We start from the raw sequence: 71,268 nt of genomic DNA, 5'->3' as shown, positions 1-71,268 counted from the left end.
AAGGGAAGAATACAGTGAAAAATATATTAAGAAATGGATTCGCTTGCAGTTAGATGACCTTTGTACTTTGTAATGTCATCAGAAATGAGAAAAAGGCGTGAGAGATCACGAGGTACTGTGGAATAGTGGGGCTGGGTGGGTGATGGGGGGAGGATACACTGAATATTAAGTAGTTTCATTCTTTCCTGAAAAGAAAGAGACTCCAACTAAAATATGCCGGCGTCCTACCTGTCTGTCAGCCCCTGATTAAATCTAAAAGCAGGCATCCCATCTGTTTGCCCAAATGAAAAGTGTAATATTCTACTAACTACTTTCTATTATTACTCAACTTCAGAGTTTCCTGCAAAATGATCCTCAGTTCATCTGAAGTTTATCTGGCTCACAAAAAGAAGCTCCAGAAAGCTTTGTGCTTTTAAGCTAATAAGCAGTATACCCAGCTGACTCTGTGGCTGAATTTTCAACCCTTGGCCATTAATATCACATGAATTTTCATAGCCGTGGACTTCCATTTGTCATGAGACATAAAGCTGGAAGCACTTGGAGAGCCATGGATAACTATGAATATAAGCAAAATCTTAATCCTCTGCCCCAGTTAGTCTCTTCCCAATAGTGAGAGTGTGCAAGTTATACAACTGTGTTGGGTTATGTACCGATATTTCCCTGACCAAGCATATCATTTTATTACATGAATCATAATTCGTTCTTCCAAATGTGTTGGGACTTAGCCCCAACGTCCGAGCAGAACACATGCATGAGCCCCCATCCCCAAACCTCCAAGGGGCACCAACTCTTACAAAGTTTGAAGATGCTTCTGGTGCCTGCTTTTGTTTCTAGGTCATCAGAAAGATTTGGGGAACCTTGCTGTGAGCGGAGCCTACTTGGGTTGCCTACAAATGCTCTCTCGCCACGAGCAAACGCTTTTAAAAAGAATTCCAATTTCTGCACGATTTGGAAAGTCTTTGGGGGGTTCCTTGGAGATATTAGATAATTGAATATAGCTTTCTCCCACTGGAAAAAAAAATCCTCACATCCAACAACATCCCGCTAACTCCCAACGTCCCTTAGGACACCAGTCAATTTTATGGCAAAATTAATCTGCAGCGTGACTTGTGGAGCCCCAGAGGGAGGTCACGGAGGCCGGTAAATATGTAAACGTGGGTTTTTCGGTTTCCGTTTCGCATGAATACAAAATAAACTGCGGCCCTGCGCACGCTGGAAAGTTCTTCCTTAAAGTTAATAAAATCTGTCAACTTCCATAAAGGCCGAGAGAAAGGGGGTGCACAGGTGCAGACGTTCGGGCTGAGGCTCGAGAAGTCGAGGCAGCTAATAAAAAGCCCTGGGCACCGCGCGCCTCCTTCCCCATCAATTCCCATCAAGCGTTATAAGAGTCATCTGCCGTCTCTGAGGTGCGTCCCCCGCGCTCGCCCCGCAGAAGCGACAATGACATTTGGCCGCGCTGCAGGTGCGGCTGTGTGTGGCCGCGCGGCCGGAGTGGGGCCGCCTTTGTGGCGCTCGGGTCCTTTGATCTGGGCCACAAAGGGCCGCGAAGCTGCAGCCCCGGGCTTTCTGCGGATGACTCCGCCCAGGCCGGGGAGGGGGCAGGATGGGGGTGGGGGCGAGGAGGGAGGAGAGCCGGGAGAGGGAAGGGGGCCTCAGGAGGGGGTGATCCATAATATTTATTTCAACAATAGCTTCAAATCTTTTTAAACATCATAAGAACACGGCTCATTAAGCCCACAACAGCCTTGAAATTGTGTTATAAAACCGCAAAACAGAAATCAATACATTTGCTAGAAAGGAGGTAATGAAATATATTGAGTTGCCTGAGAAGTGGTTTGTATGAATCATAATATTATTATGTGCGCATCAATTCCCATTTCCAATACTTAAAGTTAACCAGCTAGCGAAGAGCACCCTGAACCCTCGTTAAACAAGCTCTCCCCGATCCTATAAATATCCTGGGGCGGAGGCCTGATCAATGCGGCCCACCCTAGAGCTTCAGCTGCTGCAGGCCTATTGCTTCCCGGCCTGATCAATACAGGCTCACAATGGCCAGAAGAAAGCCGGGGCAGGCCCGGAGCTCCAGGCTGGAGCCTCCCGCCCAGAGCAACAGCATGGCCAGTTTCTACAAAGGAGCCTTTGGCCAGCTGCTCGTCTCCTCCCAACCAGAGACTGCAGCTTCCCTCCCCAGCCCTCTGGTGAGGAGGTCTGGGTTCCTACTGCTTCCTCTACTCTAGGGTGTGTGAATATGAGCAATCAGATCCCTGCACTCAGCACCCTAGTATCAACCCCATGCAATGGGCAAGCTGCAATTTGTTTTCTCATTACTTTGTGAATGATGGTGTATTCTTTACGCTGCACTGTCAGTGAATTAAAAGTGGATGCATGTTCCTCATTCTCCTTCTTGATATATTTCGAGTAGGACTCGATTCTGTAATGTACAGGGAGCTGAAAATCAGGGAGAGATTCTGGTTTTCTGGGGTCTGTAGCTTATGCAATTTGGAGGAGAGGCTCTCTTCAAGAAAAATGATCATACTTTTGTAAATTTCATAAAAATATATGAACACATTGCTAAGATCGTTCCCAGGTCTTAGAGGGGGCTTGGTGGGTGGGGACCCCAAAGCTGGAGCTTCATAGCTTCTGCAGGAGTCTAAGCCAGAGGAAGGCCAGGCTCCCTGAAATTATCCATACACTTCCGTGCTGCCTCCACTTTCTGGAATGTATGTCCCCTAAAGGGTGCAACTTTGACTTTCTTCCCTCTGTGTCCCGAGAGCTAGTGACCATCACCTAATAGGTATCGGGTGAGCAGGTGGATCTGGGAGTGATTTGCTCTGTGGGGTCAGCCTGGAAGTCACAGGCTCGTGTCTCAGCCACAGCAATTTCTCTGAGGACTTGAGATGGGCAGCCTCTTTGTATGCCCTCTGGCTCCACCTGTGGCCTTTGCACCCATGGATTTGGACTGACTTAAAACAAGAACTGGTTGACTCCTGGAACATTCTTAGGTAGTCAGTAGAACACAGACAGCCACATGTAAACCCTCACATGTGAACACGGGCACACACACCATGCCAGGTCAAGGAAGGCGTGACTCCCCAGGTAATCCAAGTGCTGGCAAGGCTCTTTTTGGTTTTGGGTTGCCACTACCTGGAAGGCAGGGAGGAGGTAGAAGGGGTGCAATGGGTGTTTAGTGAGTAGAGGCCAGGGATGCTGCTAAATATCTTACAAGGCACAGACCAGCCTCCAAAACAAAGAATGTCCAACCCCAAATGACAATGGTGCTGAGTTTGAGGGACCTTGGGCTGAGGCTGCACCAACTATTTTCTTTCCAGAATTTACAGCGCTGCTGTCACTGTGTCAACCACAGTTCCTTTGACATTTTCCTAAAAGGGGTTTGAGGAATGCTGAAACTCCCTGTTCCTCTTCTGCTATAATATCATGGCTGGGGAACAGGACTTTTATTCCAGCCTTCCACCTGTTTACCACCAACAGCCATTGTCCCCAGTATGCTGCTGCTGCTGCTTCTGCTCCTGCTGCTGCTGCTGCTGCTGCTGCTTCTACACCTCCAGGCCCTCGCTCTGGTGCCACTGGGGCACAATCTCTCCCCAAGACCCCGGGTGAAGAGAGCTGCTCCAACACCACCAGTCACCTGCTTGCTGAGGGTTGGCTGTCATGCTCCTGCTTGGCCCCCAAGGTATCTGACTTGATTCATTTCAGAATCATTGCAAAATCATTGTAGATTCTGCAGTACAAATACAGGAATCAGATAATAAATGTGCCTGTATTTCAGGATCTAAAAGCTGGGTGACAATAATTTTTCCAGCACTAGACTTTTTCCCCCTGATGTTGTTCTTATTTTCCAGCCCCCTTCTCCTTTTCCCCTCCCCCACTGCTTGTTGTCTTGTGCTTATCCCAGAACTGATCATCCCTACTGTCCTGGCCGTCTGCAGAGACAGACTTTGCAACAACCCTAGTTTCTGCTGTCACTGGCCGGGAGAGATCAGTGGTCACCTGAAACAGCACAAATGTGATTTTCTTTGTCTGGAGAGGGGACTGCAATTCCTGCGACATAATCCCAATTATGCACAATTAGCTGACTCAGGCCAATGCTGGCCACTTATTGACCAGGCAGATGGTCACTGAGGGTGTGATTTTGTCATTGCAGAACCTGGAAACCAGTTTAATTTGAGCACAGAAAATTGAGAAATAGCCCCATATTTCCATACCTACAGATAATCCCCTGATCATATTAAGAGCCAAACTAGAAAGTAATCTGTTCTGTGTTGTTTTTAGGGTTTTTATTTATTTATTTATTTTATTTTATTTTGAGACAAAGTCTCGTTCTGTCACCCAGGCTGGAGTGCAGTGGCACAATCTCGGCTCACTGCAAGCTCCGACTCCCAGGTTCACGCCATTCTCCTGCCTCAGCCTCCCGAGTAGCTGGGACTACAGGCGCCTGCCACCATGCCCAGCTAATTTTTCGTATTTTTAGTGGAGACGGGGTTTCACCTTGTTAGCCAGAATGGCCTCGATCTCCTGACCTCGTGATCCGCCCGCCTCGGCCTCCCAAAGTGCTGGGATTACAGGCGTGAGCCACTGTGCCCGGCCTAGAGTTTTATTTTAAAACGTTACCCTTAAAATTGTTTTTAGTTCCAGCATAAACCTGAGGAAGGAGACTAAAAGAAAAACTCTATGGGATAAAATACTCCATATTGTAGAGCTCAGAAATGCCTAAGAAAAATTAGCCCTGATGATTTAATTGTAAAACTTTGGAGAAGGACAAAGTTTAGAAAAACAAACAAACAAAAAAATTGCCCAGTTCTGAACATATTAAACTAACTCAAACAAAATAACTCAATCCTCCTTTGAGTCAGAGTTTGTCATAATTTGGTCATGGTTTATAGAACCAATATTGAGTAATAAAGTCAAAATGATTTCTTTCTCTGTAAATTTTTGGGGTTTTGTTTATTATCACAGAGATTCCCTCATTTAAAAAGTGGTTTTTTTTTAAACCAAGCACACAAAACATTAGGAATTCCTCCAAAGTTTTAAGCAATTTATTCTTGTTTACTATGTTTATGATCTACAGTGTACCCATGAAGTCTGGAAACAGACAAATATTTAATAATGTGGTCAAAGACATCTTCAGTCATAAAAGCAACTCATAATATCGATATTTCTAGACTTCATGGACATCTTTTATTATCACTGTCATGTAGACAATACAAATGAAAATCTAATTAACATTTCTCATGCTGTATGCAAATATGTAGGCAAGTTGAGAGTAAATGTATCTTCTTTTACCTGACAATGTATTACAGTTGTGTAAATTTTTCAGAGCACAGATAAATTTTAAACTATTGAAGATGCCTTTGTAAAGTGAAGAATCTTTATGAGAAGTACATTTACCAGTTCTTTAAATAGAGGTTTTCTTTTTCTTTTTTATTAAGAGACAGGTCCTCACTATGTTATCCAGGGTGGAATGCAGTGGCTGGATTACAGCTCACTGCAGCCTCAAACTCCTAAACTCAAGTGATCCTCCTGCCTCACCCTCCCATGTAGCTGGGACCGCAGGGGTATGCCACCACACCTGGCTACCTTTTTTGTTTTTTGTTTTTTGTTTTCAGTAGACACAGTTCTCACGATGTTTCCCAGGTTGGTCTCTAACTCCTGACTTCAAGTGATCCTTCTCCTCGGCCTATCAGAGTGCTGGGATTTCAGGCGTAGGCCACCACACCTGGTCTAAACTAGAGGTTTTTGTAGTTTGGATTGGCTTAAAGTAAGACACAAAATGATGATAGTAATGACGATGATGAAGATGAGGATAGTCGTTTACGTTCATTGAAATTTCTTATATGGCAGACATTCTGCTGTGCACTTTACATGGTTTATTTCAATAGAATCTTCTTCTGTCTTTCCTGCCTGGATCAGGATACATCTTTCAGCATATAAAACCAGTACAGCAAAGATCTTTGACTTGCTTTCTAGGCATGAGTTCTATTATGAATTAGGCATGCGAGAACAGGAAGATCATAGAAAACTCAAAATCTACAACCCTGCATTCTGCTCCCAACTCTTTCAAATAACAGACTATGTGACCTTGGCCAGATCACTTACCCTTTCTAGGCCTCAGTTTCCCTTAGTGTGATATAAAATTGTTCTAGGGCTAAAAGTTCTAGAATCGTATTACCCTCAACTCCATTGATAAGAAAGCCCCCTTTGTTTTTAACAAAGAATCCAACTAACAGACACCATTGCTTATGGGTAGGCAAAGTGTTAACCACAACCTGGACTTTCTGTTCTACTGGGAGCCCCATTGCACTAGTGTAACTATTTGAAAGAAATCTTAGGAACCAATTCTAATGCTCTTACTCAGAATTGCAAAGTCAGTTTGAACCAGGGCTTGATGACTTAGCTGACAACTATTTGTAAGCTTGTCTTATGCCCCACTTAAACTTCTAATTCTTGAGGGCAATGTTAATGTCATATTCATATGGTATCGCCATGGTATCTGGCAGGCGGATAGATGCTGCCTAAGTAATTGTTGAATCAAAGATGAATTGTTGAATCAAGATTTGACTTGGAGATTCCTACTTGAGTTGGAGTCACTATTTTGAGAAATTCTGAAGCTGGAAGCACATTTGTCCACATTCTGAAGTTTATTCCCTACAACAACCTATTCTTAATATCTATACCACACAAGCCAACTCTAGTCCAAACTGTTTGAATCTGGGATTCAATTAACTATGAGCAAATCCCATTTGTCACACTGCCTAAGTTTACAGTTCTCTCCAGTTGGGGTTTCGTCAGTTGGATTGTATGTGGGTGTGTGTTTTCAGAAAGTAAGTTCTTGTGCGGCCACTTGCACGCTTTGGTATATTTTTATGTCTGCATACATGTATATCCTGCCAGTGAGAAATGTGCTGCCTTTCTACAGCCTTGCAAATCTTAAGCATTAGCTATATCATTTTCAGCATTTGAATCAATGTGTTAATGGAAAATTACAAAGAAAATGAGTATTTGGAAACCAAAGGTTGCCGACTAAGAGCAGAAAAAATAAAATACTGCACCTGAGAATTGACTTCCCATCCATCTCTTTTATTCTTGCACTTATTTTATAGCCAACGTATTCTCTTTTAGCCCATGATTGCTTATTTTAAGTTGTCTTCCAGTCTCAGGACTCTGTCTGTCTTCCCCCAGCTCCCCCTTCTTCTCTCAGGCCTCCCAAATGATACAGTCTGTGTCATTAGCTGATGCTGTGGATTAGAGCCCAGAAAAACTTATTGTTTTCTGCCAACCCTGGGGAGAGGAGATGAGGAGAAGGGAAAATGCCTTCCCCCAGAAGACGATCCCACAGCAAGTGAGGCTCCACTGACCCCTCACTGCCAGTCTGAGGCTCTGCAGATGAGCCCCATAAAATACTGCAGAAGGCGTAGTTGCCAACAAGAGCAGCACCCAGAGATGATCTAGTCAGAGGCACGAATCGATCTCAAGACGTGAATCACTGACCTTATCCCACGCTCACCCTCCCTAAATTCTGAATCCATGTTAACTAAAGATTGCATTTCCATTGTTACAGCTCAGGCAGCAATTCTTGATCTCTGTTGAGTTTTATATCTCTTACGCAGCACCCATTTGGGAAGACTTTTTGTTTAATCTTCTCAATATCTGAAACACAATTCCAAACATTTCCAAGTTAAACTCCCCTTCCATTCACAATAAACCCCAGCAAGAATCTGATCGAAGAAAAGGTGCCGCATACATTCTCTTTGTTCTGGATTGAACCAGTGGTATTTGGATCACCCAGGAGGTATATCATAACAAATTGTCTCAACACCAATTGTCTCTGTGCAAAGATCAGGTAAAGTCCCAAAGATCTAAGTCTTGGATAAAAGGGATGAGCGCATTTCTCAACAGAAGGGAAGGTGGCTGGTTTCAGGGATTTTGCCCACTAAATGTGGAATTCCCCAACAAATTCACATATTGCAAAAGCTATAAAGTTGTGAAACCTCCACTCAAGGAAAGGCTCAGGGAACACGATTCCAAACATCCACACTTAACTAAGCGCTAATCAAAACTCCTTTTTGAATTTAGAGATCTAATTTCTCTAATGGCTAAGTCACTTCTGTGTCTTAGAAAGTGTTTTCTACTAAGCTCGATCAACTAACAGCCTGGGACTGGCCTCACACCCTGTCTATGCAGCAATGTTTACATGAAAGTATGGACCCAATCGAGGATGAATTCCAGAACCGGTAAGTCCATTCCTGGAGCTTAATTTTAAAAATACAATCTCTAGCTTCACTTTCCAGTTTCACTAGAATAACTGATATTTTTAAATTTCTAATAAATTAAGAATTATGCAGGTAAAATATCAGTTATTCTAGATTCTAGTAACTCAGTTATTCTAGATTCTGGTAACTAGACTTCTAATTAACTGAGACACGCTTCTAATGCAGAATCCCAGGGCAAAGTCCTGTACTTTTAATGGTAGCATGCTAATTTGAATTTTAAGTGGATGTTGAATATTAACCCTGATACTGTCCTAGATAGTGAGTTTCTCAACCTCGGCACTATTGACATTTGGGCTGGGTAATTCTTTGATGTTAGGGGGCTGTTGTGTGTGCTGCGGGATGTTTAGTAGCAACCCTGCCCTCTGCCCACCGGATGCCAATAGCAACCCTCCTCTCCCCAGTTGTGGCAACCAAAAATGTCTATGGATGTGACCGAATGTCTCTTGGGGGGCAAAATTATCCCCAGTTGAGAACCGCTACTCTGAACAAGGGAAAAATTCATTTATTAGATGTTTCTATTCCATTTAAAAGAGAGCTAGCACAAAGTTAGAATGTTTTTCTGAATATAGAGTAAAATAAAATTAATGATGTATTTCCATCCACATAATGGAATATTAAACAATCATTTTAAAACATGTTTGTAAAGATACTATAGGCATGAGAGAAAAGCAGAACATGGAATTATATGTGCCCTGTATGGATTCTGTAAGATATACAGATTTGAAAATATAGAAAGTATTTTAAAAGGAAAAACACAAAAATGAAAACCATAGCTCTCCATGGGTGGTAGGACAATGCCATCTATATTTTCTTGTTTACATTTTTCTGCTTTCCCCAATTATCTACCATGAGCACGTATTTTTATAATTTCAAAATCAGGCACAGAAAAAGGACAAAGAATGTTGTATTATACAGCACATGAACAAGAAAGCTGCAACATGCTGCCATCCTCTATTCCTAATTTAATTTTCTTCCACACCCTGAAGGAAGCAAAGCAATTCCTTTCCTACTCATCTGATCCTTTTCCTCATTAAACCCTCGCATCTGCTTCACTCTGCAGTCTGAAGTTTCTAAGGCCAGAACTCATGACATTGTTTATTTTATTCTACACCTTGCTTCTCAACCTGGGTGGACTCATGCATCCTTTCATTCATTCAATTCTCTCGCACTGTGTGAGGTGCTGGGAATTCAGTGGGGGGAACAAGGTAGGTGGAGCCCCTACTCCCATGGAAGACAGACAGTGAATCAATCAACAAACACACAGACGAGATCATTCTAGAGAGTAACAGGGGTTGTGAAGGCAATAGAGAGAATACGGGAGAAAAAAAGAGAGAGAGACTATGGGAGGCAGCACTACTTTAGCCTGGGTGGTCAGGGAAGGACCCTCTGAGGAGGTGACATTTGAGCTGAGAACTGAAGAACAAAAGGAAGCCGGCTGCCGTGGCTCACGCCTGTAATCTCCACACTTTGGGGGGCTGAGGCACGCAGGTAGCTTGAGCCCAGGAGTTGGAGACCAGCCTGGTGAAACTCCATCTCTACAAAAATACAAAAATTAGCTGGGCGCGGTGGTGCATGTTTGTAGGCCTACCTACTTGGGAGGCTGAGATGGGAGGATCACTTGAGCCTGGAAGGTCGAGGCTGCAGTGAGCTGAGCTATGATTGCACCACTGTATTCCAGCCTGGGTGACAGAACAAGACCCTGTCTCAAAAAAAAAAAAAAAAAAAAAAAAGATACAGAGAGTCACCAGGAAACTGGGAAGATTTGGGGGCAGTTTTCCAGGTTTGATTTTTTGAAGTTCAAATATACAGAACAAGCATGGCACATTCAGAGAAGAGGAGAAAGGCCATCAAAGCTGGAGATTTGCAAGAAAAGCTGGAGGCCATGTTGGGAAGATGGCGGGACCCTGACTGCATGATCCTGATGCCGCCAAGCTCAGGTCTACCTACATAGGGAGGTGGCAGCAGTGAATCAGAATCTTTGGGGCCAAGGCCCTGGAATTTGCATTTTACGACAAGCTTCCAAGGTGATATTGATGCACTGGAAATTTTGAGGACCATAGTTCCAGAGTATTCCTTTACTTAAACATTGTGGGGGTGGCTGGAACAGAGATGATGCGTGAACTAACTGTGTGGTCCACATGCCTGCAGCGACAGCAGCAGCAGCCCCGGGAGCCTGTCAAAACGCAGACTCTCAGGCCCCTCCCCAGGTCTACTGGATTAGAATCTGCATTTCAACAATGACATTCTATGTCATTTAAATATACATGAAAATCTGAGAAGCATTGATTTAGACTAGCATGATGTATCATAATAAAGCTTTGACAGAGAAGAAAATGGAAGCTGTGTAATTTTTAGTGATAAATGATCAGAGAGTAATAAAATAACTGATCATACTGTGATTTTTGCTCTGGAATTAGGAGGCCACAGGTTATGCCTATGTTAGCCTTTCTGGGTGAACTGTAGTGCCTGAATTGAAACCTTGAAATCTGAACTTATTGGCTCCAGAAAGGTTCATTCAAGTGGGCAATAGACCCTAAAATTTATTTTACCATTTAGATTTTTTTTTTTTTTTTGAGATGGAGTTTCACTCTTGTTGCCCAGGCTGGCGTGCAATGGTATGATCTCGGCTCACTGCAACCTCAGTCTCCCGGGTTCAAGTGATTCTCCTGCCTCAGCCTCCTGAGTAGCTGGGATTACAGGCATGTGCCACCATGCTCTGCTAATTTTGTATTTTTAGCAGAGATAGGGTTTCTCCATGTTGGTCAGGCTGGTCTTGAACTCCCAATCTCAGGTGATCTGCCTGCCTCGGCCCCCCAAAGTGCTGGGATTACAGGTGTGAGCCACCATGCCCAGCCCATTTAGATTATTTTTAAAAGACAGAGAATGTTCTTTATTAATGCAACTAAGCATACACATTTACTATGTTGTATAGTATTTCGTATTTTAAAAAACAGAGAAATGCAAACACTGTGGAATCAGTAGAGATTTCTTTCACTAACCCTTAACAATCATGAGTCTTACTCGTGGCTCTTTTCCTCTTCCTCATGATGCTTTGCAAAACTTTACACGTCTCCTTGGCGTGGTCACCTATGTGATCTTCCTTCACTCTGTAAAATGTCTCTCTCTTTTTCTCTAATTAACATGGACTTTTTTTTTTTTTATTGCAACAGCTTTTGGTAATTTTAGGACAGGTCTTGCTTCTTTTCTTTCAGTGGTCAGAAAAAGACCACACTTATCCAAGCCCTGTGCATATGCTGTAGCTCTCTAATCAAGAAATGTTTCTTTCAACTGACCATGGCTCCTAACTTTATCTCTCTGTCCTTTGAAGCCTATAGCTATTATTTCTAACGACTATCACTAATTCAAGAATAGACATTCTGTTTTCTCCCAAATTGCTACATTCTGTCAAAGGGAACTAGAATTAAAGTCCCAATTTCTATCAGCACTCTATTTTATGAAAGGGTACTAAAGTAGGATGCCACAAGGCTTGAGAGCAGAAGCAAAGCGTGACTTCTCTGTGCTCCCTGAGTGGCCCCTTCTCCCACTGTGACGGTCAAGTCCACCTACCCATGGGTGTTCTCAGATGTACTCTACGTGGTGAATGAGGACTCAAAGATAAGGACTGCTATCTTTCTTTTTTCTTTTTCTTTGTTTATTTGGGGGCATGGATGGCTACTGTTTTTTTTCCCCCTGTATCATCATAAAGACATTTATTGTGGAAAAGATTTGATCTTTGCCCCTTATCTGGCTGGAAGTAATTTAGACAAGAAGGGGACCTTGCCTGGGGAGGAACAATCCCCCCAGAACCACGATGGGGGCTGTTTTTTCAGGTTTCAGATGCAGCCTGTGACTGTCTTGGTTACGCTGTTGTGTAAAGGATCCTTCCTGCATCTAGAACTTCTACAGCGGTAGGGCTTTCTGGTCCTCCAGACTTCCAGAAGCAGAAGCCTCAGGAAATGAGGTCACTTATATATTTAGCTTGTTCATGGCCATTGGTTGTTTGGTCTATGTCTCACCGCATTGGCTGTTGCCTTGCTCTGTGCCCCAATAATACAGAATGTAAATATCTCTACAGCTGTTATTGCTGTTATGAGGATCTGTTATTCCACTTAGGCAATGCAATAGCTTTTAGAAAAGGATCTGCCTAAAGCCACGTAAATTACTCGTCCAGACATTTCGCAAGAGTATAAGCAACCTGAGGGCAGACACTTATTTTGCTTTGGGCACTGATGAACCTCAACACCTAGAACAGTGCCCAGTGCAGAGTAGATGCTCATTAACTATTTGCTGAATAAATGAATGAACTCCACCTGGTCAGTCAGGCACATTCCCAGGGCCTGAGAAGGACTTCCTGGGCCCCTTTCCCTTTCTATGGCTTCGCTTTAGTGTTCTGTGTGTCTAGAACACTTCACTGCACTCTGTGAGCTCGCTCAGTAATCACCACTGCTTTGTGAGCACCAGAGGGCAATCCTGGTGCTTGCCAAACTGCCTGGCACTTAGGAGGTGTTTAATAGTTTACTATTTGATGAAGGAAGGAAGCAGGAGAGGGCAAAGGGAAGGTGGGAGGGAGGGTCTGGGTAAGTGGTTAATTAGAGATTGTTCTCTTTAGATAACTCAGTCCCTTCTGGGGTAAGCTAACCTTTTTAGCTTTTGCTGTGACCAGGCCTGAGTTGAAACTTCAGACACAAATGAAGTAGAGCCTGTGGCCAGAGAGCAAATACAACTTTCATAATAGTGAGTGTTGGCCAGGCGCAGTGGCTTATACCTGTAATCCCAGGAATTTGGGAGGCTATGTGGGGAGAGCTTGAGTCTAGGAGTTCAAGACCAGCCTGGGAAACACAGCCTGTCTCTACAAAAAAATTTTTAAAAATTAGCAGGGCATAGTGGTGCATGCCTGTAGTCCTAGCTACTCAGGAGGCTGAGGTGGGAGGATGGCTTAAGCCTAGGGGTTGAAGTTGCAGTGAGGTATGACTGTGCCACTGCACTCCAGCCTGGGCAACTGAGCAAGATCCTACCTCAAAAAAAAAATAGTGGGTGTTTCCTTGGAAAGAGCATGGGGCTCACAGGGAGACATCCTGAATTTAAATAGCTCCCTATCACATACTATCAAACCTCAGAGAGTTCACAGTAAATCCTCTAGACCCCCATTTCCTCACCCATGAAGAGGGAATGGTGATGCCATCTGCTCTGCACTGTACAGTTAATAAAAACAGAATGTGAAAGTCCCTTTAAAGCACAAAGCCTCAGCATGCAAAGGATCATCAGCAAAACTCCCTCTCCCGCTGTCAGGGTCAGCTTCCAGCCCTTGTGTTCTTTTTCTCCCTTTCTCTGTCTAACATCTCCCACAAGAAATTCTGCAGGAAATCCAGGGTCCTGTCTGAACCCAAAGGTTGGCTTCTGGGTGGAGCCCTTCTCTTGAAATTACCTGTAGGCTGTGCATTGCCTTTTTTGGTATCTTTGTCTCTTTACCTTGAAGGTGTCTGAGTTGGGGCCATTCCACCCCAACCTGCCCCTGCTGGACTCATCTGCGGTTGCACTCATCATGAAAGCAAAGTCTTTCTGTCTCTTGGCCTTCCTTTCCTCCCTTGCAAGAAGTCAAACCTGACAGAGGTCGGCAGGCGAGTGGGTGAGTGAGATGGCTGGGTGGGATTGAAAAAAAGGTGGAGAGTAGATTTGTTTCCTCCAAAGGGGATGTTCATGCCTTTGTGCCAGCCCATTGTTGAAATGTGGGAAGGCAAGAACACTAGATCATCTGACATTCAAAAAAAAAAAATCTGGAAATTTGAACTTTTATAGGAGACCTCCTGACTTTTAAACATTGGCAACACTTTCAATTTGTTAACTATGCTGCCTGAGCCAACTAAAACACATCTGTGAGCCCAATGCAGTCTGTGAGTCTCCGATTTGTGACCTGGGGGCTCTGGGCACCTTTTTAGCTCTGAGAGCCATGGTCTTTCTGAACTGTGAACTCTGCTAACAAATAAAAATAAAAATAAAAATACCCAAAGCTCCTTTCATACTTCCTTTTCTTCTTAGGTCCTCATCGTGCCTCACCTGAGCTATTGTGACAGCTTCTCTCTAACCTGTTAGGAATCTGATTTGGAAATAGGGTCTTTGCAGATGTAATCAAGATAAGATGAAGTCTGTGGAGTAGACTTTAATTCAGTATGGCTGATGTCCTTCTAAGAAGAGAGGAGACACAGAGCCAGGTACAGACACAGAGGGAGATGAGGTGGTGATTGTCATGCGATGGTGAGGGCAGAGACTGGAGTGGCGTGTCTACAAGTCAAGGAGTGCCAAGGACTGCCAGCAACACCAGAAGCTAAAAGAAAGATATGGAACAGATTCTCCCCTACAGGCATCAGAGAGACACTGCTCTGCCAGCACCTTGGTTTCAGACTTCTCGCCTCCTAACAGTGAGAGAATACATTTCTATTGTTTTATTCGCTACAGCAGCCCTAGGAAACCAACACATTGGCCAATCAGAGGATGAGTGCCTAGAAAAGAAGGAAGCCCACCCTACCCATCTTCTCACCCCTTCTCACTTCTCCCATAGCACATCCAGACTATGAAAACCTGACCTTCCTCTCACATTTCCTGTTTCCCAAAATTTTAACAACTTCTCTAAACATTTCCTTGATTTTCCAGGAATTTTCAAATCTAGCTTTGTGCGAACAAGAAAACATGAATTGCGTTGATCCTCTTCACATAGAGACAAAAAGATGCCAGATGCTCATGCCTGCAAACTACTTCTTCACAGCGATAACTCAGATGCAACTTTTCCTTCTTGGTGAGAGACAGCATGACTTGCAGTCTGGGAGAAGGAAAAGGAAAAACAGTTGATTTGTTTTCCCATGAGAGGGAAAAAGAAGGAGGGCATACAAGCCCACACACTATCAGGTGGATGGATCATTTCCTCCACTGAAAAGATACACAAATAATTTGATCTCTAAGCATTAGCAAGGTCTTTGTAGGGTGGGTAGTGAGGATCACAAGCATGAAGCATCCATTGCTCGCTGAAGGAAGATCTTGGAATGAGTGCGTGGATCCACAATTCATGTAGATCGCTGCTATTTCTGTCTGCACTGCATGTTGAGCATGAGGGACTCTGGGTAGGAGAGCTCTTCTGGGAGAAGGAGGGGTTTAGAGAGCAAATCTCTTGCCTGTAAATTGCTGAGGTTTCTTCTTCTGGAGACCTATGTATAAAGTAGAGAAAGTTAAGAACATTAGAGTGGGGAAGGTGCAGGGTGAGGTTTCTTTCTTTTATAATTCCAGACCTGGGGTTTAGTTAGGGAGGGACTATTAGCAGGTTTCTCGGGGAGACTTGACATAGGGCAAAATAGCAGCATAGTGATGAAGAACCGGCATGTGTGCTCTGTAGTCAGGTGGTCTGGGTTCACATTCTTGTTGCTTACCAGGTATGTGACCTTAGACATTTCACTTAACCTCTCTGCGCCTTAGTTTCCTTATCCATAGGATGGGGTCAATGATAACACCTACCTCTTGTCACAGTTACAGGGACTAAATGAGATAATTCAAATAAAGCATCTAAAGCCATGTCTGACATGGTTATCATTGCATACATCTTACTGTCATTACTAAATACATCTTATTGAAATGGTTAACTGTGCCCCTACGATGCTAAGTAAGGAATCGCTCCCAAGCTGGTGGTTTAAAACAAGCACCGTGTATTCCTACAGAACCGTGGGTAGGCTCTGCGTGGCTGGGTTCACTCTGGTACATCTAGGTTGGGGTTGGCTGGGGTTGGCTGGGGATGGCTCTGCTCCACAGGGCTTCCACTCTGTCCCTGAGAGCAGCCGGCATGTGCTTCTCATGCCATGTGCTTCTCATGCCATGTGCTTCTCAGAGGTGCAAGGGCACAAGTAGAAACATGCAGGCTTCTTGAGGCCTGGCTCAGAACTGGCACACCATAGCCTTGACCTCACTCTCCTGACCAAAGCAAGCCACATAGTCAAACCCAAAGAGGCAGGGAAGTGGGGAGGGACTGTAAGTTACCTGGCAAAGGGCATGGATCGAAGAGGCTGAAGAGCTGATGCCAATAAAGGAAATACTAGGGTGGGTTTTTTTTTTTAATTATCATTTAAACAGGAAGTATTGAATTGTGAATCAAGAATGAGATATTGTATCTTATCGTCAACTCATAAGTTGACCTTGGGCAAGTCACTTCTGCTCCCAGATTGAGAGGGATAATTCTAAATGACTCAGGCCTCAACTCAGACCAACCTCTATATGGCCAAAGAAGTTCCTCCCTGGCCACTCCTAGCTCTGGACATTTAGGTAAATAAGTAAGTGTGTGTGTGTGTGCGTGCGTGTGTGTGTGGTAGAGTTGGAATCTTATCTTTGTTGAAGTCCTCAGACAACCTCCCTATCGGAGCAGCATTTCTACAAGGACACTTCTAGGAATGACTTCTTAGGACTTTATACTATTAGGCTATGCTAAACCCCACAGTTAATACAGGGACTAAGGGTGCCTAGAAATGGCAGGATTTGGGAGGGATGTTATCTTAGTTACCCAAGAGCTGGGCCCAATTACCAATGGGGGAGTGATCTTAAAGAGACAGTGCTGCTTGCTGCAGTCATTAAGCTTTCCTGCTCAAGGTTTTTGTTTCCCCTTCCGCACTCATGTGTGTGTTTAAGGAGAAATCCCCTTGACGACGAAATGCTATTAAAATCCTCCATGTGGAAGCAGCCTACGAGGGGAGAACACACACCAGCCAGCACCAGGAGCCAGCGCTGGCCTCTTTCCTCGCAGAAGCAGCAGCTAGAAAACTCTGCACAGTGGATGAGTGATGGCAGAGACTCCGGAACCCGCTTCGTCTTCATGTGACTTCATCCCTGCTCTCTTGATCCTCAAAAACCTGAGTGTCAGTCCTCCCTCTGAGGACCCTGGTTCTGTGTTTCAGCTGAGAAACAGACAGGATAACCATATCTTTCAGAGTCTTTGTCAAAAGCTTTCAAACATTTTTAAACGAAGAATTATGTGTAATTAATATTATTGTAGCTTTTATTCTTTAAATGATAAATAATAATTGCATGGGGTACATAGTAATGTTTTGATACATATAATGTATAGCGATCAGAATGGGGTAATTAGCATATCCATCATCTGAAATATTGATCATTTCTTTATGTTTCAAACTTTTTTTTTCTAATTTTTTTGAGACAGAGTCTTGCTCCGTTACCCAGGCTGGAGTACAGTGGTACAATCTCGGCCCACTGCAACTTCTGTCTCCCAGGCTCAATGGATCCTCCCACCTCAGCCTCCTGAGTAGCTGAGGCTACAGGCACATGCCACCACACCCGGCTAATTATTGTATTTTTTTGTAGAGACAGGGTTTCACCATGTTGTCCAGGCTGGTCTCAAACTCAAACTCCTGGATTCAGGCAATCTGCCCACATTGGCCTTCCAAAGTGCTGGGATTACAGGGCACAAGCCACTGCACTTGGCCCATTTCAAAGGCTTTTTTTTTTTTTTTTTGAGACGGAGTCTTGCTCTGTTGCTCAGGCTGGAGAGCAATGGCACAATCTTGGCTCACTGCAACCTATGCCTCCCAGGTTCAAGCCATTTTCCTGCCTCAGCCTCCCGAGTAGCTGAGATTACAGGCGCCCGCCACCACGCCTGGCTAATTTTTATATTTTCAATAGAGACGGGGTTTTACCACGTTGGCCAGGCTGGTCTCAAACTCCTGACCTCAGGTGATCTGCCCTCCTCGGCCTCCCAAAGTGCTGGGATTACAAGCCTGAGCCACCATGCCAGGCTCAAACTTTTTTGATGTCATCTCACGCTAAGAATGGCACCATGCCCAGTGCACACATGTATATAACTGAAACAAAAGCTTCACAAGACACCACTTACCCTTACTACATGTGATATACTCTGATATTTTCTGTTCTATTACATTAAAAAAAATAGTCCTAGCGATTATATATTCTGATTTCGTAACGCACCAGTGGGTCACATCCTGCAGTTTGGAAAACTGTAGGCCAGGTCAAAGGTACGTATTGACAGATATGGGCAGGGGAGATGGGGCTTAAATAAAACTCTTTAAGACCTACAGACTTCATGCTTGCCTGAAACAAGAGACAGCTGGTTAGAAGAGAACCTAGAAAGGGTGTCGATGAGTGAAGCCATGGGATTTGTTCAGATTACTTTGAATTTGGGGCACATCACCAGTGTAAAACCATTCTGCACTATAAGGGTTTCTCTGGCACAGGATTAGAAAGACTACTGGAGATAAATGAATTTAATGTTTCCCATTCCTTTTGAAATAAATATACTTAAGTTTTAAAAGGGGAGTCAGCTTAAATTATTAAATAAGTAAAAGTAAAGATGGGATTCCACTAATGTAGTTATAAACATGGCAAGAGTTTGAAGGAAGCTGCTGGAGCCTATTGACGGAAGTCTAACCTCTCATGGTACAGTTTGGGGAATGGTACCATGGATCACCAATGATTGCCAAATGCCCAAAGTTGGCATTCAGGCTAGTGATAGCTCCAGGTCTCCTGGTGTCCAAATGTTCCTTCTCTGCTCTCAGGGCCTTAGTTTTGTCATCTGTCAAATGGATTGTTATGATCACAAGCAAGATGAGACATGGAGAATTTCAAATTCTGAATACAGAAGCATGTCTGTAGGCTGATTCGTATAGTTATGTTTTGTCTGACCCTAATCTCAGGAGTGGGTCTACCATGTTTACATGTTTACCCATGTTTCCAGGTGACTTCCAGGACCTCATCCTGAATGTAGTTGTGATGACAAGATGATGTGACCTCCTGGTCTCCAGGCATCCATGACCTAACAGACTGCACTGTGTTAGGATTCAGCTATGCCTGGTGCAGCTGGACTAGGTCCCACTCTGGGTCTTATAAGGAAGGATCGACTTGTGTGTGGCCTCCAGTGCAGTTTCACTTGTCTTCAAAGCCCTCTGCAGAATGTAAGTAAAAAGCTGATCCTGGAATTGCCCTTGGCAAGGTGAGCAGCCAGGGGCCACACACAGAAAACAGTTTGGTCCTGGTGGCGTTCAGAAAGGCCAATCACACTTGCCACCCCCATTGTCATCGTCCCAAGCTTCAGAAAGCACTGGAGCCAGGTTAACACGCGGCCCATGAGTCTTTGTTCAACTTGAGCTCAGATGGACACAGAAACATGAGAGGAGCCAAGTCCTATGTTTAAACAGTTAAGAGGAAGCCAGGCTCAGTAAGGAACTACAACCCGGGATTTAGCCTGGGCCAATTTTCCTTCTCTGGGATTTCCTGTCCTTTTTTGTAGATGTTTCTATCTATCGAATGTTCCCTGGTCGTTGGTTGAAGGCCATCAAGTCGGTGGTGAAAGAAAGCCTTACCCAGTACTTACACAGTACTTCGGCTTAGCTGCGAAAATATCAATGAGCTGCTGAACTGTGTGGACCCCAAGCCAGGCTGATGGGACACACGCGCCAGGCCTCTGTCCATCTGCCCTTCACAGTGGAAAGAGAGCCCAAACTTTAAGACTGGGTTTAAACAAAGCATCCACACAAAGAAGTCCAGCCTGCTACCCCAACAACTGTCAGGGGGGCACACCACATTGGGGATTGGCGGGGGACAGAAAACCGGTGGGTCTTTAAGGAATGCAAAAGAAGGGAACCCCAAAGGCCCCCTGCAATGTCCTCAGACGGCAGTTAAAATTTAACAAATTTTTAATGTAAATCATCTTGCATACTCAATTGCATGGGGTACATGGGATGGGTGGGGGTGAGGGGTGGCAGCAGGGAGGGAACAATAGCTAGGATTAGATAATTTACTTAGTGCTAAAATTCCAGGAAGTTTATGTTGATCTGGGCCTGGATCTTGTTACTTTTTAGCTCAAATCTAAATCTTTATCTTCCTCTAAGAGTTGAGAGGACATTTATTACGTCGTCATTTTTACAGTTGTAATTTTTACTCCCTTTCATCAAATAGAGCTGGTTAGATTAGCAGCTCTTAGCACTGAGATGAAAATATTGGTAGGGCCCAATGGGTCCTGTTTTGTTTATTCTAACAGAGCAGGCTTTGATCTAGACATATTTCCTGGGGTCTGGACGAGATGACCTAATTCCTGTCTTATCCGTCTCTACTTTTCTGTGAATCTCAGATTGCGCTTTACTGTGGAGCCCTTTGAAATTCACTTTATACTTTTTTCCACTTTGTTACCCCCTCTGACATTTGTTTCATTTGGGGTGGAGTGTGTAACTCCTAGTAAAGAATCCATTGCTTTATTTTTCTAACAGGACTGCTAAGTTTTAACAAGAGTGGGAGCTTTTTTTTTGCTCTCTCATTCTTGACATTCACAACATGCCAAAAACAATAAGCAAATTATCTACTGCTAGAAATTTATGTCAACTGCAAATCATTAAGAATTTTCTGTTTGAAGACCTTTTTTCTTGTAATTAAAAAAAAAAAAGCCCTCCCTCCACTCCCTGAAAAGCCATTTGAATAGATCTGGCCTGTGAAGATTGGGATGTGAAAACTCAAAGCGCAAAGTCAGCTTCAGGTATCTCCAGTTGATCTGCAGGACCCCTCCCTTACGCCTTACGCTACCCACCCTTCCCCAACCCAGACGTGGGGGGGGGGGGAGGGAGGGGTCATCTCGGGCAGCTTGGGTTTGTCATTGGTTCTCTCTCTCTCTCTCTTTTTTCCCTCCCCAGGTCCCTGTCAATCACCAAACTGCTCTTCCGAGAATATTTTCCAGAAAGAAGGAAGCCCGTGGGGGGTGGGTGGAAAAGGAATGGTAGTGAAGATTGAGGGAGAAGGAAAAAAGAAAAAGCACGACGAAATATAAGGAAGGAAAGATAGAAGAGAATGAGAGAATGACAGCTACCCAGGCAGAGAGGAAGAACAGGAAACGCGGTTCCTGGGGAGGGGTGGGGGGGACAATAACAACAAAAAACCTCGAATAAACTACAAGTTCCTAACGTTTGTAAATTTTGAGTGATAGACACAAAGCGTTTCTTAAATTCTTCTCTGGGCTGTTCTGTATTTTTACAATTCCCCCTTTAAAAAAAAAAGCTGGGGAAACTGTCACCAAAGTGAATATTTTTAGCTAAAAATTTCTGTGAACTTAGTTGCAGCAACAATCCTTCCTTAATTCAGTGAATTCGGTTCTCGGTGATTCCAATACCACCACGAGGCACCTCTAGTGAGGCGTAGCAGGGCAAGGGTTGGGGAGTAGGTGAGGAGGGGGTGCGCGCCCGTCAGCTGCCTTCACCTCAACCCTGTTGCTTTGTAAATGTAAATCCAGTTCTGTTCTGCGGGCCGAGCCCAAAGGCTGAGTGTATTTTTCACACTGGGAGGAGAAGCAAGGCAGAGGGCGATTTCTTATTTTGGAAATGGATGGAAAGGGGAATGAATGGGCAGGTAATAATCAATAGATTAGAAAGATAGTCAATCAATAAGTGGATAGGCAGGGACAAAAGGAGACACACACACAGAGAGAAAGAAAGAGAGAGAAGAGGAGGGGGTTGGAGAGAGAGAGACGGAGAGACAGACAGAGAGACCCTCTGACCTTTTCCTAAACGCTTCTGATGCCTCCGGAAAGAAAAGTGACTTTTGCTCCCCTTAAGTCACTTTCAGAAACCGCTGGAAGGTGGGAGGTTAGTGATGACAGGGAAAGGGAACACAGCGCCCCCTCTCCCCTCTCCCCACTGCCTGCCTCTTGGAAATGGACGCGCAGCCCAAGGTGGTGCAGGGCGGTGACCTTCGCGCCCGGCCCGAAGTGCGGGAGTCCCGGGGACCGGGCGGCGGAGACCACTGGAGAGCGGGGTCCAGCTGCTGGCGGACGCTCGGTGGAAAGTGTCGCGGGGCAGCCGCCTGGACGCCTTTGGAGAGGGCCGGCGAGGCGCCGGGCATGTGCGGCAGGGGGGCACTGTCGAAGCCTGCCCCTGTCGGTGGGCGGCAGCCCCCCGGATCACTTCCCTCAGATGTCCCCAGGCCTTGTCCCTGGGTGCAGAGGGCGCGCAGCCAGGGGCAGCCCCTCCTCGCCATGCCCAGCGATGGGAAGGTGTGAACGTCGTCTGTGCAACGGAAACAGCTCCATCTGGCCCGCGCAGAAGCAGAGCTTCTGGCTGGAACTCCGGCCTTCAATCCGTGTCCCCACTCCTGGGGAAAAAAAGTCACTCCTGGAGCGGAGGGGACGGAACAGGAGAGGGGAGAGAGAGAAATCTGTCCCTCTAAATGTTCAGGTGCTGAGCCTTCGGGGTGATTCTCAGCATCACTCACGACGTCGCGCAACCCTCTCCCCTGCCCCCGCCACCCCACCACCCTCCCTGGCTTTGGGGGCTCCCACCCCCTCCCCTGAACTCTCCCGGCCCAGGTCAGCGCCCACCTTCCGGAACGCCGGACCTGGACCCGGAGGCCGAGCAGAGGTTGAGGGCGCCCCCTCGGAACAGAGGTCTAACGACAGCGTCGGGGGAGTGCGGACCCGAGTGGCCCGCGCCCTGGTGGAAACTTCTGCAGGAAGCGGCCTGACGCTTTCTACCTTACCTGGGCACAACCGCCGGATGCGCGGTTCACCAGCTCCCTGAAACATTAAAAAAAAAAAAAAAAAAAAAATCGGCGACCCCTCTGGACACAGCTTCCCTTCAGTCCGTTTGCTCACCTCAAAACAGTGCTCAGGAGGGAGAAAGCCTGCTCCCCCCTCCGCCCCAGAATAACAGGGAGAGGGGAAGAATCCATTTGAATTTGCATGATGAAATATTCAAGCTGACTCTACATAACCTTTCTAATAGACTTTTTCTTTCAAATATGCATGTGCGTTTAAATGCCTAAAAGACCAGTTAAATAAAGAACATGTTGACCTCTCTGGGTTGAGGCCCAGTTTGAGTCAGATTATATAACCCCGCAGCATCAGGAACTCCCCAGCAATGTGGCTCTCAGCTGCCTGAAAAAACGTGACTGCATTAAGTGAAATAAAACCAGAATAGTAAAAGTGAAATCTAAATCGGCATAAATATCTTGCTTAAAAGAAACTTACCTGTTGGGTTAAAACCTCCAACATCTTTTTATGTCATTTCGTTGTTTTGTTTTTCTTGGGGGTGGGGTGGGTAGCGAGTGGAGTCTATAAAATCCATTCCTAAGTAAGTCATGGATACTGGGAAAATATCTAGGGCCTCCAAATTTCAAAATAAAAGAAAACGCAGGCCCATGCAAAGCCGTTTCTGTTATGCCTTTTACAATTCCTCATTTAAAGACGGATACACACTCACATACACAATTGACTGCTGCCTGGGGAAATGTTAAAATGCATTTAGGGGCCTGGCTAAATGGAAATGCACTCTAAAAACACAGACACAGTATTTTGTTTTATCTGTTGCAAAAAAAATGTATTTGATTACTTGAGTAAAATTACAGTATCTCTGTTGTTAGTAAGTATTAAATGTTAAAGAAATTGGACCCCCCTTTCCTTTCAACTTTCCAAGAAAGTGCATGTAACAGTCCAATTATTTTCTTCCATACCTAATACAAAATAAACAAACACTATACCTGCTCTCTTGATCAAGAAGAAGCATTTGCTCTTGTAAGGAACATATGTACATTTGAATGAAAGTGATATTTCTTATTGTATATACAAGAGCATCTACGTTTTCTCCACTGAAGGTTGTTCAAGATGCTATACTTAGCAGCATTGTGAAATTCCAGCACACATTTTCTATCGTGAATATACCTACAAGGCAAAATGTTACGTCTCAGTTTCAACTACCAAAACAACACTTGTTTTCTTTTTCTCTAAAGAATTCTGCGTGCTTATTACTGTACAGAAACTTATTAACATTGAAGACGACTCAAGTAAAAAGCACAATACAAATAGCAGTTCAAAATGGAAATGGTTAAATCTACAAAAAAAAAAAAGGTTGAATTTTAGAATAAAAATAAAAAAACCAAACCTTTCAAAGAACCACACTATTCAGTCTGTACTTTCAGTCCTTTCCTTAAATCTGTTTTGAAAGATTAGACAATGTGTTTGCTGATAAAATTTTCCAGCAGGATCAAAGTGTACATGTATATACAGACTTTATTAGAGATCTAATGCATCACTGAGGCATTGCATCAACACCAGATTCATATTAAACTGGATATAGAAAATAAGTTAATGCCAGATTACAACTGCCTAGCAGGGCAACTTGCAATTGCCATAAATGTTACAGCAAGTTTACAGCACTCTAGTCAATTAGTATTTAGTCCAAAATACAGAAGACCAAAGTTAACGCTTGCATTCTGTTTGCAAAGCAAGGTTATATCACTAATAAATAAGCTTTCTTAGAACTCTAAAGTTGAACAAGGTACAAAAGAATGTCTTCATAATGTTGTAGTTCATAGATCTGGGGAACAGAAGGAAGGGGCGGGGCGGGGTGGGGGGCAAGGTGTAGGAGGCCACCATAGGTCGCATTCTGAACAGGAATGAATGCTATGTCTCCAGCCCGAGCTGCTTTAACTCGTGACGATCTCCTTGCTGTCCTCCACGAAGCGGGTGAAGCGGAAGTTGGTTCCGTTCTCACTGCTTGCCATTTTCTCCAGGCCGGCCAGGGGAGCACTGGGCTCTGAGTTCTGGAGCCTCTCCAGGTTTCCCGTCAGCCCACTAATAGGTGAGCTGTTCCCACTGCCGAGGCTTCCAGGAATTGGAGGGATGCCACCGTTCTGAATGACGGAGATCTCGTTGGCCTTCATCGCCAGCCCGTTGGAGAGCGCTGCTGCATACTGATTCCAGAAGCTGGAAGGATCCCCACTTCCTGATCTTGCCGCCAAATCCTTCTGGAACATTTCTGGGAACTTGACGGGATTGCCTCCTAGAAATGTCATGGGGCCATCCACAGAGAGCCGCCGACCCCGCCGTGCAGGGGTGCTATTCCACATGTGAGTGCCCATGTGTACCTGAGATATGGGGAGGGCAGGCAGGGACACAGAGAGAGAGGGAAAAAAAGAGGAGGGAGAGAGAAGCTTAATAGCTGAATCTGTCTCAACTCATATCCCAAATGTCCACAAAGCAAGTGGCCTAAATGTCTATTCTCATCATGTGACAGACAGTGAAGGCAACAGGAACCATCCATTCCTCCCGTCTAGTAATAACATGTTCACTCTCTGCAGCCCTGGGCTGTCTCCCCTCTTCCAAGGCAAGGATGCCTTACTTACTCTTTTTTTATTACCCATATTTAGCTTATAATGGCCTCAAGCAAGCCAGGCAGTGGCGGATAGCTCCTTTCAGGGTTAGAATTGTTATGTCCACTCTCATTGCAATGGTAAGTATTGTATCTGACACCCTTTACCCTATAAATGTCCTTTTCAGATGGGGAGAAGGTATCCCTCCCTGATTGCCCATTGGAGGGCCTGTGTATGGACAGAAAACCCAGAAAGTAATTATTCATCTCACATTACCGGGAACAATCTCCAGAGAAATACTCTGTCAACAGAAAAATGTACACGCTAAGAGCACTCAACTGTTGCTCTAGAACTTAAGCATATTTGCTTTATTTCCAACACATATCAGTAGGAAATGCTGTATAATCAATTATCATAATACCCATTAGCAGAGCAGTGACGTTATTGTTTTTAGACAAACAAACCATGCTGGACTGCATAGTTATGAAAAATAGATACATACGCCGAGAACCCTAATTATTAAGTGATACGGGCAGCACACAGGCCACATGGAGGTCTTTAATCAATACCCCATGGCAACGCTAGGCTGTCTTCCTTGGTAGGTAAAGCAATTCATCTGGTGCACTTAGTGAGACAACAGAGAGAGGCCGCTGCTTCGCTTAGGTACCAAATTATTCAATGTGCACTGACATTCTGTGAGCTGCAGCTTGCTCTTGTCCCTGCCACGATCCTGACCCTCCCAGGCACCCTCGTTTCTCCCCCCGTCAACCATGTGCAGCAGGTTCCCTTGCAAGAGCTCTCTCCCTGAATATCTGGGCTGATGACTCTGGGGGCATGCATTATAGATAATCAATGGCAGTGGGACAGGGTTGATGGAGTGGGTATGGTACAGATAGAGCAAGGTACCTTAAGATTGCCTTTAGTCGTGAAAGCTCTTCCACAAATAGTGCAAGCAAAGGGTTTCTCTCCAGTGTGAGTTCTCTCGTGAATCTGCAGGGCACTCGATGAGGAGAAGGTTTTGCCACACGTGTTGCAGTAGTGCTGCTTGGGAGTTCTCCTGGGCAGAGCAGGGAGCAGAACTGGGGATGTGGCAGAGGAAGACAGAGGCCCAGACGGGACGTGACTGGTGGGGGTGTCCTTACTGTCCTGAGGAGAAACATGCACGAAGCCGTTGACCTCTGTTTTGATGAGAGATGACAACGAGTTGGCGGGAATCACCGCCGAGTTCTGATTGGGGCCAAGGTTGGAACTGGGCTCAAAGAGCTGGGATGGCAGATCTCGCATCTGATGTGTCAACATGTGCTGCTTCAAATTACCCTTTGTGGAAAAGCCACGATTGCAAACTGTGCAAATAAATGGTCTCTCTTTGGTATGACTTCGATAGTGAATGTCCAAGGCACTCTGACAAGCAAATGTTTTGCCACAAATGTCACAAGCAGTGTTTTTAAATTTACCCCGGTCTCTAAAAGGGAAGAGGATCCCCAAAGAATCTTCTTTGATGATTTTCTCTGCGTGACTAGATGTCAAATCCAAAGCCCCACCATTCACTGGGGTGGGAGACAAACCATTGGCAAACTCGCTTGGGACCGCTCTCTGTGGTTTGTCCTCAATGCTGGGTGACTTGTGGAACTCCTGCGTGCTGTTGGACGGGGACAGAGCCTGCATGGAAGAGGTAGACTCTGAGATGGCTGGGCTGCCAGCACTTTGGCTCTCCATGTCACCACCCACTGAGGATGAATCATTGGTCAGGACATCCCCCTCAACGGACCCATTTTCCACTGACTTCAGGCTGGCCTGTAGCTGCTCTGCTAGGCCAGCATTGATCATCTTCATCTGATTTTCCAAAGCAGCGATGCTCGACATCTCGAGGGGCAAAGGTGAAGAGGATAAGCTGTCTTGGGAGGCGTCTGCAGACTTAGGTGTATCGGGGATGCTGCCCTCAGGACAGTCTTCCATGTTTTCATCAGAGAAGTTGTCTAGGTCATCAAAATTTTTCTCATCAAAGGAACCTGTGTCAGACTCCATGGACTCAGAGTAGCTGTCGGGGACTGGGGTGTTGGGGATCTGGCCTCCCATATGCATTCGGATGTGCTGCTGCAGGACCACAGCATTCGTGAACTTCTTCTGGCAGATGGGGCAGGAATGCTGGACTCTGAGTGGGGGCATAGCACGATGGACACTGTAGTGGGTTTTAAGATTCCCTTTCGTGGTGAAAGCCCGGCCACAGATCTTACACTTAAAGGGCCTCTCCCCGGTGTGTGTCCTGTAGTGCATTTTCAAGGCGCTCTGGCAGCTGAGAACCCGGTGGCAGATGATGCACTCATTGGGGTCAGTGGCCTTCTTGTCAATGTTTTCTACCAGTTGCTGAAGCTTGGACGTCTCTGATGCCTGGGCTGAGTCCAGGAGTCCCCCAAAAGGAAACTTGGCCTTGAACTGCTCGGACATGAGTGGCAACAAAGGGTTGGTGAAGGTGGTGGCACTGCCCACGGGGCCGCAGTCTGCCGCTGGGGAGCTCAGGACGCTACTGCTTGCCGTCGGGACTGAGTTGGTGACCATGCTACTCTCTTCGCTTTTGCCACCAGAGGGTGGCAGAGTGGACCCTTCGGCTTCCTCTGGGAGCACACCTAGGTTTCTTGTGGCTGGCTCAGGGCCCCCGGAGTCACTTTTGACTGAGCCTGGGGGGCTGGTGGCAGAGTGGCTGATGGGGATGGGGGCTGGCTCTTCCGTCTTGATGAAGGGTATGAGGCTTGGGAGGGTCGGGGGCAACGGCAGGCCGACTGAAGTGGTCAGAGTAGGCAGGACTGGTTTGGTGTCTAGCCAGCTGGTGACTGGCTTCTCTGGAGGGATGGACATGCCATATGGGATGCCAGTACTCGTGGGGATATTGTCCAAATGCTCAGGCACAGGATAGGGGTTCATCTGGATATGAGGGTATTTCTCTTTGTGGCGCTGAAAGTGGACTTTCAAATTCCCCTTGGTGGAGAACCTGTTCCCGCAGATGTTGCACTTGAACGGCCTCTCTCCAGTGTGGGAACGCAAGTGGATCTGCAAGGCACTGTCACTCCCAAAGACCTTTGCGCAGAACCTGCACTTGTGTTTGAAGAACGCCTCATCGGAAGTACTTTTCGCTTCAAAGGCAGTGACATTTGGTGGCTTGCTTTTTCTTTGCTGGGCCAAGGCAGACAAGGAGTTTAAATCCTCTGCAGTTGTTCCGATGTTGGGCAAAGGGCTGGGGAAAACCGAGTTAGCGGAGGCTGGCTGAGGTAGAAGTGGATTAGACGCAGGACTTAATAAACTGCTTATTGCAAAAGCTGGTGAGGACGATGATGAGACCGCTGGGTTGCTGACATGGGAGGCCCCAGCACTTGAAGCCACTTTTTCAGAGGACGGGGTGGTAACTGCCGCTGCCAATATGTTCATATTGGGAGAAGAGCCGCTGTTGGATGGAATGATGGTGTTGCCAGAACTGCTCTGAGGTAGCTGGATTGGGGGTAGCTGTTTCACACCACTAATGCTGGCAGATTGGCTGGCGAGGCTCTGTGCCAATCCAGCTGCTGCTGCCAGCTGCTGAGATAAATGGGAACTTAGCGTGGACAAGGGGTTGGCAGATGTTCGTAAAGTACCTTGAGAAGGACTAGAAGATGTTGGCAAGTCTGCGTTCTGAGAAGCCAACAGCAAGATTTGGTGACGAATCTGTTCGATCAACTGCAGCTGGTGGATCTGCTGCTGCTGCAGAGCTAAGAGTTGTTCCATGAGGGCTGGGACAGCCAGCTTGCCCCCAGAGGCCCCGCCGCACCTCGCTTCCTGGGAGAACTGGGCCACCGCCACCTTGGTGCTCTGGAGGTTCTCAATGATGACGTTGCTGTTGATCACGGAGAAGTTGCCCAGTGTTGTCAGGTCCCCGAGTTGAGGTAGAGAGGTTGTGATCGCTGAGGTACCTGTGGAGGAGCCGCCACTGCTGCTGCTGCTGCTGCTGCTGATGCTGCTGCTGCTGCTGCTTGGGGCGGTACTGCTGTGGCTGCCGCTGGAAGTGCTGTTGCCGCTTTTGTTAGCAACCGGGGCCTCCACCTCCATGGACTCTTCCCTGTCAAGTCCGTTGTGTTCTGAAAGGTCGCTGCAGTCCACTTGATCTGTTTTGTTAACTGTGTCATTCATTTGTTCATCAGGATTATCGGGAGGGGGGCTGGGGGAGAAGGTTTCGGGTGGGGAGGCTGGATTTTCATTTACGATTAAAACTAATTGATTTTTAGTACAGTTCTTCTTGTGGAGCAGAAGATCTGATAATTCAAAGAACTCGGCACAGCACCGGCCACAGACGTGGGCATCCTTGCTCTTAGTAGGGCGACTCTGTTGACCCTTTTCTGTGTCTCCTACAAATGTCAAAAAGGTGCAGGGTTAGAAAAGGGGCCAGGACACACAGTCACCTATGACTTAAAAAAAAAAAGAGGCTAATCAATGGTTTTCTACCTGCAAAACTCAAAAATGTAGCCCTTGAAAACCAATCAGTATTACCTAAGAACATCCATAATTAATTTGTAAGGGTATGGAGGAATTCCTATCCAGCCGGTATTTCAGAGAGTCATGGCCTTCAGATAATTCATCAAAATATAAAATACTACAAATGGGAGACACTGGTGCATGATGAAATTCCATAACAAAATATTGATTTCCAATCTTTTATACACCTTATTGTCTACTCGTCCGGAGAGGGTCCACAAACCATTCTGAGGACTTATTAGGCTCTTGAGTTTCTGTCAACCTTATTCATTTTCAACCGACTCAAAGATATCTGTGACAGTTTGTTCTGTCACTAAACTAATTTGTAGTCATTCAGGTTCCAACCAGTTGTTGACAAGGGGGAAAAAATGCATATCACCAAGCTGTAGACTGACAACTTGAAAATCACCTCAAGCCCCTACCTCAAACCTGCGCTACGTCTGATCCGTGACAAACACACTTTAGTCCCATCAGTAACAAATCCTCCAGACCGTTCCTCAAAACTCACTTGAACACAAAGGGACGGCAACACACACAATGAAGAGAAACACAATAATCATAATCCATTACAAGGCTTGCCTGGCACCTATATATCACCCCATGGCATGTTTATTTTTAAAATTAAAGATGTAACTCCGGCTACCATTCCACTAATCAAAGAATATATGCCACTACGCTCCAAATGGCAACATTATGCCGCTAAATATTTCATCAAAAGTGCTCTCTATGTCTATAAAAACTGGCACGAGATTTACATTTCTGATTAAACATCAACTTCAAGAAGGATGTGCAGTTGAGAAGCGCTCCCATCTCCTAAGAAATAATTCTTGGTTTAGAGTTTGAAAATGCTTTGCAGCTCTCCTTGTCTGAATGCCTTTAAAAACAGTTTGCTCTTAACTGTTATCAATTGTTTAACAGATTGTCCTGAACCTTTTATTATAAAAATCCCTTTATTTCCTGTTTGTTTCCATTGGTTGCTCAGATGTCTTCTCACTAAGATCCATTTGTAAATTAAACAGAAAAATCTCTAACTCCAAGCTAACATCCTATTCAAAGACAGGATGGCTTCCCATTGTTTGCCCAGCATGGGGAACACCAACTTCTGTTGTACAAATGGTGTGTGGTCATCTACGAAGGCTGTGGAAAAAAAAAAAAAAAACTGTTTAATTCAAGGATTACCTCCCTGCATGCTTTTCTGCAGAACTGAATCAGATAATAGGTAGTTTCCATGACTTCCAAATTGAATCTCCCAGAAAACTTGCAGAAAACAAAGTAATTGCACATATGAATAAATGTAAAATCAAAATGCTGCTTTTTTCAGTAAACTTAAAGTCCATTGGAAAGGTTCAGCTGTTTGCCTTTTTGTAGTAAACACTTTAAAAAACTTGACTAGTTTTGCATTCCAGAAAATAAAATTAATACCTAAATACTAACTTCTGGAAATTCCTTAACTCTATTTGCCTTGAGTGATGCCGAAGTTGATTAGAATCCCTGGTGAAGTATGCCAAATGTACGCACACTTTATTCACTGGGAGTGTTATTTGAGTAGCTAAGTTATACTTAACAAGCTAGCCTTCCTAATACCCATCTTTTAATCTCCACAAGGGTATAGTGCAAAATGCATTAACACCAGCAAACAAATCTTAGTTGTAGCAGAAAATACCAACAATGATTTGGTTTTAATTTAATGTTTAATCATCCTAATTGGCACTGGATTCCTATGCACATGGAAGGTGCTGTTTTAAGCACTTTCTGCTTCTCCCCCTGCCTTAAAATCATATAAACAAGATATTAGATGAAATTTGCTAAAGTTATGTTGCTTAACTTGGGACAAAAATAATGTGACAAAAATTCTCTTTAAAGCTTCTTATTTTGACAACCAATTTTAAATGATGCATCCATTTCAGATGCTTATTTTAAACTAGGAAATGCAATTCCTAATATATTCAACAGAAATGTTATTTCTTTCTCTTTGCACATTTCCATATGTAATGGTTATGTTTCCATCTACTTTTACAGCCAATTATGAAGGAACAAAAGCTATTCTGTTTGTTCACACATTTTCAACAAAATGCATTAAAACTATTATGTCAGCATGTTCTATTAAGCTCTGCATTCAGTGGAAAATACTTTTCAACCAGCTCACATTTATCAAAACATAAAGCCACTTTAAAACACAGTTTTGCTTGGTCAGCTGGGCTTAGACAAATAATGACAGATTCAGAACTAAATAACTAGCAAGGGAAATCAGAAAACTGACTTCATCAATTGTACACATTACAATGTAGTTGCTTCAAATATTTAGCACATCTGTGCTCACGATTAAAAGAGATTTTAATTCTTTATAACTTGCAAACATCTGATATTCTCATAATATATAGAGAAAATAAAAGGAAGGTTACTTTACAGGATTTAGCTGATTATTATTTTCCTGCACTCGAATTCTGCATTTGTGCTGCCTCAAGACTCACTTGAGAATTTTCAAGTTTTTCAGTCAACATTTTTATATTTAGGATTGTGCTAACTGGATGGAAAATATAGATGTTTAAAAATAAATGCAAATGCCTGCTTGCTTTTAAGAGATTGTTAAAAAGTTGTCCATATTTTAGCTTAGGTTTTCACAACATTTTTAATAAGCTGACATTTGATCTCACTGTAGAGTGAACTAATTTAATTTCCTGATGTTTATGAACACCCCCACATCCCCAGAATACTGGTATCTATTTTGATTTATTTCAAAAGCAGGTGTCGCTACACTGTAATAATTCTTAACTTGAAATCTATCTGCATTCGGAACAAAATTCCAAGGAAACAGTCTTTTATTAAAAAAAAAAAAAAGACAAAACATGAGGACTAGTTGGACTCTTTACCAAAGGGAATATTTTAATTTGTAGTAATTTGTAGTAAGATACACACACACACACACACACATTCACACACACACACACACACACACACACACACACACACACACACGAACATGTTCTAATTCATTTTTCTGATTGTCTGCTATCTTGTATCTCTCTCAGTAATCTGTTACACAGGATTGCAACTGGTGACCCCATTATAGTAAATACAGTTGCCTTGTTCCTTGTACTATAGTGAAAATAACATTCCTGTTCCTTTTCTATGGATTTTGCATACAGATTAATTTTGTAAGCAACCCTAGTCAGATAGCAAAATTTAAGAAGCAGTGGTTTTCTAAGTATGTGCACACAAACAGATATTTGGAATTTTCTGGGCCTTTTGTTAGGGGGAGGGGGAGAGTGATGTTATACCTCCACCAAATTTATACTAAAATCCCAGATGCTTTAGTTCCTGTTGTACAATTTAGGTACTTGATGCCTAACTCAAATTTGTCAGTTTTTCATCATCTGAACTGCAGAGTTGGAAGCAGAAAATTGGTGTTCTACCATATCTGTCTACTGAGAAAATAAAAATAAAACTATGCCCCACACAAAAAGGTTTAGACAGCCAGGAAGGGAAAAAACAAAACAAAAAACAAACGCAACCACCTTACTCTACCAGATTTAGTTTTCTTTTTTGGAGCTCTTCAGAAAGACACTTCACTGTACTTCCCATTATCTTAAGATGGCATTTACATTTCTTAATAGAATTTCTCATGATAGTGGTTTTGGAGTCCTTAATTTTAACAGCCTGTTCCTTTTTTTTTTTTTTTTATCACAAACATATTTGATTGATTGGTCTTTTTTTTTTTTTCTGCATCGACCCGGGAAAAGTCTGAATCCAAATGGAAAAGTCTGAATCCAACTTAGGATTCCAAAGAAATTTTAAACACTACGACATATGCTGTGCATATTTTCTGTGATGTCTAAAGTTTCCTCTATGTGATATGCCACCAAATGACAAATTTCCTGGTACCCTTCAAGTTCACTCACTGTTCTGATGGGGATTATAGTATTCTCTTGTGGAAGAATACGAGTGAAATCTCTGAAAAAATAACAACATGGACGAGGCATTGCTTTTAAAATAGTGATCCAAGCCCACCTAATGTACACAATAAATGAAAGGGGAAAATGTCTTTCCCATGGATGAATCAAACTGAACACTAGATGGGGTTCCAGTTGCAAGGGTTTGTTCAAAAACTTCTTTGTGGCTTTCCTATTGCAGTGACGCGTAAAAAAGAGACTCCTTAAGGCGAGATCTAAACTTTGACTACATAAACATTGGCAAAGGCACAAGAAACTAAATCCCTGTTGTTTGAGGGTAAAACCGAGCTATGGGAACTACCTGTCAATCTTCCCCTTTGGGGGTCTGGCATCTGAGGGTGACAGGGGAATAAGGTTAGGAAAAGACGCCAAGCTGATAAGGTGAAACTAAAATAAACTACTAACTTCCTGCTAAGTGACTAGCAGGATTCAATTTGGGGGTCACTGGGAAGATACTGAAGGACATATTATGATCTGGACCTTGTCACCTTTGCATGGGAGGAGGCTAGCAAAGGTTAAAACAGCTTGACACATCTAGGTTTTCTAAAGCCTGGCACACAAACTTTTTTCTTTTTTGGGGGGAGGGGTGTTAGTTCTTTGGTTAACTTTCCACCTCTTTCGCCAAACTACTTCAGTTTTAATAATCTAAGAACATTTTTGGAATATTCTGGTGCTATCTGCACCAAGAAGTGTCTCAGAAAAACGTAGTTGAGTTGTAGAAGGAATTTATTCTAGTTCCTGCACAGAGCTTAGCTTTTGACAATTTCAAAAACTTAACCAGTCTGCCTATTTCCGTCCCAGTAAGATCTCCACCATAAAAATGTGGAGTTCTACCTTCTAAAAGGTTCTGTTGGTAAAGACAACTTGCTACCTCCAAAAGTATAAAGAAAACAAATAGAGCCCCCAAAGAAGAACCTATACATTGGCACTTGTGCCAATGAACTCTAGGGGAAACGTGATGTAAAATAAACCACAAAACATTCAGTATCACATATTCACTTTCACACATACTACCCTCATGCCTAACTAGACTTTGCTCGTTTATGTGTTTGTTTTTTAACATTTTACAAAGTATGTGCAGCCTGAAGCAAATCACAAAAAAACAGTTTGCATTTTCTCATTCAGAATCTTCCATTATGACAAACTTAAAACAGCTCTGATTAAACATGAATTCTTTCCAACTGCCTTATCTTGCAGGTGTTTTTTTTTTTTTTTAAAAAAAAGCAATTAATTACAGTTCTTGCTAACCTTTTGGGCCCAGTGATCAATGTGCTGCTATAAAGCTGCTCTAAATGAGCAAATTACTTTGGTTAAATAATAGAATTTCATTATTAATATAAATAAGAGGAATTTTTATGATACTTCATATGATTGTTAGTGTTTTATCTGCAATTCATGGTGTTTCATTCTTCCAATATTATCTTTTCCTTGAAAAAATTGAGCACCAAAATACTTTTTAACTAAATGAATGGAGTCTAAATGGGCCATCCATGTAGAAGTTACAGAAATCTCAAAAACGCCATCAAAGGAAGAATCCCAACACACACACACACACACACACACACGCACACATGCATTCATGCACACACAACACATAACTGAAATCCCAATTTATAGTAAAGAGCCCACATTTAAAATCATTAGATTGTAATATTCCCTTTCCTAAGAATTATTTAACTTGATAAACAATCTTTCCAGTAGCAGTCATCTTTCTGCAAGTAATTCAAGACTTGTTGAATATCATTTAGGAGACAAGTCATATTTGCCATAATCTTGGTTTCATAAGAAGCAGAAAAATTACCAAATTTAGAGTGTTTCTGGCATAGCAGCTGCACACTAAAGTAAAATAAAATACCAGCATCCTGAAATCGACCAAATACTCGTTTTTGTTTTTGTGTTTGTTTTTGTTTTTTGTTTGCACTTGCTTCAGATGAAGCTGTCTGTGTGGCTCCTTAGCATGGTCTGGGTTTTCTTTGTAAGCACACACACACTCAAACACACACAGGCAGGACACACAACACCAAGCAGCCCTAGCTGCTTTCAGCTTTGGGAGCCGCTTCTTTAGGGCTCCTGTAACTTGGGTCTACAAACTTTTCTAGGTCTCACTCTGGGTAGAAGTCATATAATCTGAGGTGCTGACAAATGAGAAGTGCATGAACTAGATTTAATTTGGTATGTTTCATATTTCACTTGTCATATTTCAAAGACCATCTCAAGACATAAGAAAAAGTAATCAGAATGTTTGAAAAGGGGCTTGCCTTCTAAAAATGTAACAATGTTTCTTTACATAAAAAACAAAACAAAACAGAAAATCCAGCTACTCCTACAAGTATGGGTTATATGTGGGGAGAAGAATGAGATTGCTGAACTCACTGCAGAAAAGGTGACTTTTAAAAGGTAACCTTGAGTTATGTCATGAACTTTCAATGCCATTTATTTCAGAACTACTCCCAAATAAAAAGAACTGGAGTATGTTAGGCCCTCCTGTACGTCCAGCGTTGGGGGAGGATTACTTGTGTACTAATATTATTACAACACACTAAATCCTGAAACCCTATTACAAAATCTACCCTCTAGGCAACTTCTCCCAAACTTATTGTTCAACCATGTAAAAACAGTCATAACCTAAAACCATTACTACTGAAGAAAAAGAGGAGGGGGTGGGGAGAGGTGAGGAAAGAAGGCTGGGAGGGGGTGTTTCCTAGGGAGCCCCTAACAGTTTACTGCTTCTTTAGGACAATGTACCAGCTTTGGGGAAGAAAAAAGAAAGGAAGGAAGAGAAAGAAATCAAAAGAAGGAGAGAAAAGAGAAAGAAAGGAAACTTGATTGAGTTACTTAACTAACTTACCTCAGAGCTCAAATAAACTAAACTGAAAAAAATAGTACTAATAAAGAATAATGGTAAGAGGTAGTGAACTCCTTTTATATTATTGCTTTATGAGAAGACTTAACTATTAAAAATTCCTGATACTGAAGGCAAAAGGCAAAGATCTAGCACGCATCATTTCTCCTCGAAGGCCGAGACTTTTTTTTTTTGAAAATGTAGAAAACCAGCACAAATTTACAAAACACACTAGAAAATGCTCTCTTATCTCTAGTTTGCTATTTTGTGTAGAAACTGTTAACCTGAACAGTTTTCCGGTGCAAAAGGTCTCACCAGAAACTTTAGGAAAGATGAGTGTGGGTGCGGGAAGCAGAAGAAACTAAGCTGAGAAAACCCAGAAAAATACTCGGCGCAGCTGCCGCGGCCTTGGGTCATCTCACCTCGATCTACCCCGCGTGCTCGCTTTCGCTTGGGGTGGAAAGCGGGGTTCAGGGGCTGTTTTCAGCGGACTGAGAAATCGCAGAGGCCATGGGTAAGGATTCAAGCTTGAGGAAATACTGGGGGCCGGGAGGAGGGTTATTGTAAAGCATTTCTTAATTAATTTCAAGTCCCCCATTTTTTTACAGGGATCCCAAGTCAGGATTCCCCTTTCCTGACAGCAGGGGTAAAGGGAGCGGGGGTCCCTTCGCTTCACTGTGCCCCAGCTCTACCGAGAGGCAGGCCTCTGGGAAACGAGCCGGGGACCTGCGGGCCCGGGCGGCCGCAGCTTAGTGGGCTGAGGTGCCGATCAGGGGCACGCTTCGGAGCTCTGTCGGGGCCCAGCTCCCTCCTTCACACCCCAAAATGCCGCCTAGGGCGTGGGCATCCCGAGCGGCATCCGGAGCCGCTGAGACCCCGCCGAGATGGCTCCTTGTGCGTCCTCCCACAGCCGAGAGGCCAGCATCGTGCCGGGACGACCCGGGGACCCGAGTCCGGGCGCCGCCGCACCGCCTCGGGCGCTAGGCCTAGGAGCTTTGAGGCCGGTACAGTGAAATACCTTTAGGAGCAAGGAGGGATTCCAGGTGTCCTCCCTCTGTACCCCAACTCCCCGCCCGGATCTCTTCCACTCTCTGCCATAGCTCCCACACACAAACTTTGTTCTGGACTTTTTCAGCCCCTTCGGGACCCACAGTTGTCGCCTCCATCGGAGAAAGCGAGTGCTCCTGTTTCAGGGGGGATTCCACTCTGGCTGGCCACCCGCAAACCTGAAAAACTATTCTATGACTTCTTCCCCGACCCCCCTGGAAGTAGGGAGCACCACGATCCGCAGAGGGCTCATACCAACAATAAAGACTTTGGGGGGCAGAGGGTGCAAGTGTTGGGGAAGAGATGCGGAGATAAACTTTGCGAGCCAGACCCCGACACTTTCCCCGTCCGTTTGCACCGTCTCCGGAACAACTGGCGGCCAGCGGCACTCTCCACCCCGGCAGCAACCCCAGCGGGTCAGGCGCGGGTGCCCCGACACCAGTCCCCATCTTCTTGCAGGTCTGAACCTCCAAAGGCACCCCGTTCTGCCGCGCAGGCCGAGGGGGAGTGTGCGTGGGGGCAGGGGGGCGCAGCGAGCTCCTCCACGCTCGGAGTTCAGCCCAGCGCCCGAAGTAAACTTCCTTCCCACTGGCAGCAGGGCCGGGCGGCGGAGGCCGGGCCGGGGGCCCCGGGGCCGGCGCCGGGAGCGCTAGGGGCCCCGTGCGGTCAGGCGGGGACGACCTCCGCCCTCACCCACGCCTCATGGGGCTCCCGGGCCCCGGCCGCGGCTGGGATCCCCGGAAAAGCAGGGACGGAGGAGCCAGGCCGGCATGCCCGCCCTCTTTCCCCCGGGAGGACCCAACAACTCCGGAAAGATCCTGCCGGGAGATGTGCTCGCTTTCCCCGGGGCAGCGGGGGAAAGCCCAGCAAAGGCACATTGAAAATTAAAAAGAAAAAAAAAATTACGCCGAGTGGAAGAAGCAATCCGGGCCGCGGCGGCGGCGAGGTAGGGGGCGCGGGGGCCAGCCGGGTGTGCGTGGGTCCGAGTGTGCGTGAGTGTGAGTGCGTGTGTGTGTGTCCACGGCGCGGGCCGGAGCACTCACCATCTCGCCGGGGGAGCGAGGCCACTTCGGGGTCGGATTGGAAATGTTGAGGCTTCGCTTGCTTCCTCCGCGACATGCTGGCTCAAACATCAGCTGGGGCAGAATAAAAAATTACTAAAAAAAAATCTTCTCAAAATTACGGAAATCGAGCGGCGGCGGCGGCGGCGGCTCCCCCCGCCCGCCGGCCCGCCCGCCCCCTCCCCGGCTCCCCGGCCCCGGGCGCAGCGCGCATGTGTCCTGCTATAATTATGATTATCAATAATGCATTGCGATTAATCATAGAGGGGTTCTTTGAAAGGCGATTGGCACCGGGCCAGCGCTATTCAAACCCGCTCGCCTTAATCAATTAGTTCGTGATTTGCTGCAGACCCCTGTCTCTCCGCGCGCTGGCCCAATAAGCCGGCCGCGGGGCTGGCTCTGCGCTCCGCGCCGCCCGACACTGGGTTAACCCTCTTTGCGACCGCCCGGGACTCCGCGGCCCGGCCGCCGGGGGCCGGCCTCCTCTCCACTGCGGGCCCGGCGCCCCGGCGGGCTCCCCCCGCTCTCTCCCTCTCCCCTCCCTCTTCCCTCCCTCCTTCGTCCCCCTCATCCAGGGCTGGGCCGACCCAAATTAGCATGCCCTCCCCGGAATTGAGCCGCCCCGGGTGGGGGGTGGGGCCGGGCGGCGGGGGCTGGGGACCCGGGCTGCCTGCGCGCTGCGAACTTCCCAACTCGGGCGCGAGGCGCGCCGGCCCGCGGGGGGAGGGAGTCCCGCGGCGGGATCTGGGGGGAGGGCGTCCCGTTTCGTGAGTGTTTCTTCGTTTCTTTAAGAGCTACCAGAAAGCAGCCCACCCCCACCCCTATTAAAAAAAAATAAGCGAGTGGGGAAGAGCCAGCCCCACGCCGGTCCGCCTCCCGCCCACGGCTCGGCCTCCCTCCCGCCTGGCTCGGCGCTCCTCCGCCCCGAGTTCTCCATCCCCTGGATCCCGGGCTCGCGGGGGCGCGGAGAAGAGGATCCAGGAAAGGTTTGGGAACCTGATGGGTTTGTGGCTGGGGGGAGGGGCAGTTTTCCCGCCACCCCATCCCCTCCCCGCCAGGGGCACTGATCCTCCAGCTTCTTGCTTGCTGCCTCGCTCCCTTTCTCTACCTCGGACATTCCCAGGACAATTAGGGCTGAAGTTTTCGGGAGAAGCAGCCCCGAGCCCGTGGGATAAGGGGGCGGCCCGGCTCCGCCCAGGACCCCTCCCGGACCTCCCCCTCGGCTGCCCCGGTTGGCTGCAGGGCGCGTCACTCCGCGGGGAGGCGGCGGCAGCGGTGGCGCCGCAGAGCCCCGGGCGGGCAGAGAGCGGGGACCGGCCTGGGCTCGGAGTTCAGCTCCGGCCGGGGGGAGGGGAGGGGCTGCTGCTCACCCTGAGCGCAGCAGCCCTCCCCGGCCTAGGGAGACACGGCCCGGGCGGACCAGGCACTGGACTGGGCCAGTCCCCGGGACCCCTGGGCACCTCGCCCTGGGGAGGGGGCCGCGCCCCAGCCTTCGGGGACGAGGTGGCGGCGCAGAGCCGGAAAGCGGGGTGGGGGGAAGGCGGTGGGGAGGTGTTCTGTCCGAGGCTGCCTGGCGGCGCGGAAGCTCGCCTCCACTTTTCGGGCATTTGCCGAGCGCGGCGCCCAAACTTTTCGCTCTATCACCATCTCCCCCAAGCTGAGATGCAACCTCCCTACCCGCACCCCAGAGCCCAGAGCCAGGAGCCCGATCCCTCTGTCGGGCTCAGGCGCCCGCGAACCTGAGACTCGGTACGCGGCTCAGCCTAGCTCTTTCCCCTCGCGCCTCGGGGTCTCCTCGCTCCAAGGTTCTCGAAGTCTTGCGCCCGAAGGACTAAACTAAACTAAACTTCGGCTGAGTAATGGGGGAGGAGGGGGGTGCAGATACACAATCCCTGCCCTATCTCGCGATCAGGAAAGGAGAGGGCTGATAAGGACGCCCCAATTCGCGAGCGCCCTTGCGTCTGGCCGGTGACACGGTCGGTTCGCGCGAAGTGGGCACCAGTCTCCCGAGCCGACTTCGGGTACTCCGGACCCGTACTGCGCTCCCGTAGAGGACCCTTCCCTTTCTCTTAGCTTCTTAAATCTTTTCTTTTCTCTTAAGGTGTAAATGTGTTTGTGTGCCTGTGAATGTCTCTGTTTTTCATCTGCTGACTTTATTATTTTTTTATTGGTGTAACTTCTCCCTTCTTTCTCCCTGCTCGTCCGTTTTCCACCTTTTCTCTTACTTTCTTATCTTCTGCTCTCGCTCACTCCCTAACACACACGTTCACACTCTCTCCGCCTCGCTCTCCCTTTCTCCCCAGGTCCTGATGGGTACAGTAGATTTTGATAAAAAGACAAACGAAGCTATCAGTGGGGCTGATGTTGAAAAATGAAGATAATAATGTTTCCATAGGTGGTGCTTCAAATGCCATTATTTCTCACTGAATATTTAAAGAGATCCCTCGGCAAAGATGGATCTGCGCGCTCCTGGGGTGTTAGCAGCTCGCTTCTCCCAGATCCCGGGAACGTGTACGGCAGCACGTGTAAATCCCGCAACCGCCCCCATCTCACAAACAGGGGTCCTCTCACACCCACCAATCCACACTCTCCCAGGTACACGAACCCGTTTGTGTGCACTTGCACACTCCTTTCCCGGAATGTGCCCGTGTTTGGAGCCGTTCGCAACCTTCTCTAACAATCTTGGCTTCTTGAAAGTCCGGGCCTCCCGGGCACCGCATGCAGCCAGGAACCTAGCGGAGCTGGCGGTCCCGCAAAGCTTTTCTCCTGGTGCGCGCCGCGTGCGCAGCAGGAAGCTCCCGGGAATAACTTAACACGTGTTTGTTGCTTGGTCTACGTGTGATTTAAGATTAAGTGTAGGGAAAAAAAAAAAAAAAAAAAACTTTCCTTCCCCCCCAAAAAACACCACAACAAACAACCAAACGAAATAAACATGCAAAAAGCAGCTTTGCGATGTTTAATTAAAAATGGGCGAGCAGAGACGAATAAATTGGGGGATCCAAACTTTAATAACTTTTTTCGTTTTTTTGCATCCTCGACGGCGTAGAGGCGGGCGTTTCGCTCTGCGCTTGGCGTCCCCCGCTAATTTCTTGTTTGTTTTCTTTCCCTCGGTGGCCCCGGGAGAGGAGATGGGAGGTGGAGGAGGGGGGGATGGGAGGAGGGGGATGGTCGGAATGGCGGGGAGAGGAGAATTGGCCTTTATTGTTGATGGCAATACATCAATTACGGGCCATTGTCTCGGTCCCAAGTTCCGTGGTTCGCCGGTGCGGGCACCACAGTGTCAGGGCGCTGGCGAGGCTCCGCGTGCCGCGATGCAAAGAAATACTTACATCAATAAAAACAGAAGCAGAGTGGGGGTTAATCTTTATTTTTGTGCGGGTCGAAAGTAGGCGGCGAGCGGGAGTGAGGTGCCACTGCTGGAGTCCCTCCACACGCCCTGCTCACCCCAGAGACCTGCGCGCTCTACGTGCGGTCGCGCCCTCCTAGCCCTGGGTGGAGGTGGGCTTGAGGGGGCACCTCTGGGGAATCCGGGTAGCGAAGTTTGGACTTGCAGGTTCCGCGAGAGGGCCTGGTACTTAGGGGCTGATCCGCAATAGCGAATGGGGATAGCCCGAAGTGAGGCGGCAGCTGCGCCGGGGTCGCGACCTCGCTGGCGGAGAGGAACCGCACCCGGGGGAGGCGCTTGGCGAGTTTTGCAAACTCCCATCTTGGGGGATTGATGCTTGTTCCTACTAATACGTCCCCTCAGTTTTCCCAAGTCCTAGAGTGTCCTTGGTGGGTTGGCGGGGCCGAAGGTCTGTGCCCCAAGGCCGCAGGCCACAACTGGGGTCCCAGCCGTGAGGTTTCCAGGTTTCTTCGCTCAACCTCTGGTCCTACGAAGGGCAACGTGGGGGGAGTCAAGGCTCCCGCATTCTGAGGCCTGGTTCTTCTACCCTCAAAAGTATCTTGTTCTGGCCCGATCTGACCTCGGGTCTGGGATAGGGCCTGGAATGAGGCCTTGCCTGGGCCCCAGACCCTCTTTTCCGTTCCGTTGACGCTGCTTGGCCACCCTACCCCAGAAATGGAGGACGCCTCCAAGCGCTCTCCCTGCACCCCTGTTTCCTCAGTCCCCAGCTCAAGGCCCCGCTGGCCCCCGGCCGAGGCTAGGAGGGCAGTAGTGGAGGTTTCGTTTTCTTAAGCAAGGCAAAAAGTGGCGAAAAGGCGGCAGCGGAGCCCCGGGGGCGGGGGAGGAGGCACATCGATGGTATCAACATTATTGATGGGGAAACGTTCGGGGCAGGAGCCCGGAGATCAGGTTCCCAGTCCCTCCCCTGCCCGGAGGTGGGTGGGACAGAGCGGGTGGCCAGCTGTGTGTGTGTGTGCATGTGTGTGTGTTGGGGGGGGGGTGTTCCTGAATGCACCCGCATTAACCACCCGGGGTTTATTTGTATTTTCCTTGTCTGAAAGTTTGCGGGGGCAGAGGGAAAAGAGGAAGGGTTGAGGTGGCTTGTACCCTCTAGCCCTTAGGGCTCTTAACTAGGGTTGGGGTTGGGGTTGGAGTCAGGGCTAGGGGTGGGGGTCTGCGGGGAAAGCAGGGAAAAAATGACAGAAAAAAAGATCAAGTTTGGAAAGCTCTCAATAGATTCGGTTATTTTTCCAAACCCCGGGACTTCGCTTCCCCGGGAGTTTCAGAAACTGCTTTCCTACTGAACTGCTGTCACTCAATCCTAACCTCTCTTAGAACACTGGAGCGGCTTCGAACCCGAGGTCTGGAGCAGGCTCGGGTAGGTACCCCGCCCCTGGCCAAGTCTACACTGTGCGCCCTCGGCGCACTCGCTCTCCAGCAGTTCAATACCAGCAGCAAAACGCACGTTTTGGGGGGGACTCCCGCCGCCCGCCACCAAGGGCTGTCTCCAGACGGGCGCCGGGTGCAGCGCCGTGACCGGGCGCCCTGGCGCCGGCTCGGGAGCGAAATTCAGCGGTGGCAAGCGGAGGGTGGGCTTGGTAACCACCCGCGCGCGCCCGAGCCAAGAGTCCCGTACTGTCTGCCCGCGGCAAAGTTCGTCTTTCTCCGCTTGGAGGGCCGTTCCTACACCGGTATTAAGAAACCGACTTCGCTAGCGACTGCAAGTGCTTGCGATTTTGACTTTCCGTCCACATTTGAGCATCTTGCACTTAAATTCACTGCGCCCCGCATGCAACAGTGCCTCGCCAAGGGGCCTCTGGGTATGAAATTCCTCCCAGAGGAAATGTCCCGACGACGTAGAGAAAGTGGAAAAGGCTAATCGAATTTATAAAAAGAAAACCTTTCCTTCCTTTTGGTTAAATCCCTTTGCGGTTTTCTGAGCGCGAAAAAAAAAATCATCACCATGTAATAGAGTATAGCTAATTCTTAGAACCTGGTAGTAGAATGTTCAGGAAGCCCAGCAGGACGCACAGATTCCCATCTGCCGCTCCAGTGGGACCTTAGTTAGGATCCAGCGAATAGTGTGGTTAGTTCCTGTGTCTTCTGTTGGAAATAGGTGTGAGATCTGTGGAGTCCTGTTCTCGGAGCGTGTGCATTTGGAAGAGACTGGTAGTCTGCCAGGAAACTCACTTTCATTCATAAATGAGATCCCCTCAAACGACCTCCTTATGGCACTCCTGGATGAACTAACTTAGCACATCTCTTGCAACAAAGTTTTATTTAAAAAAACATTTACGCTGCCACTTTTTCAGCAGAACTTCCATTATTAAAGAACAGATAAAAAATTCTCAGAGATGTGCATCTTGGTTTTTACAAAAAAAAGTTGTGTGCAGTGAACCCATGCTGGTGAATGGCTTCTCTTCCTCAGTTTTCATGCAGGAAAAAGCACCTTTTGGTTTCTGTTTGGTGGAAATGAAATGGCAAGGTCTGGTTTCAGAACTGTGCTGGGGTACTGACACTTGGCTGTGAGCAAGGTCTGCCTGTCACTCACATTATAGATAATTTACAAACCCCACAAGTCTCAGCTGAGCTATGACTTTCATAGGGAATATTTCTCAGGGTTTCTTGCTACTGACTTTTGAGCAAAGATCTTTTTTTGGTTTTTCCCTGATGGAGAGAGGTGCTTCTTGGGGCTGCAGTTTGAATCACATTTGTAGCTTTACCCTGCCCCCACAATGAACTTCAATTCATCAATCCTGTGCAATCTTTTCAGTTCAAACCCACATTCTTTCCTTTTCATCTCCATATGTGTGGTCAGTAAGGAAGGGGTAAAAAAAGGGTGTGGCAGGGATAGCCCACTCTTCTCCCTCTTCCCCTTTTCCCAGATCGACTAAACTTTCTTAATTATTGCACTATAATTTCTTTCTTTCAATTTTTATCTTTGTCTCTTCAGCCACATTAACAATATTGTTCTCTCCAACTCAACATCCAGTTTGACAAAGAGTTTTACATTTAAGAGACCAACATTTCCCAACCCCAAACCTGTGTCTCCCTGTTTTCTTATGTCTTCTCAAAACAGAAGCAATTATCCCCGAAGCCATAATCCCAAACTCACACACTAATGTTAGCAACTAATTCCAATCTTTTCCTCCTCTTCATGTTTATAAATTCTCCTTCTGTCCTGGCCTCCCCTCTTTCATCCCAGCTTTCCTCACTTCCCCAAGACTCTTTGACATGTTTTGTAGTAAATTCCAATCCTCAAGAAGATTCACCCAGAACTTTGCTCAGGGTGTAATGCCTGTAACTTTTGCTGAGAACTGGGCCCAGGTCTTGCTGTGGACTTTGCTCATGCTGTAATGGATGCCTGGGAACTAAACAAGGGAAGATGCCAGCACATTCCTCCTTCTCCAACCAAAGCAAAATGATTTCAAGAGAACTGGGGTGCAGCCCACATTTTCCAGGTTTGTTTTTGTTTCCTCTTTCTTTCCTGGACCCCACAACACCTTCAGTTTGGGAGAACAGTGCTGAATAACCCAGTGCCTATTATCTCCACCCTATGGACAATCTCTCCTCTGCGGATCTCACGTATTTGCTGTGGACTCGCTTGATTCCACATGTGCTACTTGGGAGTTGAGCGTGCAGACTCACAGTCAGGTTATTTGGGTGCACATTCTGGCTCTGCCATTTAACACTGGCCAGGGAACACAGCCCTAAGCTTGCCTCTGCGGATCGGGGAGCCTTGTTCAAATTAAGATCGTCACTTTGGGAGGCCAAGGCGGGCGGATCACGAGGTCAGGAGATCAAGACCATCCTGGCTAACACAGTGAAACCCCATCTCTACTAAAAATAGAAAAAGCCTGGGCATGGTGGCATGTGCCTATAGTCCCAGCTACTCGGGAAGCTGAGGCAGGAGAATCACTTGGACCCGGGAGGCGGAGGTTGCAGTGAGCTGAGATTGCGCCACTGCACTCTGTCTCAAAATAATAATAATAATAATGATAATAATTAAGATTGCTACCCTCCATTTTCTGCTTCCTAAAATGTAGCCACGGGAAAAGAAGCCTAGTGCTTAAGAGCATCTAACAAGGATTCCGCTTTGCCCCCTACCAGCAGTGTGACCTCTATATGTCTCCAACAGTTTCTTGATCTGTTAAATGAAGTAATAATCATCCGGTATTTCATAGAGTTCTGGAGGGTTAAAAGACTTAATATGGATGAAAAATTTAGAATAGTGGCCGGCATATAATCAGCACATTATAGGTGTGAACTATTATTGTTATTACTTCTCAAGGTGGTTGTGAGAATCAAATGATATCCTATGGTTAAAATATCATTCTGTATCACCCACCCATCCATTTATTCATTCACATCACAGAGGTACGTGCTAGGCATGGGATATCTTTTCCTTGCTTACAAGCAATTAATCAAACCTTTTTTTCCTGAGATCGTATTATTGCGTGGCTCAGTGTTGGGGATAAAGGGAACAGTGTAGTGGAAAGAATAAAAGCATTGCTTGATCTCAGGTAATTTCTAAGATTTGAATGGGTGGTTCTAGCTAGTAAAGAAATTTGAGACTAGAGCAAGTTATGCATGAGCCAAAGCATCCTTGTGCCTGTGGGTCGCCTGGGCCAGGGACAGACCATCTTCATGCTTCTAGAAGGTTTAGTAGCACCGGTGGACACGTAAGTGGCCTTTTGCTCAGGTGCCAGCCTGTATTCACTTGGTTGTTTTATTTGGTTCACTTAAAACAAAAAATTGTGTAGTTTTCTGGATTGTGCAGCAAAAGAAAAAAAAAAACAAGTGCCTTTTTTTTGGGGGGGTTGGGGACCTGTAAAGTTTATACCACTTACGGTCTCGTAGGCCTCACTTTTCTGGCAATTTTACTTCCCATTTTGTCAGATTGCAAAAATTAGTCATGTTTATTACAACAGAGCAATCCGTAGCCAAATCTAAGAGTTGGAATGGAAACTCCTCCCATCAGCCTGTCCTGCCCTTTAAGGTGTGTGTCTCCTGGATCTGCATTCAGACCCTGCAATAGCTGCTGCATGGACCAACTCACTATTGGCATGATAACCATGTTGTGACCAAATGTAATTTAACATTTGCAGGCAGAAGGCACAGTGCCCTTGTGAAACCCCCTCCCTTGTGCTTTCAGATTAAAACACTTTTTATGGTTAGAATCTGGAAAAGGAATGAAAATCAGAGCAAAAAAAACCTGTTACCAGTGGAGTTATGTAAAATGAGAGAGACAATAGCATCTGTGTACGGTTTTCAATGTAATCACAGCTTCCCTGGGAAGCATCTGACAGCGAATGTAGTTTAAGACATTCGCAGATGTCCCAGCAACTGGAGGGTGAGGTTTCTTTTCTTCCTGGTGTTAGGGTAGCAGACTTGATGTAATCTGTCGCTGCATGTCCTTCTCCTCAAAAATAGTGCTTGGGAGCCCTCGGGGGCTTTATTTAGAGGCTCTTAGGAACTTGGCAGTATGTAAATTACATGTGAGTGTCCTTCAGGGTCCCCAGTGGTCACAATCAGAGGGATTTAAACATGATTTAGCATTTCAGATGATTTGTAGGAGCACCGGAGCCAGCCAGTGTGGTGGGGATCACCAAGGCTGACTTGCTCACCTTCATGTTAAATAGATTTTCGTGTCACGCCTGCTGGGTTTGGTCCAGGCCCTTGTGCCAATCCATGAGCAAGCCCGTGTTAGTGGGTGGCCTTCCGGATTTCTTTACTCTGTTAGGGAGTTCTGAGATTTTGCAAAAAAAAACTATTTTATAACTTTTAAAACTGTAGTTCAATCCATGGTGCTCTTTCACCTTTTCATGCATTCATTCATTTATTCTCTTATACTTTCACTTAACCAATATTTATTGAGCACCTACTATATAGCAGTCAATATTATCGGCATCTAGGATATAATGGTGATCTTGGAAGACCTCTGAGGAAGTGACTGGAGCATTGAGATGTGAATGATGAGAAGGTATGAACTATGTCAAGACATGGGAAACATTCCAGGCCAAGAACAGGGCAAGTGCAAAGATCCTGAGGTGGGAATGAGGGCAGAGAAGTGGGCTCCTTTTTCATTTTCCTTTTTCCTCCTTTTTCCTTGTTATTATACTTTCAGGAGGATTAAAAAAGTTAAATTTCCTTTTTCAAAACTGGTTTTTGCAATTACATAGAAAACAGTTTCATTCAGTGGAGTACTACTCAGCAATATAAAAGGAATGAAGTACTGATACTTGCAATGATGTAGATAAATCTCAAAAGTATTATGCTTAGTAACAGAAGCCAGTAGCAAAAGAGGACACACAGTGTAATTCCATTTATGTAAAATTTCTAGAAAATGCAAACAAATCCATAGGGGCAGAAATCAAATTAGTGGTTTCACGGTTGCCTGGAGTGGAAGGGGAGGGAGGGAGAGATTGTCAAGGGGCACAGGGAAATTGTGCAGGGTGATAGAAATGTTTGTTATCTTGATTGTACTCATGGTTTTACAGTTATATACCTATTTCAAAACTGATCAAGCCTGGCACGGTGGCTCATGCCTATAATCCCAGCACTTTGGGAAGCTGAGGCAGGCAGATCGCTTGAGCCCAGGAGTTCAAGACCAGCCTGGGCAACATAGTGAGACCCTATCTCTGCAAAAAATTTAAAAATTAGCCAAGAAGGGTAGTGTGCCCCTTTAGTCCCGGCTACTTGGGAGGCTGAGGTGGGAGGATTGCTTGAGTCCAGGAGGCAGAGGAACTGATCAAATTGTACATTTGACATATGTGTATTTCCACAATATCTTGATAAATTGAAAATTTAAGTTTCTTATTTCCCAAATTGTTTGGAAATGGTCATTGTACATAAAGAATTTAAAGGGAAAAGGAAAATTGCCACTGTTATATTTAAGCGTTTGAACCCTAAAAGTTCTCTGGGGCCTGGTTGCATTTGATCTGGGAACAAAGCTAGGGTAGGGACAGGATGGGGCTGGCACTGATCCACCTACATTGACTCTGGAGACAGCATAAAGTTTTCCTTGTGTTACTGAGTAGTAGTAACTTCTTCTATTATTCTGCCTGGAGGCAAAAAGACCTTTGGCTGTCAGGTACTAATCTAGTCTCAATTAGATGCCCTGTCTGTGGTGAGAGTGAAGGCCACAGCCCTCACTGGCAGACATATTCAGGGGGAATTCAAGGTCTGAAGCTGGACCAACATGACTCAGAATCCCCAAACTGATATAACTCACCGTTGGATGACTCTTTTGGTATGCTGTAGATCAGCTGTGGTGAAGGACCAATTGGTTTTCTTTTTTTTCCAAATGTATTGTGGACCAATATTTTGGGGACTACATTAGAAAAATATTACTTAAAAAAAAAGAAATAGAAAACAGGGTCACAGAAAACATTAGTCCAAAATTGTATGATGGATTAGCAACCAAGAAATTATTCTGGCAAAATGCCAAAGTAATTTCTCAATGCTTACGTTCAGTTTCTGTAGTTATGGTGTTGCAGATGGGTTACAAACTCATGGATCACACCGGTCCATGGGCCAGAGTTTGGGTGGCTCTGAAATAGTCCAGAAGCTCACAGCCATTGTACCCACCAGGTGGGTAGTTAGATAATGTTTCCCCTTAGTGCTCAGGGTGGCTGGGTATGACCTGGGACAGCCAGAGTCCCCCAGAGCCAGTTGCCTTGGGTCACAGGAGCTTCTAGCTTTCATCACAGTGAGCCACACAGATGTTAATACTTGTCTATGTAGAAAAGGTTAGGAAGCACCAGAGACCAGTGGGTTTTACATTTTCGTGAGCACAACAATTAGAAAGATGGGTAGGGAGAACTTGGGGTGAAAAAAAAAGCATGTTTCTGAACTGCAGCCTCCAAGAGTCTAAACCAGGAATCTGCATTTTCATCAATACCCTAGTAACACCATCAATACCCTATTAACACCATAGTTGACTCCAGTGGATGTGTTCCAAGGGCTTCATTTTCAGAAGTACTTGTGTAGACATAATGGAGTTAGGTCAGTGGTGGGGATTTTCTAAGCGTACACATTTATTTACTTCTACAAGTTACATTTAAGACCAGGAATTAAACTGAGGGTTGCTTCTGCAAGGGTTCTTAGCTTCAGCAACAGAAACTGGTTAATTTGAACACCGAGAGGCCAGATGAACTGGCTCTTGCTGGCAATCCCAGCACTTTGGGAGGGCAAGGTGGGAGGATGCTTGAGGCCAAGAGTTCAAGACCAGCCTGGGCAACATAGTGAGACTGAGTCTGTACAAAAAAATAAAAATAAAAAAGTAGCTGTGTGTGGTGGTGCATTTGAACGAGGCTCTGCCTCCTTCACACTCCCAGCTCAGCTCAGCCGCATGTGTCAGAGAGTTGCTAGGGAGACTCATCAGGTGCCATCTGCCCTCAGCAGACCCCTGGGATGTTTTCAGAAGAAAAGGGAGGGAGAAGGTATTGGCCTTTTATTGCACATTTTCCAGGACTCCAGCTGAGCACAGTACGCCCATTATCTCAAAATATTTCTCCAAGAACTCTGTCAAATGTTTCTGTTTTCCCCATTTTACAGAGGAGAAAACTGAGACTCATGAGAAATTTCCCTGAAGTCATCAAGCCTTGGAGTTGCTTGAAGCCTAAAACCAGGTCTCATGACATTTTTACAAGAAAACGAAAACTACATGATAACAAAATAAGGCTTCAAGTTTTAGGAAGCCCAGGTGCAGAAGGATTTGGGGCAGGACTTTGGAGTTCCCAGCAGGGACCTGATCTGGGTTCCTGTTTTGGTTTAAGATGTCAGGAAGATACAGTATGAGGGTACAGACTCATTAAAATCTCAGGAGCTGCAGTTGCTTTGTATTGTTTTTTAATGGGTAGTCTTTAAATGCCTTTGATTTAGAACTGATGAAACTGATGGAGAGCTTAGAGCAAAGCTAACTCCAACCCAGTGAATGAAACTGTTTTTGAACCTCTGATTCTGGATGAGTTCATGACTGATGCCAGCCACCAGTCTGTGTGACCCCTATCCCGCAATCCTGCTTTTAGTATGATTCAGTAGTTAGGATATGCAGAAACCTCTGTATGTTCTTTTTGCCCCAATGAGTGTGGTTGAAAAGTAGTATGAATATAAGAGAAAGGGGCAGGATTTGGGAACAGAATGCCTGAGTTAAAACTCTTATTCTGTTTGTTAGCAGCGGGATTTTGCCCAAGTTTCTTAATCTGGTAGAGCTTCATTTTCCTCCTATGTTGTAAACTGAGTGACTTTATCTGGGTAGTCACCAGCTGGGCGGGGGTGATGGCCAGAGGCCACCAGACTGTCAGCCCCACATGGGCAGGACATGTGGTAGGCATTCGAGAAATATTTATCAAATGGGTGAATCCAGAGAGCGAAGGGATGCTACGGTCCATCTGTGCACACTCTAACATGCTGACAGATGCTAGCAGCCTTGGATTCTTACCACAGAGCAGTATCTCAGACTTTAATGCATTCACAGATAACTTGGGGAACTTGTTAGAATGAAGATTCTGAATTGCAAGGTCAAGGGTGGGGCCCGAGATTCTGAATTCCTTCATGGGCTCTGGGGTGCTGCTGTGGCTGTGGATCACGGACCACTCTTTGTGTAGTGAGGGTGTAAGTGAGTGGCCAGTGAGTCCACAAGTCATGAGTGGTTGAGTGGGATAGGGCAGGGGTCACCTTGACTAGTGATTTTCCAATAGGAGCATGACTCAGTTCTCCAGCCCATCCTGTATCAAGAAACATCCCCAGTCTGACAACACAGGACTGTGAGTGAAGAAAGAGCACACCCTTTGTTTCCCCTGCAGCAGTGAGGGCAGCCTGGCCATGCTACTTCTTGTTTGCCATACTTGGTGAACATGATGGCTCTGGCTGTCTGTTACTGTGAGTCACCAGCCCATGGCACCAGCATTAATTGCCATGAATACTTGTTAGAGATGGTGGGTGTCCAGTGCCAGGCATATGGTTGGTACGTGATAGGCACTCAAGAAACAATAGCTGCTGTGGTGAGGATGATGATGGTGATGATGATTATTTTATGAAGTCCTTTTACATCTCATTTAGTGTTCTCAGGAACCCAATGACATGGGTAATAATTGTGCAGTGTTTATCTCTAGTTCCTGGATGTATCAGACTTGTTCCCACCTCCACACCTTTGCTGGGAGCAATGGTTTTCAGATGGGAGCAACTTCCATCCCCAGGGACATTTTGCAATATCTGGAGACATTTTGGGTTGTCATGACTGAGGGGTGCTACTGGCACCTAGTGGGTGGAGACCAGGGAGGCTGCTGAACACCCTACACTGCACAGGACAGCACCCCCCGCCCCAAAGCAAAGAATTAGGCCACAAATGTTAACAGTGCTGAGAGTGAGAAACCCTGGCTTAGATGGTTCTTCCTACAGAGATTACTTCCCCAATTCTACCGTGGAATATTCTATAAGCTTGCTAAACTGACTTTGGAGTGAACATGTATTATGATGTTATTGTCCTAATTTTTAAAGCCTAGAGTCTCATAGTGGTACAAGTTTAAACTAGAGGCCTGCAGAGGCTTCCTTACTGTCCCCTCACCCTATTTCCCCCACCCCCACCTTTTACAGTAGGGACATGAGAGGGGCAATTTCATATTCCCATTTAAGATGTGAATGGAGGGTTGGGGAAAGGAGCCTCAGTGGGTATATGCTTGTGTCATCAATTTCAGAACTAGACCACAGTTCTTTGGTCGCTATCTACCCTGCCTAACCAAGACCAGCGAGGGATGCCAGCCCAAACAAGGAGGTAGAATTCTTAGGCCCGCCTTGGCTGTAACATCCACAATAGTTTTTGTTTTTTCCAAACACAGCAAAAGGGACCAAAAAAGAATTAGCGTTTTAAGGAACTAGTTTGGCAAAATAATGCCTTTTCCTCTCCAAAAAATAAAGAAGGACTGATGAAGTATGGCCTCCCTCTAGGAATTTAATTTGGAATGGATCTTGACAGCAAGTGGGTTTTTGCACCACCTTCCTGAGAGCCAGGAGCTGCTACAAAACCTCCAGCAGCATTCCCCATTCCACACAATGCACAGGAATAAAATGCAATGATCCTTACAGGTGGCCTGGCCAGTACCGGTGAGCCTGGGAAAAAGGTGTTGTTTTTTTTTTTTTTTTTTTTTTTTTTTTGAGATGGAGTCTCGGTCTGTCGCCCAGGCTGGAGTGCAGTGGTGCAATCTCAGCTCACTGCAACCTCTGCTTCCCAGGTTCAAGAATTTTCCTGTCTCCACCTCCCGAGTAGCTGGAATTAGAGGGACCGCCACCACACCCAGCTAATTTTTGTATTTTTAGTAGAGATGGGGCTTCACCATGTTGGCCAGGCTGGTCTCGAACTCCTGAACTCAAGTGATCCACCCACCTTGGCCTCCCAAAGTTCTGGGATTACAGACATGAGCCACCGTGCCTGGCTGGGAAAATCTTTTGAACAACATAAGGAAATGTCTGTTGGGAAGCGGAGTGCAGATGGCAGGCAGGGAGCACGTTGCCTCCTGGAAATGGTTCCTTTGCTGCGAGCTCATGCAGAGATGTTTATCAGAGAGGTGTAGATGGCCCACAAAGAGAGGACCCTCAATTCTGTCCCCAGCAGCCTTCTATTGCTAGTGATAGGTGCCATCAGCGTCTGGCCTGAGGAATGGTCGTGCTCGCAGGCACCTCTGTCAAGCATCCTATTGATCTGTGCTTCCTCTTCCCTGGAACAAACGAAGAGTAGTAAAAAAGTCAGGCACTGCTGGCTGGGGTGGGTGGTGGTGTGGGCTCCCTGGGGTGAGCTTGTGCTTGGTCGTCCTCACAGCTGCCCTCCCTCCAGAACCGCAGATCCTCACCATACTGGTCCCCACAGACACAAGCCCAGCTCACAGTGCCCTCTCAGAAAGATGCACGCCTTTTCTGATGTTTCTTCCTCATTGAAGTGGTGGCAGTGATTCATTTTTCTACCATTGGCACATTAGATGTCTGTTAAATAGGATTGAAAGCAATTAATCTGGAGCAGAACACCTGAATATCCCGTTCATAAATAATTGTTTTTCTTGGTGCGCCAGCATTGGTGTGTGAGGGAAGATTTACAAGCCTAAAGCCTATAGGCCAAACTCGTAGAAAAAAAGTGTGGACCCAGTCCTCTGACTGTACACATGAGATTAAATGGCCATGATTCATATATTGCCGTAAGCACCCAGGGGACATTTTTATGGCGTGTTCATAAGAGTTTATAATGTAGAAGAGACAGGATCCACCGCCAGCCCCAACTAGGGCATAAAACCCATCTTCCAAATAAAAACACAAAGGCACTTTAGCAAAAGTTCTGTTGTGTGGCTGCTGAAATGGCAGAGAAAAGTCAGTTGAGCATAGGGCAGGCTGCAATTAGAGTCCGATGTGTAAGTGTGTGTTTGGAAGGAAGGGCATCTCTGGAGCAATATTGCTGAGCTGTTGCTGCATGGTTAAGGACCCTGCCAAACCTGGGGGTGAGTCATGGCTCTGTTACCTGCTAGCCATGTGACCTTGGGCAGGTCATTCAAGTACTCTACGTGTCAGTTGATTAATGAATAGAATAGTACCTGACCTCCTAACGCTCTTGCAAGGATTCCATGAACTCGTGTTCACGAAATGTTAAGTCTGTCCCTGGAGCATAATAATAGCTCAATAAACGTCAGAGAGGAGAAGGACATGCTGTTGATGATGGTGGTGTTAGTGAGGTTGATGGCAAGGATCCCTGGTGTCTGGAATGTACCAACTTACAAAGTATAGCTGCGTGCCTCAGTCATCTGACTCGTTCCTCTGTCAGTTAAGGAGCAGGTTCAACCACTTCGAAACATGCTTGACGGTGCAGAGAGCCAGGTAGAGCAGTTGTAGGACATGTACCTGGGACGGTCACTTATCCACTGGAGCTGGCCTCCGATCTTTGCCCTCGAGCCCCTGTTCCCTCAGTGCCCTGACTCCCTCGTGCTGCCCATTGGCTGTGTGTCCAGAGACTGTAAAGTGATTTTAACATCAGGACTAGCACACCATGGTTAAGAAGGAGAACTCGTTGCCAGCATTGCCGCTCAACATTTTGTTTGTTTGGATTTGGCTTTTGGAGGGTCTGTGCCTCCATGCCGTTGTGTTCATCACATGTTGCCAATTCATGGTGAATGTGGCAAGCGTGAGACTCCAAGCAGCCAAAGTTAAGTGTAGAGGGGAAGTTTGCCAATTCAGCAACTGGGATACTGTGTACCCTTTTTGGTCAATCAAAACCTTGTGTTGAACTCAGATCATCCCTTCGTGGGGGCCATCTGAATCTGTACTGATCTCAATAGCTAACGTGTATGGAGCCTGGCTTTACAAGAGTGATTTCAGTGAAGCTTCGCCACAGCCTTATAAAGAAGACCCTTTCATCTGCCAGCATTCTTGGCTGCAAGCAACAGAAGCTGACTTGCTTTCTCAAAATGAGAGAGTTTATTGGAAGGAGGTTGTCAGAAGCTGGAGCACAAAGTTGCGAAAAGGAAGGGGGATCCATGGAACCCCAGAAAATCAGGAAGGCTGTTCCATGTGACATCTCTGTTACTACAATCAACAAAACTTCCAATCATCTCCATGGCCTGAAGTCCCTCAATTGGGATTTGCTGAGCTTACTTCAAGACCTGCCATCTGGCTGGGCCAAGGGAGGAAAAAGAGATCTTGTCTGTTAAGCAACAAGAGTACTTAGCAGGCTCTGTCTTTCTCCAAGACCATATATCATTGGGGGAGCTCCCCAAAAAGTTTTGAGGGTGGGGGACTGGATTCTAGATAGTCCAAATTGACCAATGACCACCACAGTAACATTAATGTCCCGATTTACAGATTAATACACTGAGGCTCAGAAGAGTTGGGTAAATTGCTCAATTTCATACCAGCAGCAAGTGGCAGAGCTGAGATTTGCACTCAAAATTGTTGCTCTTTTTTTTTTTTTTTTTTTTTCTCCAGAGACAGTCTTGCTCTGTTGCCCAGGCTGGAGTGGAGTGGCATGAGCATAGCTCACTGCAAACTTGAACTCTTGGGCTCAGGCGATCTACTCCTGCCTTGGTCCCCCAAAGTGCTGAGATTATAAGCATGAGCTCTGCACCTGGCCACTGCTCTTCCTTTGATTAGAGAATGCATTGGTTAGGATGAGTTCAGCTGGCAGTAATAGGATACACTACTCAAACGGACCTAACAGCATGGACATTTATTTGCTCCCACACTCAGAATTAATCCAGGGTCTTCATCATGACATCAGGGACTTGTAGCTGCTTCATCTGAAGGCTGGATCCCCTCATGGCTTCAGGGTGGCAGCCACAGGCATCAGAGCTCTTTGCTTCCCTGTTCACATCATGTTGGCGGAAGTGAGAGTGGACTTTCATACTCTCTCTCTGTCTCTTAAGTGCATGAAATACCTTTCTCAGAAGCCTCTGGAAAACCTCTCTTTAAGTCTTATTGGCTGGAATTGGATCACACAACCACTACTAAACCACTTGCTGAAAGTGATTAACCTCAGACCTACCATTGGAGCTGGATTCAAACCCAAAACTGCACGGCCTCTGCAAGGTGACAGGGTGGCTTAGCTGTTGGGGAGTTGACCATGGTCCACTATGAGGAATAACAATGTATATGTTTAACTCCTCTTTTACATAGAACAAGGACCCTGGCCAGTCAATATATTTACCATACTGATACCTGTGGTCAAGTTTAACTCTTTCTCTAGCTAGTAAATGCTTTACTACATGCAGTAGTATAAACAGAATGAACATAAATTATTTCTTCATTGTTCTTCCCAGCCTGGACTTTAATATCTCACTGATCTATGGCCAAAAGACATCTATTACAGACACCTTGCCCTGGAGCTTGGCTAACCACCTTCCATTATCATTAGAGTCTCATGTTATTTTTCGATGTTTTTAAACATAGCTTGTGACTTGGTTTCCTTCTAATATAAGGATGGCACCATCTATGGGTGACTCTCAGTTTGAGGTAGGGGTGAGGGTTGGATAGAGAAGAAATTCCCCCAAAGGCATGACACTTTGTAAGCATAGCGACTTCCCAGAGTAGTATTGCAGCATTCGGAGGCCATGGGTTGCAAGTAACAGAAACTCAAGTTGAACCAGTTTATGGAAGAGGGAGACTAAAGAGGAAGACTTTTCTGGAGTATCTCAGAAAAGATGCAACAGGACCTAATGGAATGAGGACTTCAAATGGGATCAGGACACGTGATCTTTTTTCCAGCTTCCTGCTGAGCATCTGTTCATCCTATCCAGTTGCACACTGGCTTCTTCCATTTCTGACACCCTCATGGAAGGAAATGCGGCTATCTAGAACACTTCACGCCTTGCTTGCAGATACTGGAGGCTCTCTTTTATTTTAATTTCAAGGATTCCTGAAAGATCTCTTTTTGGCTCAAGGTGACATGTGCCAACCCTGAGGCTGTGGTCAGGAGTCAGGTTGGATTTACAGGGTGATTCCCTTGATGACCATGTAGAAGATAGGAGAATGGGACAATTCCTGGAAAAGGAGTCCTGGGAGGACAGTCCCATAGGCTGCATCATAATCATCTAGTGCCATTGAGGGAGGTAGGTGGCAGGAGAAAAAGAAGGGAATTCCCCTTGTGATTCTGTAGACTTGGCTGTGTCTGCAGTTTTCCAAGGGGACTAGAGAGCTCTGTCTTCTCACCACTTCTTCTGGAGGATTCCCCGAGGAAGCTGCTGAATCTTTCAGAAGGTGGTGATGAACCGAGCTGGGCGAAAGGGCATGGCATAGTCCATGCCTTTATGAAGACCAAAGGCTGGCTGGGGAGAGAGATGTGTGCTCAACTCAGGGCCTTCACTGGGGTTCCAGAGGTCCTCTGGTGCCACACTCACTGTATATGGTGACAGCTGTCTATGGGTGGATTTTTTTTTTTTTTTATATGTCACCCAGGCTGGAGTGCAGTGGCATGATCTCAGCTCACTGCAACTTCCACCTCCTGGGTTCAAGTGATTCTCGTGCCTCAGCCTCCCGAGTAGCTGGGATTACAGGCACATGCCACCACACCCAGCTAATGTTTGTATTTTTAGTAGAGACGGTGTTTCACCATGTTGGCCAGGCTGGTCTCGAACTCCTGACCTCAAGTGATCTACCCACCTCGGCCTCACAAAGTGCTGGGATTATAGGCATGAGCCACTGGGCCTGTCCAGTGGGTGGACTTCTTGAGGGTGGGGAGCTGTGTCTGGATCTCCCTGATGCTCCAGAACTTAGTTATTTTCCTGACACTGCACAGGTATGTCAGGTGAGTGATTGAATAAATTCTTCCCCATGCAAGGCAGAATGAGAGAAGTGCCAAAGAGAGACACAAACTGGTGGCTTTAAGGAGGAGAGGTTGGTTCTTTCCAACTGGTGGACTTGGGCAAGTATCACCTATGTAACACCCACTGAGATGTGCATGAGTGGTCTGCAGAAATGCAGTAGATGGAAAGCGGAGGGGTGATGCAGGAAAGGCAAGCCCCAAATTGGGGCTTAGCCTGAGAGGGTTCTTGGCTTTGCCCAGGAAAGAATTCAAGGGTGAGCTGGTGATAAGGTAGAAGAAAACAGCTTTACTGAAGTGTCAGTGTTGCAGTTCTGACAGTGATGCAGCTCTGTGACTGCTCCTGCAGAGCAGGGCTACCCCATAGGCAGTGTGCTGAGAGCAGCAGCTCAGGGCAGGTGTGCAGTCATAGTTATACCTACTTTTAACTGCATGCAGATTAAGGGGTGTTTCTTGCAGATATTTCTAGGAAAAGCATAGTAACTTCTGCACCATCGGGTCATTTTTATGGAGAGGAGTGATAACTCCTGGGTGTTGCCACGCAAAGGTAAACTGATGTGGCACAATGGTGGGCATGTCTTATGGAAAGCTGCTTCTGCCTAGTTCCTGTTTTAGCTAGTCGTCAATTTGGTCCAGTGTCTGAGCCCCATCTCTGGTATTGAGTCCCACCTCCTACCTCAGTGGTGGGGGTCGGTTCTGCCTGGGTGGGTTCAGAGCCTCCTTGCTGCTCCTGTCCCTGGCCTGGGCTCTGACAACCCGTATTCTCTCTAGAACACCATCTAGGTCACAGTAATTAAACCTGAATTGTTCCAAAAAAAAAACAGCAACTACCTGATGTCTTCTATATCTTTCTGCAGTTCCATGTATTTCCAACTAGACAGACTTTTCCATCTTCATGATAGGCGAGAAGGAGGGGATTGGAAGGGGCCATGGGGAGGAGCATAAGAAGGCTACATGGGAGGCAGACTCTGAGGTTTCAGCCAGCCTTCCACACAGCTCTGCCAGCAACACACCATGTGAGCCTGAGCAAGTCCTTTCCTTCACCATAGCCTCAGTTTCCATTCATAAAACGAGGAGATGGGATTCAGTCACTCTTGTGGTACTTTGCAGTGCTAACATTTCATGCTCCTTTCTGTGCCCTACTGGTCATGCCAAGTGTCTAAGAAGGACAGTGGTTGGCCTAAGTCACCTAGCAAGTTGGGGAAGGAGGCAGAAAGTGCACCCACTATGTACAGCAGGAGGGCGTGTTCTGTTCACTCCTGGGATAGTCATAGCACCTTGCTAGTGCCTTGCACACAGTAGGTACTTGATAGATTTACTGAATGAATGCATGCACGTTTCTAGACTCCTGAGTTACTGTAGATTCCAGAAGTTACTGCTTTTCTATTAGGATTCCAGAAATAAGCCCTCAACTTCCCCACCAGGATGGTTTGCTACCAAATGGGGATCTAGCACTTTTTTTAATAATTGAGGTCAGAACTGGCCAGGAAAGGAGAAGCTGGGATTTATCCCTAATTTCCCATGGGGATCTGGCACCAGTGCAGCTCACAGGAGAAGCAGGGCTAACCTGCAGAGGAAACCATCACATAAACTGTCAACAGGTATGTGTGGCAAACCGGGTTCGTGGGCTTGCATCTTAAGGACTGAATGCGGCTGAGTCCTCTGGAGGATGCCATCACCGTGGAGATGCAACCAGAACCTGAAAGCATTGTCAGAGTGGCTGGAGTGCTCCCTAGCACTGAATAGGGAGGCAGGCAGCTTAGAGTGGGATCCTGGGCTCTATGCCAAAATGCAATCCAATGTTTTTGGAGATTCAGTAGGACAATAAATTAAGGCTGAGGTGAGGCCGTCAACAGGAGAATCTTGTTTCGTATTCCAGCTAGATATTCTTTAATCTATTATCATACATATGCATTTAGAGACAGCCTGCTGCCCAGGCTGGAGTGCAGTGCCATGATCATAGCTCACTGTAGCCTTGAGTTCCTGGGCTCAAGCAATCTTGCCGCCTCAGTCTCCCAAGTAGTTGGGACTACAGGTGCTGGACACCACTACCAGATAATATTAAATTATTTGTTCTGTAAAGATGGGGTCTTGCTGTGTTTCCCAGGCTGGTCTTGAACTCTGGGCCTTGAGTGATCTTCCTGCCTTGGCCTCCCCAAGTGCTGATTTAGGCATGAACCACCATACCTGGGCCATTCATATATTTACTATTTTATTTATGTTTATGGAAGTCACAAGATTCTCAGCAGCCAATTACAGCATTCAAGAATGATTTCTCGGCCGGGCGCAGTGGCTCACGCCTGTAATCCCAACACTTTTGGGAGGCCGAGGCAGGTGGATCACTTGAGGTCAGGAGATCGAGACCAGCCTGACCAACAAGGAGAAACCCCATCTCTACTAAAAATACAAAATTAGCCAGGCGTGGTGGTGCATGCCTGTAGAAACAGCTACTCGGGAGGCGGAGGCAGGAGAATCGCTTGAACCTGGGAAGCGAAGGTTGTGGTGAGCCGAGATCATGCCATTGCACTCCAGCCTGGGCAACAAGAGCTAAGCAAAAATGAAAGGATAATTTCTCTTCTAAAGAAGGATCCTATGTTATTAAATCCAGGGCTTTCAAACTTTTTTGAACCCATCCTTAAAAAATACCTTTTCTGGCTGGGTACGGTGGCTCACTCTTGTAATCCCAGCACTTTGGGAGCCCAAGGCAGGCGGATCAGGAGGTCAGGAGATGGAGACCATCCCGGCTAACATGGTGAAACCCTGTCTCTACTAAAAATACAAAACATTAGCCAGGCGTGGTGGCCGGCGCCTGTAGTCCACCAGCTACTCGGGAGGCTGAGGCATGAGAATGGTGTGAATCTGGGAGGCGGAGTTTGCAATGAGCTGAGATCATGCCACTGCACTCCAACCTGGGCGACAGAGTGAGACTCCATCTCAAAAAAAAAAAAAAAGCAACAGTCTTTTCCATCAGGATCCAGTACACGTGAACAGATATATTACTGGAACAAGAGTTTCAAAGAAATAAAACTTGACTGTAATATATGTGATGCATTCTTAATATAGTGGTTCTCAAAATGGTCTGGGACCAGCAGCCTCAATATCACCTGAGAACTTATTAGAAATGCAGATTCTTGGCTGGGCACCGTGGCTCACGCCTGTAATCCCAGCACTTTGGGAGGCCGAGGTGGGTGGATCACCTGAGGTCAGGAGTTCAAGAGCATCCTGGCCAACATGACGAAACCCCATCTCTACTAAAAATACAAAAAAATTGGCTGGGTGTGGTGGCAGGCACCTGTAATCCCAGCTACTTGGGAGGCTGAAGCAGGAGAATCGCTTGAACCTGGGGGGCAGAGGTTGCAGTGAGCCGAGGCCATGGGTGGTAGAGGGAGACTCTGTCTCAAAAAAAAAAAGAAAAAAAAAAAGAAATTCAGATTCTTGGGTCCAACCTCAGGTAAGCTGAGGTCATTCTGTGAGATTTACCAAGCCTTCCAAGTGATTCTGATACATGCTAAGGTTGGAGAACTACTACATATTACAGTATCAACTGTTATTCTAATCTATTTAATTAAAAAACCAAGCTGTTGATTATAAGCCACTACATTTGGGGTTAGCTTAAAGGCTACCTAAAAAACCTCTGAGGTCCTGCCCAGTTGTTTTCCAGCCTCCCTCTCCAAACTCATCTCAGACCATCTGCCTTTCGTAACCTTGCTCTAGCCAGCTTTGGCCAGACCCACTGCTTTTCTGGTTCTTAAGCCTCCAGCCCTTTCTGCTCCTGAACCTCTGCCTACAGTGCAGCCCTGCCTGGAGACCTCTTCTCCCAGCTCTTGGGTGGATGGCTCTTGCTCAGTGAAGAGTCTTAGCTCAGATGCTATTCTTCAGAGAGACTGGCCTGGCTAAATTGGTCTCAGCTGGTATATTTTATTTTCATCATAGCCCTTAGCACAACTGATCATTCTCTGCCTCCAACTGAATCTCATTTGCATAGAACAATGCCTGGCATGTAGTAGGTCCTCAGTAAATACAGTCACACACCACCTAATGACAAACCACATATATGACACTGGTCCTGTATGATTATAGGACCGTATTTTTACTGTGCTTTTTCCAATTTAGATTTGTTTAGATACATAAGTACTTACCATTGTGTTATAATTGCCTACAGTATTCAGCACAGTAACTTGCTGTATACGTTTGTAGCCTAAGAACAATAGGTACACTATAAATCCTGGCTGTGTAGTAGGCTGTACCATCTAAGTTTGGGTAAGTATACTCTATGATGCATTTCTCAGAACGTACTCCATCATTAAGTGATGCATAACATGACTATATTTGTCAAAGGAAAAAAAATGAATGAATGAGTAATTCTCAACCCAGAATACTCCCCTGATGAGTGTTTTGAATCCACAAATCATTGGTGACCCCTCCTAGTGACATGGCCTTTCCTCCCTCCAGTGAGAAACCCTGCCACTGGAGGGTTTTTCTTCCCTCCAGAAGAAGGAAAAAAATACTGAGAATTCCCTCTCCTGGATGTTCCCTGCCTCTCTAGTCCTCCACTATTCTCTGTGTGCAATGTTTAAATCAGAGAAATGTAAATAGTACCAGACTGGAACTTAGGGCACCTGGGTACAAGGGAGGGTTCAACTACAGCCTGACCGTTTGGCCTTGGGTAACTTACTAAGTGCCTTTAGGCCCAGTACAGCAGGGGTCATAAAACCTGCTCAGGCTCCCTTTTTGAGTTATCAAGGGTCACATAGGATAGAGCTTATGAAAATGCCATGTATTACGAAGAATTCACCAACTTAACACCTAAAGTATTGACCCATAGACCACATTCACAGCACAGAGGCACAATCTTCCTGATATGGGTTGGGTGTTTGTCCCTCCAAATCTCATGCTGAAATGTGATCCCCAATGTTGGAAGTGGGTCATTGTGGGAGGTGTTTGGGTCTAGTGGGCAGATCCATCATGAATGGTTTGGTACCATAATGAGTGAGTTCTCACTCTGTTAGTTCATGTGAGAGCTGATTGTTTAAAAGAGCCTGGCACCCTTCCTCTCTCACATGTCATGCCAGCTCCTCTTCCCCTTCTGCCATGAGTGGAAGCTTCCTGAGGCCTTACCAGGAGCAGATGCTAGTGCCATGTTTCTTGTACAGCCTGCAGAACCATGAGCCAAATAAACCTCTTCTTTATAAATTACCTAGCTTCAGAAATTCCTTTCTAGCAATGCAAATGGACTAAGACACCTCACAAGGAAGTTGAGAGAGCTTGGGCATGCAAGTCCACAATAGAGCATGCAATCACGAAAATACCTGCGTGAATTCTGAAAGGAGCCCCTGAGCCATACAGAATAAAAGGGGGCTTTTAGTGACTTGCATAAGGATTTTCATATTGTTTTCAAGTCATTTAAGGCAGGTGGGCATGCATCATGATCCATAATACTCTTGTGCTCCCTCCTCCAGCCATCCTTGGCCTCTTCACCTTCACGTCTTCCCTGCTGGAACCCAGCCTGGAAAAATGGTGAGTTGAGCTCCCCCTGAGGGGCTCCCATGGCTGTCCCCTCCTTCCAGAGGCATGTATGGGGGTGCATGTGGGCCTGGAGAGATCCTGGAATGTGGTGCTGTCTGATGGATGGCAGGCCTTCAGCGTCACTGAGCGTTCACACCTGAAACCATTAAAGGTTATTCTCCTTTTAATTCTTTATGGTCGTTCTCACTCCTTCCTTAGAGAAACCTCTGATTTTCACTTGCGAGACGCTCGGCTGAGCTTATCATACCCTAAAAGGTGATTTCAGTTCTCCGATGCCAAAGAATCTCTTCCGCTAATCAAAACACAGCTGCAGAGGCCTGTGTGATCTGCTAATGGGCACCCCAACTCTGGGGTATGTCTGTCCGTACGTGGGAAAATAGATATAATTAGGATAACAGATATCATATGTATATGCAAATGTGGCAGGTAAAAATGACTAGAAATGAGAAAGGGCTGGAGTTTGCCAAATCCCATCAGACCAGCTATGCGGCTTAACCAGACACTAACACCATCGCCACCAGGCCTTCTCCAGTACCAGCTCTGGTGCCCTCGCTTCATCTTCTTTTCTCCACCATACTGGAACCCTCAGGCAAGTTATTTTTATTTTTATTTTTTTATAGATAGGGTCTCACTCTGTTGCCCAGACTGGAGTGCAGTGGCACAATCATGGTTCACTGCAGCCTCAAACTCCTGGGTTCAAGTGATCCTCCCGCCTCAGCCTCCTGAGTAGCTGGCACTACAGGCCTGCACCACCATGCCCAGCTAATCTTTAAATTTTCTGTAGAGACAAGATCTTGCCATGTTGCCCAGGCTGGTCTTGAACCCCTGGCCTCAAGCAATCCTCGCACCTCAGCCTCTCAAGATGTTGGAATTGCCTATTTTTATTTTTTAATATAACAATAGATCCCCATAGTTTTCTGAAGAGGCTCTTTCAAGAGCTTCAGATCTTATGAGGCTGCAGGGATCCTAGCAGCTGAGAAGCCAGTGGGGGAAAGATGGACAAAAGAGAGGGCCTCTTCAGTGTTTTTCCTTTAATGAGGGTTTGATCCCCACAATGACAGCATCAGGATCGGAGAAGACCTGGTGCGTCATTACCAAGCCCAAGTTGCCTTTTGCAAAGAGAACCACCCCATAAGGATGAGAACCACCCTAAACCTTCTTGTCTGGAGTCAGAAGGCTCAGGCTGAAGTTCTATTTCTGCCTCTTCCTTGTGGTGTGCACTTAGCCAAGTGACTTACCTCTCTGTGTCTTGTGTTCTTCACCCTAAATGGGCACAATAACAGCACCCTCCTCAAACGGCCTGCAATACGTAAGCTCTCAGATGATGTTTTCCTTTGTGATAGGTACATGCGCAAGTGAAGAGAGTCAAACATCAGGCCCAGGGTTCTCACTCCACTGCCTCACTCCATCTACCTGCCCACGGATAAATCACTTCACCTCTCTGAGCCTCAGTTTCTTCATCTGTCAAGTGGGCTAATAATGGATGGATGTCATAGTGCTGTGTAACAGTAAACAACAACATGCCATTAAACAGAAGCTACTTATGCATGTGGAGTAATGATGTCTGCATTTTGGGGGAGTGCCAAGTCTGATAAGATTGAAGAGCATCTCAGCTGGGCACGGTAGCTCATGCCTGTTATCCCAGCACTTTGGGAGGCTGAGGCGATGCTCTGTGTCTGATAGGGGTTAAGGAAGTCATCACTCTCATCTGGTCTATCAAAAGGGCTGCAAAACTATGCAGGCAAATGACCTGGGCACTGCCTTTATCGAGCTGTGCAGCCATTGAACAAGGGCATCCAACTTCACCAAACTAGGAGGGCCTGCATGTGCACATCCATCTCTGCTGTTGGGATTGGGGCCTATGCCTGTTTCCATTCTGTATGCTGTGTGCTTGACACAGTGCCTGGTGCATCACTTGCTCAATAAATATGTATTGATTGATGGATGAATAAATGAAATCATCTGCATCCATGGATGAATAGATGGTCAATTACATTGTCAATTTTCTACCCTGTGGGTAGAGTGGAAAAAGCAGTCAGAATCTTGGTCCTTTTGCAAATGGTGGAAGAGGACAATATTTGTAGAGTGTGTACAGACTTTGCAGTCAGAACCATGTTCAATTCTCAATATTGCCGTACCTTAGCAGTGAGCTTATTCAAACTTCAGTTTAAGAAAATGTGCTAACCTTCAGCTTCCTCATCTGTAAAATGAGGATAAAAATATTGCCTCCTTTATAAAATTATTGTATAGATGCTATAAATGTGTACATGCCAGGGCCTGGCATGTTACCAAGTGGAAGGTGGTAGAATGGAAATGAATCTCCTTCTTTCTTCCCCTCTGCACTACACAGATTTCAAGGATATTGTTTTATACCCAGCCAAGTCTGAAGCGCTGGAAGTGGATCTGATCTTTTACCTAACTCTAGCATTGATGTTTTTTATTCTGTTGAAGGCATCAATATTTGTTCAATAGTATAAATCTTAAATAAGCATCTAAACTACATATTACAGATGATGAAAGTCATTTCTGCACAGAAGATTATCCCACATGATCATGTTTCCTTCGTTATCTGGGGCCTCTGTAGTTGGCAAATCTCCGCAGCTACTTAAATGATAACATTAGTCCTAATGCCATGTAAAATGACTAGTTCCTCAGGGTAGATTTATTTTTAATAGTGTATGTCAGCAGCAAATAGCTTGGAAGACCCCAGAGGAAAAAGCACAGCTCAGGCTCTCACTGAAGCGATGATATAGATATATTTAATATCTATATTAAAAACCTTTTAGGTGCCATGGTGATATTGAATTGGATAGTTAGGCGTGTGCAGGGAAAATCCTGGGCTCTTTATAGAGCATGATGCAGTGTGCATTCTAGAAACCTTTTGAGATTCTTCAAAGTCAAATTTGGGCCTCAAAAATCTTTGAGAGACATTTGACCCCAGTAGTAAAATACTCTGAAATACAAGCTGGGAGAATAAAATCACTTCCTTTTCTCTTTTTTGGTATGCCTGTTGATAAGTTTGCTGTGCTATTAAAATGTTTAATCACTTGCCTCCAGCAAGAGCAAGCTTCTGTCTGAAGTTGCAATTTATTAGAGTGCCCGGAACATACTTGCTGTTTACCCAAAAGATGGCCAGGGGATTCTTACAGAGAAAACAAACCACAATTTGAAATCAAGCATAGAGTGGCAGATGAATGGATTGAAGGCTAAAATTATTTTGGAGTTGATTTCAGGGGAGAGATGATAAAACCTGCACTGATTTTCTATCCCAAAGGCACAGGGTTAAATCATACAGTGGCCACAGGTCTGGCCGGTGAGATATCCCTGGGACAGCTGGTAAAAGTGGTGCCAGGCCTGTCCCAGGGAAGGGAGAAGAGGCAGCAGAGGAAGGGGCTGCTTGTTAGAAGCATGCCTTCCAAGAAGAGGCATTTCTCTCTGCTTTAGGGTTTGGTCAGAGAAGCTCAGCCTGGAAGGACAATGAACAGATAGGTGCCTGGTTTCAGCAGAATGCTGTGCCCAAACCCCTCCTCCCTCCTTGTCTTCTATGGACCTTACTCTGGCCTTTCAGACTCATCCCAGGCAAACTGAATCATGGGGCAGGGAAATGCCTTCAAGACAGTGAGCATATTCAGTTATGGCACCTGAAGGCCTCTTGCTAGGAGTACAACACCGTGGACCTAGGCCTTGGAGGAAGTGGAGTGGAGGGGCCCCTTGGAGGGCCATGGATAATTAACTCCTTCCAGAAACTGGTATCCAGGACTGTGCCTCAGAGGGCACCTACAGATAATGAGCCTGCCATCAGGTCACAATTTTCTAAACACAGATGTGTAAAGATATAAGGAATTTCCTGTTTATCATCCTGTCTTTGCCTATACAAATTCCTTTTTTAAATCTGCATGATTGTATCCCAAACTGGATTATAAAGAATAGCAGATATTCTGGCAGAAAAGAATACTACAGCTTAATAAATTTGGGGAATACTGCATGCCTTGAATCACCAGATACAATGGCATATTAATGACTCTCCTACGTCCTGAACTGAAAAACTAGCAAACGAAACTGGTTTCACTCTGTTTCCCTCAGTGTTTCTTCAAATAGTTTGGCTATGAACTGCTTTCTTCACAGAACAGCTATCATGATCTTACCTTTGTGGAAGGCAGTTTAAGAATTGCTGTGTTAAGGTAGGCAGAATTCTAAAAATGCCCTTGTTTCCCCCAAGATTCTCCTTTCTGTTGACTCAATTGAACATTAACACAAATGCTGCTGAGAGGGAATTTTGCAGATGCAAGTAAAGCCCTAAGTAAATCTACTTTAAAATGTGGAGAGTATCTGGGTGAACCTGACCCAATCAAATGACCTCTTAATTGAAAGGGTGAGGATTTGATGTTCCTTCTGTGGCTTTGAAGGTGGAGGGAACCCCATGAGAAGGAACATGGGCAGCCTGGAGAGGCCGAGACCAACCCCAACCCCCAGCTGACAGTGACGAAATGGGGATGTCAGACCTGAAGCCACAAGAAACCGGATTCCATCAACAACTGTAAAAAATTGGAAGCAGAATCTTTCCCAAATCCCCCAGATAAGAACCCAGTTGGCTGACACTTTGATGTTGGCTTTGTGAGACTCTGAGCAGAGTCCAGGTGAGACTGCCTGGACTTCTGACCTATAGAATTGTGGGATATTAAATGGGTGTTGTTTTAAGCTGCTAAATTTGTGGTAATTCATTTCGCAACAACAGAAAACTACTACATACTGATTCAGAGAAATTAAAACAGAAGTGGTACACTCTTCTCTACCCTTTTACATTCACAAGGTGTTTCCAATGTAACACTCATATATGGTCAGGTGTCTCTGTTTTTACAGGTGATGATATAGACTCAGAGATTAAGTTACTTGTCCAGGACACTCATCCAGGAAATGGGGGAAGAGGACTTGAATGGGCTTTTTTGTGTGTGAGTTAGGATGGGGTGGGGGCGTGTTTCCTTTACTGTCTTTTGCATTCGAATAGGAAAAGGCATTTGGAGAGACTGCAATTGGGAGCTTGCAAAGGAGGATGAAAAAAAATTCAGGGAAGAATACATCAAGCAGCGGGTTCAACTGCTTCATCAGAGAAGTCCTTTCTTTCATCTCTTGTGTCTGAGCAGAAAAGCTTGTTAGAAAAAGGACCTACAGCTGTGAGCCAGTGACAATGTGTGGGGGCAGGGTCTTATGAGGCCACCGGAAGTGGGCTGCTGGGATGCTTTATACGGACAACTAAGGGCGAAGACACGCAGGCCTGTAATATCAAGAGAAACAATGTTTGCAGGCTGACCTCCCAGATGGGTGGTTTGCAGAGGTGGGGCTGCCTGCATAATTAATCAGCTCTAGCTTTCTTTGCCACAACTAGCATTCCTACCTGTACCCGCAGCCCTTAAGGGGCCCCTCACTCAATGTCATGGAGCAGACAAGTCACCTGGGACTACTCCCCACTAACCCCCATGGACAGAAGTGGAGACTGAAGCCCAGAAAAGGAACAGGACTTCCTCAAGGTCACAGTCAAGGATCCCCTAAAATATGACAATTCTCTGTGGAGGTTAGTGATGGCTTCCTGATGAGCCAGTATTCATTACTGAGCAAGTTGTGTGTGTGTGTATGTGTGTGTGTGTGTTTTGTGTCCAGTATGAGAGTCAGAACTGTGAAGTGTTACTATTGTCCTAATAATAATACAAGTCAATACCCATAGAGTAGAGACCCAGTGCTTAATGCTATCTTGAAAGTGCTACGTTTTAACCCCATTCTCACAGCAAGCCCATGAGGTAGTCGGGAAATCATCAGGGTTCTTAACAAATGTTTCTGTCCAGAAGTGGATCCAGGTTTTGCAGAGCTTAAAGCTTATCCAATTTGTGGGGACCTCTTGAAGGAAAGGAATACCAACTTACAAATATAAATTAGTCACAGGGCCCCATGAAAGAGAAGAGCTTGCAAGCATTACAGTTAGTCTGTTAGTTGCACGTTAATGCTCCCTGCCCCTTGTGAAGTTAGGCAAGAGCATGTGACTTACTTTGGCCAATGGGATGTGAATGAAATTGATGTGTGCCACTTCTGGGTGGAAGTCTTAAGACTTGGTGATTCTCCACTTTGTTTCCTAACCCTGACTCCCATGGTCCCTGGATTGACCATGGAAAAGTGTGCCAAGATGGAACCTCTTTTGCCCTGGAACTCTGAGTCTATGATATCTAGAGCAACCTCTCTCTTAACCCTGCCCTGTGTCAACTGGCATGAGATATGGAGTGTAAGTAAGAAATAAACTTTCGTCATGGTAATTCACTAAGATTTTGGAGTTTTTTTTTTTTTAACCACAGTGAACCTCATTTAACCTAACTGATATAGGCAGGATCTTATTTTTTTTTCCATTTTCCAGAAGAGAAAATTGAGACATAGAGAGATTTAGTTACTTGCCTGAGATCACCCAGCTAGTTAATGGTAAAACTGGGATAAATGGCTCAGTGTCTTTATTTCTAAGTGACATTAGGGAATGGTGGGGACTTCAGCAAACTGAAGGTATTTGTTTCATCTGAAGACTGCTTCTGACTTCCTGCTGATGGTTGTAAAAGAGGAATGTAGGCCTGCTTCGCCAGATCCTCTGATTTTTTGAAGCAGAGGCCATAAATCCAGTGTTTTAATGTAAAACCAACTGATGGAAATATTTTCTTTTTCTTTTTCTAAACACCATGAAGCTAAGACATCAGTAAGCTAGGCTTGGTTCATCAGTTTGAGACCTTACAACATTCAAGTTTTCATTAAAAACAAAACAAAACACAAAACATTCAAGCCAGTAACAGATATGTGCTAGTGACATAGCCATAGTAGTCTGAGAAGGTGGTGGGGAGGTAGGACTGTGGTAAGATGTCCAGTGCCCAGAGAGTTTCCCTGAATTAAGATGATAGGGGTCGGGGGTGTTTCTGGGCTGGGGATGGAAACAGAATAGTCACACAGATTTTCGAGGACTCAGTCACATCAAAAATGTTTTGTGGCCGGGCACAGTGGCTCATACCTGTAATCCCAGCACATTGGGAGGCTGAGGTGAGCAGATCGCTTGAACCCAGGAGTTCGAGACCAGCCTGGACAACATGGTGAAACCAACATGGTGAAGCCCTGTCTCTATAAAAAAATTTTAAAAAATTAGCCAGGCATACTGGTGGGAATCTGTAGTCCAGCTACCTGGGAGGCTGAGGGGAGAGGATTGCTTGAGCTGGGAGGTTGAGGCTGCAGTAAACTGTG

At 46.0% G+C, this 71,268-nt stretch overlaps 2 protein-coding genes across 2 annotated transcripts; one reads left to right on the top strand and one right to left on the bottom strand.

Annotated features, from left to right (window-relative positions):
- Positions 1-23,607: 23,607 nt before the first annotated feature.
- SALL1 (spalt like transcription factor 1) lies at positions 23,608-38,954 on the bottom strand. Its single transcript, XM_012504633.2, has 3 exons — positions 38,792-38,954; positions 26,319-29,782; positions 23,608-25,187 (listed from the first exon to the last, which is right to left on the bottom strand). Exons 1-3 carry the CDS (start codon positions 38,865-38,867, stop codon positions 24,747-24,749), a joined length of 3,981 nt encoding a protein of 1,326 aa, XP_012360087.2. The 5' UTR covers positions 38,868-38,954; the 3' UTR covers positions 23,608-24,746.
- Positions 38,955-39,406: 452 nt separating this feature from the next.
- On the top strand, positions 39,407-70,277 carry LOC115837052. The gene is made up of 5 exons (XM_030821830.1): positions 39,407-39,576; positions 39,649-39,795; positions 63,945-64,002; positions 69,395-69,580; positions 70,175-70,277. Exons 1-4 carry the CDS (start codon positions 39,407-39,409, stop codon positions 69,563-69,565), a joined length of 546 nt encoding a protein of 181 aa, XP_030677690.1. The 3' UTR covers positions 69,566-69,580; positions 70,175-70,277.
- The last annotated feature ends 991 nt before the right edge of the window (positions 70,278-71,268 follow it).

The sequence above is a fragment of the Nomascus leucogenys genome, chromosome 2 (genome assembly GCF_006542625.1).
Source record: "Nomascus leucogenys isolate Asia chromosome 2, Asia_NLE_v1, whole genome shotgun sequence".
In the NCBI taxonomy this organism is placed as follows: domain Eukaryota; kingdom Metazoa; phylum Chordata; class Mammalia; order Primates; family Hylobatidae; genus Nomascus; species Nomascus leucogenys.
This window is presented reverse-complemented; position numbering and strand designations above follow the sequence as displayed.

Coding starts and splice junctions, on each gene's coding strand:
- SALL1 (XM_012504633.2), bottom strand. CDS start 38,867: ATGTCGCGGAGGAAGCAAGCGAAGCCTCAACATTTCCAATCCGACCCC. Junction 29,783..38,791: donor CTCGCTCCCCCGGCGAGATG/GTGAGTGCTCCG, acceptor TGACATTTGTAG/GAGACACAGAAAAGGGTCAA. Junction 25,188..26,318: donor CGACTAAAGGCAATCTTAAG/GTACCTTGCTCT, acceptor CCCATATCTCAG/GTACACATGGGCACTCACAT.
- LOC115837052 (XM_030821830.1), top strand. CDS start 39,407: ATGCCCTCCCCGGAATTGAGCCGCCCCGGGTGGGGGGTGGGGCCGGGC. Junction 39,796..63,944: donor GAGAAGAGGATCCAGGAAAG/GTTTGGGAACCT, acceptor TCCCTCCTCCAG/CCATCCTTGGCCTCTTCACC. Junction 64,003..69,394: donor GAACCCAGCCTGGAAAAATG/GTGAGTTGAGCT, acceptor TGCCACAACTAG/CATTCCTACCTGTACCCGCA.